The sequence below is a fragment of the Mya arenaria genome, chromosome 12 (genome assembly GCF_026914265.1).
Source record: "Mya arenaria isolate MELC-2E11 chromosome 12, ASM2691426v1".
Classification (NCBI taxonomy): Eukaryota; Metazoa; Mollusca; class Bivalvia; order Myida; family Myidae; genus Mya; species Mya arenaria.
In genome coordinates, this window is record NC_069133.1 from 10,673,987 (window position 1) to 10,746,075 (window position 72,089).

At 36.8% G+C, this 72,089-nt stretch overlaps 4 protein-coding genes and 1 pseudogene across 4 annotated transcripts; 2 read left to right on the forward strand and 3 right to left on the reverse strand.

The window, feature by feature from the left end:
• The window catches only part of LOC128210437 (uncharacterized), a 17,031-nt pseudogene extending 16,283 nt beyond the window's left edge, over nucleotides 1–748 (reverse strand).
• A 9,037-nt stretch (nucleotides 749–9,785) lies between these two features.
• LOC128211034 (decapping and exoribonuclease protein-like) lies at nucleotides 9,786–20,972 on the forward strand. The gene is made up of 7 exons (XM_052915421.1): nucleotides 9,786–10,057; nucleotides 11,573–11,802; nucleotides 12,670–12,765; nucleotides 13,889–13,997; nucleotides 16,573–16,708; nucleotides 18,621–18,715; nucleotides 18,963–20,972. Exons 1-5 carry the CDS (start codon nucleotides 9,792–9,794, stop codon nucleotides 16,583–16,585), a joined length of 714 nt encoding a protein of 237 aa, XP_052771381.1. The 5' UTR covers nucleotides 9,786–9,791; the 3' UTR covers nucleotides 16,586–16,708; nucleotides 18,621–18,715; nucleotides 18,963–20,972.
• A 12,763-nt stretch (nucleotides 20,973–33,735) lies between these two features.
• LOC128210438 (elastin-like) lies at nucleotides 33,736–34,434 on the reverse strand. Its single transcript, XM_052914787.1, has one exon. It carries the CDS (start codon nucleotides 34,432–34,434, stop codon nucleotides 33,736–33,738), a length of 699 nt encoding a protein of 232 aa, XP_052770747.1.
• Nucleotides 34,435–36,489: 2,055 nt separating this feature from the next.
• On the reverse strand, nucleotides 36,490–46,860 carry LOC128210440 (uncharacterized). The gene is given in 7 exon segments (XM_052914788.1): nucleotides 36,490–37,527; nucleotides 38,409–38,523; nucleotides 41,711–42,174; nucleotides 42,413–42,547; nucleotides 43,907–44,162; nucleotides 45,041–45,283; nucleotides 46,856–46,860. Coding segments are annotated over 7 exon segments (1,566 nt in total). The 3' UTR covers nucleotides 36,490–37,179.
• A 5,509-nt stretch (nucleotides 46,861–52,369) lies between these two features.
• Nucleotides 52,370–64,620, forward strand: LOC128212291 (decapping and exoribonuclease protein-like). The gene is made up of 7 exons (XM_052917669.1): nucleotides 52,370–52,750; nucleotides 52,995–53,224; nucleotides 55,003–55,098; nucleotides 59,811–59,919; nucleotides 62,112–62,241; nucleotides 62,784–62,875; nucleotides 63,127–64,620. Exons 1-7 carry the CDS (start codon nucleotides 52,485–52,487, stop codon nucleotides 63,227–63,229), a joined length of 1,026 nt encoding a protein of 341 aa, XP_052773629.1. The 5' UTR covers nucleotides 52,370–52,484; the 3' UTR covers nucleotides 63,230–64,620.
• The last annotated feature ends 7,469 nt before the right edge of the window (nucleotides 64,621–72,089 follow it).

Consider the following 72,089-nt stretch of genomic DNA (forward strand, 5'->3'; position numbering starts at 1 on the left):
TTATAAACAGTTGACCTCTGTTCAACGGTGTCGTACATATTAGGGCATTATAAACAGTTGACCTCTGTTCAACAGTGTTGTACATATAAGGGCATTATAAACAGTTGACCTCTGTTCAACGGTGATGTACATATAAGGGCATTATAAACAGTTGACCTCTGTTCAACGGTGTTGTACATATAAGGGCATTATAAACAGTTGACCTCTGTTCAACGGTGTTTTACATATAAGGGCATTATAAACAGTTGACAACTGTTCAACGGTGTTGTACATATAAGGGCATTATAAACAGTTGACAACTGTTCGACGGTGTTGTACATATAAGGGTATGATAAACAGTTGACAAATGTTCAACGGTGTTGTACATATAAAGGCATTATAAACAGTTCAATGGTGTTATTCATATGTACGGACAGTATAACCTGTGTACCTCTGTTTAACGGTGTTGTACATATATGAGCATTGTAAACAGTTTACCTCTGTTCAATGGTGTTGTACATATGTGCCTGTTTACTGTACTCTGGGTAGCTTGACAACAGCAGGTCCCGTTCATATCATGGTTGAGGGCGGCCATGTCCATCTGAGAGGGGTAGCATTCATCACTTGGGCAGCATCGCTCCGAGATTATGTTGTGAACGCTACCTTGTTCCCTGTCATGTCCATCGCTAGTCACACCCAGCCCATCAAGGCAACACTTGCCAGCAAGGCTAGCACTGAACTGCAATAGGAGATACCATATTAACCGCATACTTTAAATAAAACAAGAATCGCTCGGTGATGTTGTGCACGATACCATGTTCCCTGTCATGTCCATCGCTAGTCACACCTCAGCCCATCAAGGCAACACTTGCCAGCAAGGCTAGCACTGAACTGCAATAGGAGATACCATATTAACCGCATACTTTAAATAAAACAAGAATCGCTCTGTGATGTTGTGCACGATACCATGTTCCCTGTCATGTCTTTCGCCGGTCACACCCCAGCACATCAAGGCAACAGTTGCCAGCAAGGCTAGCGCTGAACGGCAATAGGGGGATACTTAATTGACCGCATACATAAATATATGAATACATGCATCGCTCAGGGATGGTGTAGTGCACGACACATGTTCCCTGCCTTTTCCTTTTCTCGTCTTGTTCATTGATCGTCACACCCCAGCTCTCTAGTGTAACACTTGCCAGCACAAGCGATGAAGTGCAGTAGGAGATACTTCGTTGGTCACAGACTTTAATTCATAAAAATAATCATCGCGTGGTGATGGAGTAGTGCACGTAACCATGTTCGATGCCTTTCCCACACCCAAGTCAACTAGGGTAACGGGAAAACAACTGGCTATAAAAAGGCTATCGAGATACAGCACCCGTAAAATTCGAGTTCGTTCGGACATTGAACACTGCCCTTCATGTCTGATGCCTTGTTCACGCCCCGGTTGTGCTCCGGACTACATAGGCAAAGGGCAACACTGGCTAGCAAAGCTACCAACAAACAGCATATATACATGTAGGATCTGCATTAACAGTGAACACTGCCTTGTCCATGTGTCGGCTACGCTTTAGCACATCATATGAGATGATCAAAGGTTTGCCCATTAAAGGCGCTCAATATAGGATAATGCAAAACAAAAATTCTATTTTAATGTAGAGATAAAAAATATGAGCGATATTTTGGCGCCATTTTAGCTTGGACATTTGTGGCCACGTAGCTATTAATTAAAAAAGGTAATATTATTTTTATCTGTACACAAATCATATGTTGTTGTTGTTTTGATCGTTAAAGGTCAAATGAGCAAAACATGATTATGCATAACAATTAAAAAATCACAACTTGCATAAACCTTTCTTGTGCGCCTTTAAAAGAATAAGCAAATGTAATTATGAGAATGGCAATATTGCTAAAATCGGAACACGACATAGCAGCAATGTAAACCGCTGAACCACTGAAAAGAGTCATTTCCATTGAGGTTCATAGAGATAAGCGAAGTGACTTTCTTATTCCTATTTCATGTTTCGATTAAGAAATAAGGGAACTAGTTCCTTTCTTATTCAAAATATTCTTAAATGCAAATGAGAATAAACGCACTGCTTAGGTTGATACATATGAAGGCAATTTATGGAATATAAAAATGTGTGAGAACAATAGCAAAAGTCGAACAGGGTATAAGAAACAAGTTCCCCATTCAAACGTTTCGAAAAATATACACTGTCTTTACATCGTTTAATGTATTTAAAGTGTCCGGACAATGCATTAGAGGTCATTTCCATCAGCTGTACAAGCACGATATTCTCAGATCACGTATGATTAAGTCAAAAGGCATTTCGGTTTGGATGCAAGTGAAATTTCAACAGATCTTTGATAACCATAACATACCAAAAAATGTTGCGCATGGTTTTTATTCAACCCTTGCAAAAATTGTATAAATTTGTCAATATTGGCTTCCCCACTCAATCTGCATCGTATAAGGCTGTTTATTTTTCTGAATGATTTCAAAATTAACGGCATGTATCAGCATGAACACATTTATCAATATCATTAAATTAGTGGGAAATGCAGGCATAAAGTTTATAAAGTTATAAACATGCACCTACCTCATATTGAATGCTAGCCGACAACAAAGGTAAACCTACATCCAATTGTCAGTGGTAGTTAAAATCATTCCATTATTGCGAAATATCCATACACCTTGTTTTTCCTACAATTAATAGAGCAGACCGTGAGCTGGATACTGACATAAATCACATGGTTTTAAAGAACATGTATTTTGAAACAAATACAATAAACCTTAAAGATCCTCACTTAAACGTCCTCTAAATTAGCGCGTATTTAGTGTGCATACATAACTGCACACATATACAAATATAGATTTATTGCTATAAGTGTCTTGTAAATGTTCTAAGGCCAAAAAAATAATTGTTTGTTTAGGGTAACCTTTCCAATTTTTTTTCTTTTCAAAATCTGTCGTAAGTTCAGAGTGTTTTCTTGCACATGGCAGTCTTTCCTACAATACTGTCATTGCCTGACTTTGTTTTATCATATAAACAATAATTCTGAAAAAAATCTGCATTTATCCGCCCGTCGTAACTCTCTATTCGCTAACGAATATTTTTTTGCTCAGAAACGGAAAAATTAGTTAGGGTCGGCGCATTTTTATAGGTAGGGTCGGGTTACCCGAAACAGACATATTTTTTTCAGGCCTAACCCATGTATTAACACAACACTACATTAACTTATTTGGTTAGTGTTCAATTAATATTTTGCCCTACCGTAGATCAAGCAGTCAGAGCATATAGATGTGTTCAAGAAAAACTTCAAAACTCACTATTTTACTAAGTTTTATGACTTGTTTTAAAACAGGCTCGAATAAGAAATGTCTGTATTATATTTGATTTTTTAGCGTCTTCGAGTTTTTTGTATTTTTTATCGTTTGCTATGACCAATTGTGATTTTACTTAATGTCCATATATAACTACTTCAGTCACCTTTAATCTAATGAATGTTGCAAGTTTTAATATCATGTTATTTAATTGCTTTATATTGTTTTATATCAGTATATGTTCAAATTAAATGTTAGATATATACATATATATGCATGTATTGTAAACACGTTTAACGTTTATTATAGTTACGGGAGTTTCAACCCCAATTGACGCAAACGTTACCCAACCCACACACCGAGTTGAGACAATAGGTACAGCACCCACAAGCCGAATTGATTCAATAAAAACTGCACCCACAACCCGAGTTCAGGCAATAGTAACAGCAACTGCAACACGCGTTTTAACAACCGCCACTGGAGCCATAACTCGAGTTAAGGCAATAGTAATTGCAGTCTCAACCCAGTGTAGGCAAAAGAAACTTCACCAATATCCCGAATTTAAGCAATAGTTACTGCAGCCACAACACTAGTTTAGACAAAAGTTACTGCACCTAAAACGCGAGTTTAAGCAATATTCCCTTAATACCTTTAACCTCCTATCCGATAGAAAACAACAAAATCAATACTTTTCAGTGTTATTATTTTGGAAGTCTCAGTGAAGCGATTTGGGAAACCGATTAACACATACAGCATGAACTCGCAACATGAGCAAAGTATGTCTTCTTAACATCATGCCTGACAAAAAATGGAGCTTACAGACGTGGTCGACTGACCGAGGAAAAACTGAGATAAAACCCTCCATCTGGGGAAAACTCAGAAACCTCTGCTCTCATCCAGATTTACAGGATTTGTCTCGTACCACTAGATGTTGGACCTTATCACCCATAAGCTCCCTAACAGTTAGGTATAAATTGCATATCATTTACATGATTCATTTCACGTACTATATCAAAATATACAATTTTCAATTACAACGCTATGTATACAAGTGAGAACAAAAAGATCATTCATATGATGAAATTGCATAATAACAGAAAACTTTCACCTTAAACATTTGCTTGAAAAAATTACAATCAATTGTATCGATGTGAGCGTATCGGCATCCCAGCGCTGAATGCCTTTACATTATATACGCACGAAATACTCGTGCCTATGAATCACTCGTGCATATAAAACGCCACCTGGCGGTTATTCCATTACAAGGGAAAATAATTTTCTTCTAATTCGTTTCACTCAAACGCAGAAATTAATATATGGACCCACAACCCGAGTATAGGCAATAGCTAATGCACCAACAGCCCGAGATAAGGCAATAGCTATTGCGTCCACAACCCGAGATAAGGCAATAGTAACTGCAGCCACAACACGAGTTTAGGCAATAGTTACTGCATCCACAATCCGAGTTGAGGCAAAAGCTACTACACCTTTAACTCGAGTTAAAGAAATAGTATCTGGACCTAGACCCGAGTTTAGGCAATAGCTACTGCATCCACAACCCGAGTTGAGGCAAAAGCTACTGCATCGATAACCCAAGATAAGTCAATAGGTACTGCACCGAGTTAAGGCAATAGTAACTGCACCCACAATCCGAGTTGAGGTAATAGTTACTGCACCCACAACCCGAGTTGAAGCAATAGTAACTGCATCAACAACCCGAGTTTAAGCAATGGCTTCTGCAGCCACAATCCGAGCTACTGCAATAGTTACTGTAGCCATAACCCGAGTTGTTGAGGAAATAGTTACTGCACACACAACCCGAGTTGAGGCAATAGTAACTGAACACACAGCCCGAGTTGAGGCAATAGTTACCGCACCTTCAACTTGAGATAAGGCAATATTATCTGCAAACCGAATTTAGGTTATAGTAACAATATCTTAAACCCGATATTAAGCAATAAGTACTGCACCCTCAAAGATAGTTAAGGCAATAGTTACCACAGCTACAACCCGAGTAGAGGCAATTGTTACTGCATCCATATTCCGAGTGTAGGCAATTTAATTGCATCGACAACCCAAGTTGAGAGAAAAGTTACTGCAACTACAATGCAAGTTAAGGCAATAGTAACTACACACACAATCCGAGTTTATGCAATAGCTACAGCAGTTACAATCCGAGTTGAAGCAATAGTTACTTCAACCACCACCCGAGTTAAGGCAATAGTTACTACAAACTCAACCCGAGTTAAGCAATATTTACCGCAACCACATCAATATTTACCGCAACCACATCCCGAATAAACACATTAGCTACTAAACCAGCAATTCGAGTTTTAACAAATGTTTTAACACCAACACACGGAGTTTAGTCCAGCCACAACCCGAGTTTATATTAGAATTACTGCCATCTCAACCTGATATATGCAACGGTTACTGCGCAATCAACCTAAGTATATACAATAGTTACTGCAGCCTAAACCCGAGAATAGACAATAGTTACTGCAGCCTTAACCCAAACTAAGCAATAGTTATCAACTTGAGTTTAGGGAATTGTTACTGCAGCCACAATCCGAGCTAATGCAATAGTTACTGCAACTACAACCAGGGTTTAGGCAATATTTACCGCACCAACATCCCAAGTTAATGCAATATGTACCGCCTCTCAATCTGAGATAAGACAATAGCTACTGAGCCAACAACTCGAGTTTAAACAAACGTTACTGCGCCAATAGACCGCGTTTAGGCTATCGCTACTGCACCCACAATCTGAGTTAAAGCAATAGTTACTTCCCAAATCCAATGTATGAGATAGTTTATGCAGCCACATGCCGAATTTGAGGCAATAGTTACTCTGGCCACAACCCGAGTTTAGGCAATAATAATTGCAGCCATAACACGAAATTAGGCAATATTTGCTGCAGCAACAACCCAAGTTGAGGAAATAGTAACTGCACCTATCGCAACGTTCAGACAATAGTTATTTCAAGGACAACCCGAGTTTAGGCAATAGTTACTGCAGCCATATCCCGAGTTTAAGCCATAGGAACTGCACCCATAACCCGAGTTAAGGCAATAGTTACTGCGGTCTCAACCCAAATTTAGGCAATAGCTACTGCACCCACAACCCTAGTTAAAGCAACAGGTACTGCACCCTCGAACCGAGTTTAGGCAATAGTTACTGCGGTCTCAACCTTAATAAAGGCAATAGTAACTGCACATTGAACCCAAGTTAGGCAATATTGAGTGCACCCACAACCCGAGTTAATACAATAATTACTGCACCAACAATCCGGTATTATGTTATAGTTTCTTCAACCTCAACTCGAGTGAAGGCAAAAGTTGCCCTAACAACCCGACGTTAGGAAATGGTTTTTGCACCAACTATTCGAATTGCATAATAAATATTGCATTGCCATGTGAAAGTCAAATTGTCGATAACCATATATCCATTGCACGATTACGTGCTATATTAAAATATTAGGAACTTTTGGCATTTTTAAAAATGGGGATTTTTTGGCTACGTAGCTGTTATGAACTTTATGAAGGTATACAAATCATATTCTTTCTTCATCATTTAAGTCAAATAAACATAATAATACATTGATATTAAAAATAATGGTTTTGGCATCAATCTGTATTCCATTGAGGCAATGCGAGGGATAGTCAGAAAGGGTTTTGTGAAGCTGATGCTAAAATTTGATATTTATAACATCATTATTAAGATAAGCTGCAGTATCACAGATTAACCGTTTTGACAAATTATTTTTTTGTCTTAGATTGAGCCAAGTTCTGCGAAAATATCTGCAAATCAGTGATATAACACTGTTGACAAAAGATCAGATCGCAGATGTTCATATTTCCGTTTAAAAACTTATGGTCTATTGCTAAAAGCGTTACTTACGGCTTAACAAAATACATAATACATCAAGTTTTGAACTTTAAAAAGAAATTCTGCAATATATTTTGTCAGCAGTCTTATATCACTGGTTTCCATGCATTTTCGCATAAAGTGGCTCGTTCCAAGACAAAAAAGTTGTCAAAACGTTCAATCTGTGACAGTGCAGCTTGAAACAACTTTTGCAAAACATATTGCTCGACTCCACCAAGATTGTTTATCTTTCCGGAACCCAAACGAGTTCATGAACAGATTTGATACAATCAAAAATATGGTCAATCTCATGCCTGATTTTGGTGACTGAGTGGCTACGTGCAGGGCGAGATATCAATGAATTAGACAGTCGTGTAACAAGTTGAATTTCAGACTATTCATCTTGTTCTTTTAAGTTCTTTAAAAATAAAATAAAATTGCTTGTCGTCGTTGGCATGATTCTTTATATTTTAAGAAATACCGGCTTTGTACAAAATCTTAAAGATGCAAACTTACTCCCAAATAAGTTTTACCACAATTAATACAAGAGTTAAATACACCAAAAAAAAAGATGAATAAATATAAAAAACAATGGTTCTTATGAAGGATACCGAGGATTTTTTTGCGTTTTCAAAACTATAAAATACACGGTCACAATATTGTTATCAGTAATTAATATTTTCCATAAATGCATTATTTAGTATGTAGTTACAGGTTTATCATTCAAAAATTAGTTTTTTTGTACATGTGTATGTATTGATTTTGAATAAGAGTGTCACTTTAAGAAAACTGGAGTAAACATGCTGTTGCAATTCACTTACTCAAAGTTCTAACGCTGTCATTTTAAATTGTTATTTCTTTACTTAAAATTTTGAAAACACAGATATCCTATGGACTCTTTTGAGTACTACGTCATCAAGATATGTACGATTAAAGCGCCTAGCAAGTATGGAGGACACATGTCAAATTTGCGATTTGCGTTACATTTAAACATAAAATAATCAGAAACGATATAGACAAAATCGAAAGCAAAATGTTCAGTGAGTGGCAGTGACAGCACAAATAGCGATTCGCAATCAAATTAGAACTGCAACATATGAATTCTTGTACGAGTAGCTACATATACATGTTGACGTACAATTAGTGTTATGTAACCTCTGTTTTGTCGTTTAATGTACTTCCTTCTTTGCATGAAACAGTTTAAAAAATCAACCTGCTATAACGACTGTTATTTCAGGAATTCGATACGTATATTATTTGCATATTTGATGACTCATGTTTTTAGTATATTCTTTACGAAGATTAATGTAGATATAAAATATCAGTCTTTAATGTAAATAATATTACCAGTCAACTTTTTGACCTTGCAATACTTCAAATAAATCGAATTATAATCCTTTTTAGACCAATTAAATAATGTATACAAAACAGCACATAACTTAACTGCACTCTAGTTTCGGTCATTTAAATCAGCAGGCTATAGCCTATACTAAAATCATATGGGGCAACGCGACACACTCATATGAACTTCAGTAGTTGCTTCAACCATCTACTTCATTGGTACGAATACCATAATGTGCAAACCGTTTTATGTGTGTATTTTCACTTTAGAATATATAAGTTAAAACAGTTGAATGTTCAAATGAATCTATATCGAGTTGACAGAAATCAGTGTACAACTACATCACTCTGACTTCTAGTTGCGAGTGTATATTCATATGTGTGCGTCCAATCGGTGATGTTGAGGTAGCCTTTGATAAATTTAACATTTATGACGTCAAGCTGTTTAATATAAAGACGTCACAAAAATGTCGTATTTTAAATACTATTAAACGCACAATATATCCCTAAAAATATATATTTCTAATGTTCATTAACGTATTCTTTACTCTTTATTGCGCTTTAAGAAATTGCGCTCCAGAGGTTTTGCAATCTTATAAGTCTCAAGTTTTAGATCAAGCACATTTTTTTCCATATAATGCCGTTACCTTTGCGTGATATACGGAGTATTATAATTACGGTATGGACATTTGTTGAAAGTATCAATAACGTAATATGTTTCGCAACAACAGCCAAAAATGCATTTCTTCGGACTCGGTCTCAATACTCTTTGAATGCCTTTAATGTGTCCGATACACAAGTACGTGCTTTTTAGATGGCTACTTACTTGGGCTACAAGGCTTTCTTAAACAGAGAACGATTTACATTGTATCAAGCTCTTCGGCATTACTACAAACAATGTATGTTACTGGTTACCACATATGGTATCGCCCTTGACAAGGTACGTATCTTGTATAACTGTTTTCCTCAAAGTTCTTTATTTAGTCGAAAATAAACAGCAAATCGAAGACTTAGCGCAAGATTGATGTAATGCCTTCTATTTCTATTCTGATTTACATTCATCTTACACTAGGCCCGAAGCAAAACAAGGAAGGGATCGATATAGTGACACGTATAAAATCAATGTAAAGATAATGTCTGTCAAAAAAAATCGAACATAGGGTTCCAATTACAAAACAAAAATATATACGAGACATGCTTCTGACAATATAAAGCTATTTTCAGAAAATTTAAGAGATATGGATTTTATAAATCTTACCATTTACTGTCAAAATGGCGAGGTTTAACACCGACATTGGACGATTTGATTACCCAAACTCAGGTTTAAATCGGCCTGAAGAACTAGGGTGCTTCTCATTAGATATTAACAGAGAATTTCACGATGATACAAGCCAGAGGAAATATTTTATTAAACCTTCAAATTATGATAATGTTAGTTTTGATCTGACAAAAGGATACGAGGGAATGGTGAAAAGAGATGAATTTAAGGACGAACAGATCGACCATCTTCTGAAATGGATAAATAACCATGAGCTGGGGTAAGTGGTTAAGGTTTCTCAGAAACAGAAACTCATAAAGATATAGGTGAGTGGAACAAAATCAATCTGATCCAAATATACGCTTAATTTTATGCAGTGGTTGAATTTGTAACGTGCGAGCCAATGAAACACCAACACCAGATAGCCGAGCTTTCTGGCGTAATGAAACTCACATCAACAGATCCCTTCAGGGAAAAGCAAAGATTGTTGAAGTTCCAACTTACTATGCCTCACAGGACAGCTGAGCTTTCTAGCAAGTGCATAGAAGTGGAGACTATGAACGCATATCCGCCGCATACAGCGGACCGTTACATTACTTTCCCCTCCAAGAAGACTCGTCCCGAGTCTTGGTCTGGGACTGATCTTATGGGTAAGGCAACTCCGTTCGGCAGTTGTTATCATCCCACCGCTGCCACCATTTGTAACGTGGGACGGTAAACAAACAAACACCAGCTAGCCGAGCTTTCTGGCGTAATAAAACACCAACAGATCCTTTCAGGGAAAAGCATGCTCGACTCTGAAGGGGTCCACTGGTCTTTATATACACTAACTTCTCTATTCTCACATAACCCGGGCTTTGCTAATTTGCATATTACCAACAAAGTTTACATCCGGTATGAACGTACTTCCGTTTTATACGGAATATTATTATGAACGCACCTCCGCCGCTGTATACCTCTGCCGCCTTCAGGGGACCGTTACACTTCAAACATCAGGAAAGCAGAGCTTTAAAGATTGTTGAAGTTCCAACTTACTATGCCTCACAGGACAGCTAAGCTTTCTAGCAAGTGCATAGAATTGGAGACTATGAACGCACATCCGCCGCATACAGCGTACCATTACATTACTTTCCCCTCCGAGAAGACTCGTTTCGAGTCTTGGTCTGGGACTGATCTTATGGGAAAGGCAACTCCGTTCGGCAGTTGTCATCATCCCACCGCTGCCACCATTTGTAACGTGCGACGGTAAACAAACAAACACCAGATAGCCGAGCTTTCTGGCGTAATAAAACACCAACAGATCCCTTCAGGGAAAAGCATGCTCGACCCTGAAGGGGTCCACTGGTCTTTATATGCACTAACTTCTCTATTCTCACATAACCCGGGCTTTGCTAATTTGCATATTACCAACAAAGTTTACATCCGGTATGAACGTACTTCCGTTTTATACGGAATATTAATATGAACGCACCTCCGCCGCTGTAGACCTCTGCCGCCTTCAGGGGACCGTTACACTTCAACCATCAGGAAAGCAGAGCTTTAAAAATTGTTGAAGTTCCAACTTACTATGCCTCATAGGACAGCTGAGCTTTCTAGCAAGTGCATAGAATTAGAGACTATGAACGCACATCCGCCGCATACAGCAGACCGTTACAAATTCATTTTTTTAACCAATGGGATGACAGTGTATTCAAATATTCCACTTTTAAATTCCATATCGACGTATGAATTGGCGTAGTTATAGGTCGAATTAGTAGTATATTAGGCATTCACATGTGCTTTATATTCGTTTCAGAAATATGCAAACCCACTTCATATGCCGCAGGGGTTTGTTGAATCGTTTAATGCGTACCATGTATGCGAAAAAAGATGACTGGAAGTTCGCCGTGTCTCTTCACAAAGGTACCTACTACCTTTGTGAATGCCCCACTGACCAGAGCCTGGCAAAAATAAAACATATGATGGGAGAAAAAGACGACGAGATGTGTGGATGGGGCTACAAGTTTGAGCAATATCTCACCGCAAGTAGGGCATAGTTTTACCAAGTGTGGTAGTCTTAGGTGGGCAGTCATATTCAATATACCTTTATTTCTAAAGTTTAGAGTCGAAAGAGATAACAAAGACAAAGTTAGGAATTTTGATGGTTAAGGTCCAATCTCAGAAATTAATATCCCTGTGGAAACTCGTTATGCCGAAGTCGCCGGGATCTCGATATAAATTGCGAGCTGTCGAAAGATTTATGCATTCGTAATCGGACTTAATGACAAATCTCAATCCGCCTTTTAAGTGGTTGAGCATATTCGTCCGTCGTAAAAGATCAGTGTTCATTACCAAATAGTTGGAATCGGTAAAAAAAATCAATATAAAGATAATATCGAGATATCAGAGCTCGAGATAACGATTTTCACTGTTCATGTAAACATACTAGTAAGTTTCAGCTCGATTTTTCTGTCCTCTTATCTGAGTGTCCCTAAATAAAATGTATGTTATTTATGCATGAAGCTGGCGTCTTGACATTATTTTAGCACACCAAGTAAATACAATATCATTGTCAATTGGAAGAACATTTATCATTATATAAATGCTTGGTTTTCTTAATAGAACATTGGACTGATTTTGATAAAGATCTTGGTCAATCATATTAGCATATTAAAATTATTTTAATGTCATAGATTTGTTACTTTGCAACATATTTGTGCGTATTGATTTTTTAGCAAGTATTAAAAATAAACACAACAAGTAGAAAACGAAACAATAACCTGGTAACCACTGTGACACTTTTTACATAATTTTATTTATTGAAGGTACGGCTTAGATCCTTTAATGAAACGGTCCCCAGACGTTTACGTACCATACACATGTATTCACAAACTTAATTTATTCGTTTTGCAGGTTCCGCAGATTCCGATCCAACTCCAGACCTGCAATATAACAACTGTGAAACCTTCTATACTGTTGTGAAAGCCACGATCGGCTCCCACACACTAGGTAATTTTGTACATCTAAGTCTTACACTTCTTTTATTCTTCAAGTTGAGTGTGCCATTTCTAGAAATATTGATCGCACGTGGATGGGTTTCAGTAGCTGTTAATAAGTGTATATAATTACTTAGGTACGTTATAACTAAATACCAAGTACCCGTATGTTATCCAGGAAGCACTCTCTATATTGAACATTGACAATACTATTTCAGTCTGATATTGTGTTTCAGTCTGAGTAATGCACATACTTTTTTTGATATTTTGTGAATTCAGTGCAATACCTGCAATCAGAAGTAAAAACAAACAACAACATGAATTTTACATATACGAAATAATTTCTGCTGGACTAAAACATGGATTCCTTGTCTGTTCAAATATTTGTTTTAAAATGAGTTTTCTTCGTTCCCACGAGCATGCAAAATGTCCAAACCTGTTAAAAAATCTGACTGGGAGAACTTGAAATGGGTGTGAAACCAAAATACTTTTTTATGCTATAACTTTTTTTTCAATTTCGATATCATAGAGTAAACTATTGATAAAAAAGTGTTTTCAGTTGCATTAGCTAAATATAGAAGGTGGTAGGTAGAATAATAGTTTTGGAACAACGGATTTGCCCACATTGCAATGTCCTATCAAACGATTTTCATTTTTTAATTGGATGCAGCCTATATACAAATATTAGATCTAATTATATTCTACGCGTTTATCGTACTCATCCAAATTTATGTATAATCATAGAACCGTTGAATACAGAAATTATTGGTCTGTTAAAGAAAATTTTATTTTCGAGCATAAATAGTTTTAATTACTTTCAAAATGCTTTTACGTAATATTTTTTTCTGAAAAAGTGTTTAAACATTCGCTTTTATATTTGTTACTGAAAAGATTTTGACTAGTCATAAACTTATATAAACCGCAGAGCAAATGTTTGATAATGAAAAATGATCATGGGCTATCATACTATTAGCGTACTTCACTAATGTGTGGAAATAAACTTGTTTTCTGTTCATATTAACGGTATGGGTTTAATACTAATTTACATTATAATGGAATGTTTTCTGTTCGAATATAAGCTTCTAATCTGAAAATAGTGGCATGTTTTTATCAGTGAAATATCTTATTCGTTCCAGTGTATTCGGGTGAGGTCGATGCTGTTAGTACAGATGAACCTTTTGGAGAACATTATGTTGAGTTCAAAACTATCACACATTCCGCGTTGCAGAGAAACAGTTTCAAAAGGTATTACCTGATTGCCAACTGTTCGAACAGCGATTATAAGTATCTTCCATGGCCAAGAGTGTAAGATCTCGAACCGAGCGTAGGGTGTTTTGCGGAAACGAGGTTTACCTATCTTAAACGAGCGGCTATGGTAGATGCTTTTGCTCCCACCTCAGTTAAAAAAAATAAGTAAAAATGTTTTTTTTTTGCTGGAACTCTTTTGTGCTTAGTAAAATAATTGCGTATGGATATGCGATAATTCATGCTTGTCATGGATATGCGCGCAGTGATTCAGATTATGTTTTAAGTGGAATCGGATTTTAAATAGTTCTAAGAAGAGTAAAGAATTATTTTTTAAAAGGTGCGTGAAAATTGTTTTATGGTGACATTTGAAGTGAGAAATAATTAATTAGCGTTTTAAATATTGCCACAAGACAAGGTTTCCATGATGCTACAGACGACAGTCTTCAACAAGGGAGGTAATTACAATGTGGTGACCATTAAAAAGGAGTTCCATACGGGCATTTTATCTTCGCCCATGGGCAAGATAAGAATTTCTAGCATGGTAAAATTATTGGATCTACTTATCTGAGGTGGGAGAAATCTGTATCTTATTATCTCAACTACTGAGTGTGTAATGAAAGAGGGAACATTCGAGGGAACAAACTACCCTCTTTGTCTGACACTTTCAGTCATGGTTTAATTAAAACGTTTCATTGACATAATTGTCAATACCACTAGCAACGGCTTATGCCATTTTCTGATTTCAAGTATTGGCCAATCCTCAACTCAGCTATTGCAACTTGTCATGATCATTTGTGTAGCATCTCCGGTAAATCAATTTGATAAGGCAACCATGTGTAAATTAAAATTTAGCCGTTATTTTCGTAACAAAATAGAAAGTTGGCGATTGTAATCTTTTTTTTATAGATGTTCGGTTTTCAGAACTACTTTAAATGATAATTAGACATATGTTTGGCTATCCTATTTGCGGAGGCATGAGCATGAACACTAAAATGTTGAAAGAGCCCGAAGGATCTGAAAATTAACAAGTATTCGAACACATACGTTGTATCAAATAAGCAGTTTCTAGTTCATTGTTTGTTCATATTCAATTGATATCAATTGAACTTAAGAATATCTCGTAGTCGTTCGTTCTCGAGGTTGGAGAGCAGAATATCTGACAGACACAATGTACCTTATTTTCGAGCGTATAGTGTTGTGTTTCTCGTTTACTGTGTTAAACATTGACCGAGCCTTTTTAAGTAGTCATTTGCATTCGCTGAGCTAGTTTCTATCGTAATTTATACTGGTACAAGCTCCTGAAGTGGTGGACACAGAGTATTTTTGTGAGTTAGCCTCTGTAGTTTAAATAAAAGCTCGTGAAGTGGTGGTCATAGATTATCAGTGTGTTTTCGCCTCTGTAGTTTCAGTACAAGCCCCTAAAGTGGTGGACACAGATTATTGGTGTTAGTTCGCCTCTGAAGTTTCATTTCAAGCTCCTAAAGTGGTGGACACAGATTATTAATGTGAGCTCGCCTCTGTAGTTTCAGTTAAAGCTCCTGAAGTGGTGAACACAGATAATTGGTGTGAGTTCGCCTCTGTAGTTTCAGTTAAAGCTCTTGAAGTGGTAGACACAGATAATTGGTGTGAGTTCGCCTTTGTAGTTTCAGTTCAAGCTCCTGAAGTGGTGGACACAGATAATTGGTGTGAGTTCGCCTCTGTAGTTTCAGTTTAAGTTCCTGAAGTGGTGGACACAGATAATTGGTGTGAGTTCGCCTCTGTAGTTTTAGTTTAAGCTCCTAAACTGGTGGACACAGATTATTAGTGTGAGTTCGCCTCTGTAGTTTCAATTCAAGGGGTGGACACAGATTATTGGTGTGAGTTAAACTTTTTTGTTTCAGTGCAAGCTCCTGAAGTTGTGGACACAGTTTATTGGTGTGAGTTCGCCTCTTTAGTTTCAGTAGAAGCTCGTAAAGTGGTGGACACAGATTATTAGTGTGAGTTCGCCTCTGTTGTTTCAGTTAAAGCTCCTGAAGTCGTGGACACAGATAATTGGTGTGAGTTCGCCTTTTTTTGTTTCAGTTCAAGCTCCTGATGTAGAAGACACAGATTATTGGTGTGAGTTCGCCTCTTTTGTTTCAGTTCAAGCTCCTGAAGTTGTAGACACAGTTTATTGGTGTGAGTTTGCCTCTTTTGTTTTAGTTCAAGCTCTTGAAGTGGTGGACACAGATTATTAGTGTGAGTTTGCCTCTATAGTTTCAGTTAAAGCTTTTGAAGTGGTGGACACAGAATATTAGTGTTAGTTCGTCTCTTTTGTTTCAGTTCAACCTCCTGAAGTTGTGGACACAGTTTATTGGTGTGAGTTCGCCTCTTTAGTTTCAGTTCAAGCTACTGAAGGTGTGGACACAGTTTATTGGTGTGAGTTCGCCTCTTTAGTTTCAGTTCAAGCTCCTAAAGTGGTGGACACAGATTATAAGTGTGAGTTCGCCTCTGTTGTTTCAATTATAATATTTACAGGTACACGCACCTGAAGTGGTGGACAAAGTGTATTTTTGTGAGTCCGTCTCTGTAGTTTTCATTGTATTATTTTCAGGTACAAACTCTGAAATTGGTGGACACAGAGTGTTCTTGTTGGTGTTCCCGAGATTGTTTGTGGGCTCCGTGATGATGCTGGTATTGTTACCAAGCTACAAACATACACCACTCAAGATTTACCAACAATGGCCAGTGTAAGGCATATTTTGTATATTTTTATTAAGTATAATTTATTAAATAAATGTATTTAAATATCTATTTAACAAATGTTAATTGGAATGACTCACGAAATGTGAATGATTCTCGTTCGCCTTTATTTAAAAAATCGTGCTATATAAAAACAATTGTGAAACTAGCTATGGCAACATATATTAATCACTCTCGTTGGCACGATGTTTGAAATGATATTTTACACTTTGATAAATTCGAGTTATTTTACTTATGCAAAAGCAACTTACTCACTTAAAAAAGAAGTTCTAAATCAAAGTGTTAACATTATTCTCTTTTCAAAAACGTTAATAACCCTTTAGGGGATAGAGAATTATTATCACATTTCTAAATACATAATAAAAAAAGCTGTAATTTAAATGGTATGAAATTGAAACATGATTTTTGTTCGAAATTCACACACAAACGTTTTTGCCCAAAAGACCCTAAATCGCACTCCTACTTGTAAAACAACTGTGTAAAAGCACGTCAGTTACCGGCATTTTGGTAAATGATTCATGTTCTTATAATTCTCAATCTTACACAATCTTACAGAGACTAAGTCTGGTTGACCTTTATTTTGAGTCGAATATTCAAATATTCTATCAAACGTTTGGTATTCGAATGTCAAAATCGATATTCGAATATTCGAAAAAAAAGTTAAATAAAGAGAATAAAAAAAACTTTTACCTACAACACTGTTGTTGTTTATAAAGTTTGTTTGTCTTGTTTTTTAAAACGATTGGCCCCTTATGCCAGAGGTGTGAATGTGATAACAATACACAAAACACGCGTCATACTACTTTTACAATAACTGGCTAGAATTCGGGTTTAACACCAATGTGTTATCATGGCTGCAAATTAAGCTGTGCAACATAGCTCAAATCGCCGTGATGATATGAATGCCATGTGCTACATATATGTTGTTACAGATATGTGCTTTAAACAGTCTTCCATGTTTCGACACAATGTCCGTGCTTTGAAATGTAAATGAATAGTATAGCGTTTTAGGATATATTTCCTCTATTGTTGTACAAAACATGAGTCAAATCCGCATATATTTTCGTTTTATTATTTTACTAGTACCCGAGTTGGTTTGGGTTTTCCATTGTAATACTCAATTTAGAGGCCAATCTCAGAACGAGGCTGATCATCCTACGGAAAACGCTTTTGACTGAGAATCCATCTAAATTCACATTGTTTACAAATATAATGGCAGCGGAATTGAAATTATTATATTTTGTTGTTTGTTTGTTTATAATGTATTGTGTTTTTTTTCTTTCTGAATATGTATAATTTTAAAGGCTTAGTTAGGGTATTCAGGATCCTCTTCGCGTACTGGCTACGACAAAGTAGTGTAAACATTTCCCGGCTATTACTTAAGCGAATAATAATAGTAGTTTACTACATCTTCTAAAATATGTATTTCGGTAATCAAATATTCGAATATCAATTTTGCCATTCGTTTACATCCCTAATTTTGACCATCCAAGCCATGTCATATGCCCGTTGACATGGATGTTATTAGGCTTTTAACTTTGTGTCCCTTAAATTTTTGACAACTAGGAGTGTCCATGTGGTTTCATCCATCCCATACTGAATGTACTTTGACATGGAGGTTGTTAGGTATGGGACTGAATCAAACTGAAATAAATGAACAGAAAATTTTCAAAATCCTCAACTGCCAATGGTAAACACAAAAATCACCGAATCATTCTGACATGTACTGTCTGTAGATAACCAACTTTGAACTCTATCATATACAATAAGGACAAAGTGATCAAAGCGAAGCAATTTATGACATCTTGTAAGTTTAGTTGTTAGCGATAAAGCGTAGAAATTATCAATAGGCGATTTTATTAGCTGGGAATGTATGTTATAAACATAACTGTATTTCAGGACATTCCTGCTCCATGGAAGCCATATGTTTGCTTCAACTTCCTTGACAAGCTCCTTGACTTCATCAAATCTAATGTGACGATAGATGATCCAAGGTTTGTTAATTAAAATAATTTGTATTAAAGGTATTTGTTTCACATTGAAACTGAACAACTTGATTATAGTATGCCTATTTTAATTAAGCAAAGACACGGAGTTTAATCGAAAATGTAACATTCTTTTGAAACTGTCAACAACCAAAGGGATAAAGGTTTAAACTAGATTTCTCAAGATTAAATCAAATCAGATATCCATCAAAATGAATTGTTAAAAAATACTTGTATTTCTTGTATTGTAAACCAGGCTCGTTCACCTGCTTGAGTTTTCAGGCAGGGATGCGACTTGTAACCGGCTTCCAAGGGACTCCGAATACGCTTTCCTGCATAAATGGTATACTCACAATTAGCCTGGAGGATGTAGATGCTTGACTCTAATCCAGATCAAACCGGTTCGATGCAACGTCATTGACATTATTAGGACAGCTGAACGATTGAGACTACTAACACTATGTTATAGACATAATAAAAAGGTGCTTAGACAATTTAAGCACTATTTAACAAAAACGGTTCCACCGTTCCGATGCAGCACTTGCCTTTGTACACCGTTACAATGTTGCAGGTACCTTTGTTCAGTGTTCGTTTGTTGAACGTCTCTAGTTTGAACAAACCTTATTAAAGCTGCACTCTCACAGATTGAACGTTTTGACAACTTTTATATTTTTTGTTTTGGAATGAGCCTTTGTTTTTGCGACAATCCATGGAAGGTAGTAATATAAGACTGCTGACAAAAACATAGAACGCAGATTTACTGATAGTATACAAGTTCAAAAAAATGATGATTTATGCCTAATTCTTAAACCGTGAGTAACTATTTAAGCCATAAAACATTAATTTTCGAACGGAAATCTGCGATCTTTTGTCAGCAATATAATATCATTGATTTGCAGATTTTTACGCAAAAAATGCTATTTCAAAGACAAACAATAAAAAGTTGTAAAAATTGTAAATCTGTGAGAGTGCAGCATTAACATGTTACATTTATGTTTTAAAATAAAACACTGCAAAAATCTATATTTTTAATGCAGCTCAAATACTCAGCGACATTAATTTCTTAATGTTTGATACTTTCCCTCTCTATCCTCCTTTATAAATCATGGTCCAAAGTGTCCCAGTCATTCATTGCCGCCTGCTTCATTGCGTCAATGCTCGTAATGGTTTTGTCTTGTTATTGTTATTCGTTATTAATTCCCAAATTTCTCTATTGACTGATTTACCCCAACATAACTGTCACCCTTTTGTCAGTAAACCACGATTGTGTATACATGACAGGTTTAAATTCCTGCTGCGAAACCCAGTCATCACAGTAAAACACATTGGTTGTTGGTATCAGACGTTCATGTATACCGCTTATCAAGTCAGAACAGTGCTAAAGCTCCCCGTACCTTATCCCTAACAACACATGGATCTCATTACTGCGTTTAAGACGCTGGTAAAGAGCAAGAGCCTTTTCCTTGGTCCAAATAGCCTTAAAAGTGGATATTTGGATACAGACATAATGGGTTTCCAACAGAAAATATGACATTATTCCAGTCATACTATCTGCACTTAATACATTAACTAGTCTTATGTCCTCTGTGTAAGCTCCAGTTTCACGATAGGCAATGTATATTGAGCTCCTTTCTCCGTTTCGACTTATATTGCGTATGTACCTTCTGCTTTGAAAGGTTACTAAACTTTGAACCTTGTCTATTCATCAAATGTCAAGATCTATTCAGGTGTTTTTACTGCCCACTATTTGCTGCAGGAATACTAAATGGCAGTGGTAAAGAAAATGTATTTGCTTGCATGTATTCCATCATTCATTTTTATATCACCAAATAATCTTTTTTTAGTTGCTCTCATTTGGATACCTAGTGTTGGATATTGTCTGCTTCAGTGAAAATCACGGGGATATTACTCTAATATTGAAGAATTATCACCCCTTGCATCAAATGATTTTCGATTATGCTTAAATACTTTATAGAAGTGTTGACTGAAGTTTATTTGTTTGTCAAACTATGTATATGCTTCCCTTTATTTTTACCAGCGTGTTTGTAATAATATAAAACAGCCTTAATGAAAACTTCTATTAGGGACACAAAATATCAACTTAGTATCCGATTACAAATTTATGGTAAACGCTCTTACCGTGATAAATTATACATATCGCGTCTAAATTACGACACTCATTTTTGTAATGTAAAACACACCCAATTGTGTTATGTGTGTTTGAATTTTTTTAGGTTTCTATATTTTAATATCGTGTTTTTTTATAGTTTTGTGCATATAATAACTCATGCTTTGTTGTGATTGGTTATATTTTCCATTCAAATAAATATATAAAAAAGTTATTAATATCATAACATGTTTGTGTGATTGTTTATCTTTAAGTTTGTATGTAAGTTTTGAAACACAATACCATTAAATATGTATTATACCGCTGTGTCTAATGAATGTTAAGTAATGTGCCGACAAAGATAAATTACTAATAGTATTATTCTTATATTGGTTGAATATCATAAATTAGGTTTCATTGCAAACAAACAACGTCTGAATAGTCTGAATATCAACTGAAATAATAGTTTAGACTTCATTCGCAATGCAAGAGGCCACTCAAACACCAAATCAGGCGTGGACGTGGACCATAGGAGAGATGGACTGTTTATGAACGAGTTGGTGTACAATTTGAGAGAGGAGTCGGTTAGCCGTCTCTTAAGTTCATTACTCAGCTTTGTCAGAGGTCTGTCAACGAACAAGGAATATAATTGATAGATGGTGTTAGGCCGCCCCGTGCTTCGGCTAAGAGATTCCCAAGTACTTGTTTTGAACTTATTCATATACAACTATTTTATTATTTTTTATTTTCCCGAATTTTTTTAAACTATGATAACACATTATCATTCCATACGCAGTATGAACATGGTCAATGGAGAAAAGTCAGCCAAATCCAGAATTATCCCCCCACATTCAAAATCCCATTTATATGCAATACCTTAAAACTGATACCAACGTTTGAGCAACAATCGAGCAATATTTTTCCCATGATTGTATTATCAAAACATAGCGCAATACGATAGGTTTCGAAGGAAAATACGTCATAATTTTCCGTCTGAACACTTTTTTGACGGGAAAATAAAAAGTGCTTTATATATGACATTACAACTTACATAATAATTGTGGATGTCTTATAAGTAAGTATTTTTGCAATAACCAAATTGCTCAACATGTTTATTTGCTAGATGTAACGTCCTATTTCATTTTGGTGTTTACCGTCTATAAACAAGAAATATTGAAAAATAACCTAAATATTTCGAGTTTTTCCTCCAAAATATTTTTGATACTGCTTTTACGAACATCAACAACATTTTTGACCATTACCTTAAAATTATTCATGAGTTTGGCGATTTTTTTTATTATTTTCACATGACTTTTTTGTGATGATTATAAATATATCAATAAACAATTATAATTACATACGACTGTTTAATTGATATGCTAAGATCTGTCATTATTATACTGCAACTTGCATGCGACAAATAGGCAAAACACAAACAATTTTATAAATATCAATCATTCAGATTTTTTGGGGATTTACACTTAAAACATATCAGAAAACATCCCTTTCAAATATATCAAACGCTTTTTAGATTTGATATTTTTTTTTTAAAAAGACTATTTTTATTATATTGAGGCATTTGGAATTCTAGTAAACAATTCACTATTTTCTACAAACTTGCATCTGCCCCTGTAAATATCTAACTGACATGACATCATCCAGTTTTTTGCCAATAATTGTGTCTTACGCCCTACAAACAGGTGATGTGCCATAATTTATCAAGTACATAATGCAGTTTAAGGTCGGTGTAGTAAAGTACATAATAATTCTGGATATAAGCATTGATGCTAAATAAATACACCAAGAAATAAGGGTGGTCGGATGTGTGATAACCTCATAAATGAACACCAGCTTTGCTGCTCAATGCTTATATGAAGAAGTAAAAGGTCGGTGTTGTAAAGAACATGTGTCTGGCAATAAACATTGCTGCCAAATGCCAACACCAAGAAGTAAAAGGTGGGATATGTGAGCTACATATATGTATGGAAATCAGTTGCATTGCTTTATGAGTACATCAAAACGTTAAAGGTCGGTATTCTAAAGTGTATGATTACGGGAATCAGCTTGACTGCCAAAGGCATGCATCAATAAGTTGATGGTGGGTGAAGTAAAGTACATATTCTTGCAATTAGCTTTGCTGACCAATGCATACATGAATAAGTCGATGGTCGGTGTTGTAAAGTACACGATTATGACAAGCAGCTTGGCTGCTCAAGGCATACATCACGACGTTAAATGTCGGTGTTGTAAAGTATATAGATCTTGCAGTTCGAAACAGGAAGAATTTCTGTTTCAGCTATACATCATCTGAAGGTCGGAACACTATATATTTAGTAAATATAAAATTAGGTTATTGTGGGGTCAATCAGCGTATGTTGCCGAAGAAGATTTGGTTACGAAGAAAAATGGTGAGAGCAAAATCAGTTCAGAATATATGGATGTCGTTTCCGACTTGTCTTGTCAATGTGTCAAACTCCTTCAAAGTGAGTAGACGAATTGTGTGGAAAAGTCGAACAGGACACGTTTACCACAAGACTACTTTCATCCTGTTCGGGCTCGAACCTACGCCCTTTATGTAAAAGGTGGACTACTCTACTACTAGACTTCTTTCATCTTGTTCGGGCATGAACCTACAACCTTTTTTTTGTAAAAGTCAGACGCCTATACAATAATATTACTTTTATCTTGTTCGGCCTCGAATCTACGTACTTTTTGTAAAAGGCGGACACCTATACAACATGATTACTTTGATCTTTTTCGGGCTCTTATCTTATCTTTTTTGTGAAAGGCGGACACCTATACAGCAAGATACCTTAGATCTTGTTCGGGCTCGAACCTACGACCTTTTTGTAAAAGGCGGACGCCTATACAACAATATTACATCGTCATTGCTCGGGCTTGAACCTACGACCTTTTTGTGAAAGGCGGACACCTATACCACTAGACTACTTTCATCCTGTTCGGGCTCGAACTTAAGACCTATTTGTGAAAGGCGGTCACCTATACCACTAGACTATTTCATCCTGTTCGGGCTCGAACCAACGACCTTTTTGTGAAAGACGGACACCTATACCACTAGACTGCTTAAACCCTGTTCGGGCTCGAACCTAGGACCTTTATGTGAAAGGCGGACACCTATACCACTAGACTGCTTAAACCCTGTTCGGGCTCGAACCTACGACATTTTTGTGAAAGGCGGACACCTATACCACTAGAATACTTTCACCCTAATTGAGATGGAATCTACGTCCTTGTTGTGAAAGGCGGACACCTATACCACTCGACTTCGTTTACCCTGTTTTGGCTCTAACCTACGACCTTTTTGTGAAAGGCGGACACCTATACCACTAGAATACTTTCACCCTAATCGGGATGGAATCTACGACATTTTTGTGAAAGGCGGACACCTATACCACTCGACTTCGTTTACCCTGTTTTGGCTCGAACCAACGACCTTTTTGTGAAAGGCGGAAACCTATACCACTAGACCTCTTTCACCCTGTTTTGGCTTGAACCTACGACCATTTTGTGAAAGGCGGACACCTTTACCACTAGACTACTTTCACCCATAAAGGGATTGAATCTACGACCTTTTTGTAAAAGGCGGACACCCATACCACTAGATTTCTTTCACCCTGTTTTGCTCGAACCTATGACCATTTTGTGAATGACGAACACCTATACCACTGGACTATTTCATCCTATTTTGGCTCGAACCTATGACCATTTTGTGAATGGCGGACACCTATACCACTAGACTTCTTTCATCCTGTTCGGTTTCGAACCAACAACATTTCTAGTAAAAGACGAACACCTATACCACTAGACTATTTTCATCCTGTTCGGGTTCGAACCTACAAAATTTCTTGTAAAAGGCAGACACCTATACCACAAAACTTCTTTCATCTTGTTCGGACTCGAACCAACGAGTTTTTTTGGAAGACAGACACCTATAGAACTTATCTTTGTGAAAGGCGGACACCTATACCACTAGATTACTTTCACCCTGTTCGGGGTCGAATCTACGACCTTTTTGTGAAAAGCGGACACTTCTACCAACAGACTACTTTTATCCTGTTCGGGGTCGAATCTACGACCTTTTTGTGAAAGGCGAACACCTCTACCACTAGACTACTTTCACCCTGTTTGGGGTCGAATCAACGACCTTTTTGTGAAAGACGGACAACTATACCACTAGACTTTTTCATCCTGTTCAAGCTCGAACCTACAATCTTTTTGTGAAAGGCGGACAGCTATTCCACTAAACTACTTTCATCTTGTTCGGACTCCAACCTACGACCCTTTTGTGTAAGGCGGACACCTATATCTCAAGAACAAGCTCACCTCTCATTGCGGTTGTTAAACAATATTTAGGACGTTACGCTGATCTAATTTATGACGCCGGAAACAATACCAATTTTCAAATACTATCACACACTGAAAATTATTTCTTTATATTAATATATTTATAACATTCATAAACATTTTCACTTTCCTACATTTTCTCCTATGGTTGCGCAAAAAAGTAGGCTCAAAAAGTCGTGCATATTTTTTACTAATGCTGTAACCGATATAACCATTTAAAGATGTGAACCATATAAACAAATACATATATTATTTTGGCATGCGTTGAAAGGGTCTTATTAACAAGCATAGCAACTATGAACGTAACAGAGGAAATTGTCAATTTCTCTGTCGTTGAAATAAAGTGCATGCATAAGAATTATAATACAGTCGAAACCCGTAAGTTCGAATTCGCTTAGCTCGAATTCCTCGTTGACTCGAACTAGATGTAAAGGACTAATTTCTTTATACTATAGGTAAAAGTGTCGGCTTGGCTCTTAGTTTCCGAGGCTCGAGGGATTTTCGCAGGTTCCTGAGGGTTCGAGCGAACGGGGTTCGACTGATACATTCTTTAGGATGTAGTTTTTGATATTCATTTTACAGGTTTGAAATCAGACTAAAAAACCCTTGGGAATGAAACCAAAATGACACGGGGACATCAGGCTTCCTTAAAATGAGCTAGTACCGGCGTATGATTTACACCTGAGCATTGCTAAAACAACGTTTTCTTTCGCAGATGGTATCGTCCTTGAGAATTTTAAATCTTATGAAACTGTTTTTCTTTCTATAACAAAATTGTGACCGAGAACTTGACGCGTGACTATTGTAATGCATTATATTACTAAATTGAGTTACAACCGCTCTGTACTTAGCCCGCGAAGAATATACTGACGATAAAGGGACCACGACAATAGTGTGATATGTATACGAGCGATATCAAGACTAACATTCAGTATTTAACAGATTATATTTTTTGTGCTCTGTAAAGATTGCGTATGTATCAATATATACCTTACGATGATTGTTCCTGTCAAAAAAATGATACGATCAACGTAATCGGAATGAATACAATGTAAATAAAACATTGGACTATAAAAGTGCCAATCAATATTTGTATAAAAAGCTATTTTCAAGAGACTCAATAAATCGTACATTAACCAATCATTCAGTAAGAACATGGCGAGGCTTAACACCAACATAAGACGATTGGTTGGCCCAAACTCAGTTTTATACACCTTGGAGAGATTGGGTGCTTCTCTTTAGATATTAACAGAGAATTTCAAGATGATGCCCGCCAGAGGAAATATTTTATCAAACCATCAAATTATAACAATGTTAGATTTGATCTGACAAAAGGCTACAGGGGAATGGTGAAAAGAGATGAATATAAGAACGAACAGATAGACCACATTCTGAAATGGATACGAAAACATGAGCAGGGGCGAGTGGATAAGGCTTTTCAGAAACAGAAACTCATAAAGATATAGATGAGTGGAACATGATCAATTTGATTTTTGAAGAACAATGCATGGAGATATATTACTAACTTCTCGCAGAGCGTAGGCGAACTCACTTGAGATAATGAGAATATTTATATCTAGATGTTTGGCGGTAAGGTTGAAGTCGTTGAGTAGATGTATTTTCGCATTTCTTGATTTTTGTTATTTATTTGTATGCGATTTGAATAAATTACAGAATTACCCAAATCGACTTCATACGCGATAGGAGTTTGTTAAAAAGGTTACTGTCTACGCTGTATACGAGAAAAGAAGACTGAAAGTTCGCAGTGACTCTTCATAACGGCACATACTTCCTGTGGAACTACCACACCGACCAGAAACTGGCACTTAAACAACAAATAATGGCAGGGAAGGACGAAGAGATGTGGGCGTGGGGCTTCAAGTTCGAGCAGTATCACACAGGAAGTAGGGCATAGTTCGACCAATTGTGTAGAAGTCTTAGACAAAGTCTAGCACTCAAATTTATTATATCCCATCAAGTAAAAACAACATTATAAGCAATTGGAGGAACATTGTTTTTTTGCATATAAATGGCTGGTTCTCTGAAAACATGTTCCACAAAATATATTATATTTCACAACATTTTTGTGTGAATTGATTTTAAACAGTATTCGAAATGAGTACAGAATGTAGAAAGCAAACAATACGAGTGTTGCCATTTGTGAAACTTATACAATTTAATGTTATTGAAGTAACGACTAGAATCCTTTAACAAAACGGCCCCTGATGTTTACGTACAATACACATGTATTCACATACTTGATTTATACGTAATGCAGGTTCCAAAGATTCCGTTCCAAATCCATACCTGCAATATAACAACTGTGAAGCCTTCTATACTATTGTGAAATCCCAGGTCGGTGCCCACACACTAGGTAATTTTATATATTTTGACCGTACGATAATTGTATTCCGTAAACATATTTCTGTACGTCAAACATGCAATTAGTAGAATTATAAATCGTACTTGGTTGAGTTCAGTAACGATTACTGTGCATTGGAATATAAAATGTGTTCAACTTAAAAGTCACGTAAGATCATACACAAACATATTAAGGGAATAGGTCTAATGTTATTTAGATTATCATGGGCTGTTCCCTATTCGAATATACGCTTTTTTAATCTGAAATAAATTTTGGCTATTTGTCGATGAATCCACTATATCTTTTCAGTATACTGTGGCGAGGTCGATGCTGTACATGTAAATTCATATGGGTCTATGGGGGGACATTTTGCTGAGTTCAAAACCACCTCACATTCCTCATTGCAGAGAGGCAGTTTTAAAAGGTGCGACAGAAACGGCTTTTTTGACTGTTTTTTTTTATTTTATGAATTATCTTAAACTTGTTTGTGATGTTTTGTAGGTTAAAGTTTTAGGGCAAGTTGCGATTTTCACTTATAACTTCAATACCCTTCATTCAATTGACTGAATACTTCACAGAGTTATTCCGGACCATAACACAATGAGGTTACATAACTCCATATTATCCTTAATACAAGTTATGGCCCTGATTTACTTACTAGGAACTTGGCTAAAGTTATAGTGCAAGCTAAAGTTATAGGGCAAGTTGGGATTTTAACTTATTCCTTCAATACCCTTCATTCAATTCACCTAATATTTTACACAGTAACTGTTGTCCAAGGCCATTACCTAATGAGGTTAGATAACTCCATAGTATCCTTTGTACAAATTGTGGCTCCTGTTTGACTATGGATCTTAGGTTAAAGTTTTAGGACAGGTTAGGTATATATTAATAACTTATATATCCTTCATTCAATAGACTTAATACTTCACACAGTTGTTCAGGACCATCACACAATGAGGTTACATAACTCCATGTTATCCTTAATACAAGTAATGACCCCTGATTGACTTAGAAACTTAGGTTCAAGGTTAAGGGCAAGTTGGGATTTAAATAAAAAAAAATCATTCAATGCACTTAATACTTCGCACATGTAATGACGACCATCTTACAATAAGGTCCCATAACTCCATTTTAACCCTTAATACACATTATGGCCCTTGATTGATTTTTCTTTTCTTTCATTTTCTTTTGACAGGCACATTTTTATATTCTAAACCAGGTTTCATAAAGGTAAAACACGTTATTAGATTGACTTGCGTCATCTTCAGGTGTGCTCTTGGGCGGGCAGTGTCAACGTCACCTTATGTATCGAATAATTTTAGCTAGGTTTAACATAAAGTGACCAAACTTGGTATATACGAAGATTTTATGAAGCCTTTCACGGTAATGCGTTTAAGGCGCCTAGGATCAAAGTCAAGGTCAAAGTTACTATTAATAGAAAAATGGTTGGTATTGAATAACTTAAGTAAGGGTCTACATATTGTGACCAAACTTGGTATATAGGAAGAGTTTATAAACACCTTCCCTGAGTTAAGGTCTAGGTCAAGGTGACTGTTGCTAAAAATATATATATATATTCTTTATTTCCTCCTATAAGAAGAGCATACATGTACATTATATGTAAATAGTGAGCAATAATTACAATCAAATATATTTAACTATATACAAATATATATACACATACTTAAATCGATTCTAAGATATAGGCTATATAAAATAAAGTCTATATTGCAGATAGATTATAAACAGTACTGCAGTTAATTAGAGTTACAAATCATGTACTCAATTAAATGTGTTTAGTAAGCATTCATCTTATACAGTGTTCGAAGTATATACTTGAAACAACATAGACGGACGTGATCATCTAAGTCAAAGACAACCAAACCATTGAACAACGAGATGACCTGATCTTCAGGTTCAAATGCACAAAACTGTGTGAATCGACAATTACCTAACACTTTTGCCAAATATAACCATAAACATGTGCGTATTTTTATATGACATTGGCAAAAAAGTATAACATGTAATGCAAATGATGAGTAGACAAGACCGCACCCCGAACAAATCCTATCATAACGTCGCTCGAAGTGTTTGCACATTAAGTTATAGGCTCTTGAGCAACACCCATTATATGACGGATTTAGCGAGCTGAAATGCCAAAAGTTGCATATGTCGTATGTGTTATGTACTTGACTAAATAGAACCAAGTCTTTGTCTGTTGATAAACGCTTCTTCCATTCGTCCTCTATCGTAGTTTGTATTGCGACTTTAACAGTTCGTTTCCACGCATTCGCATTGGGGAAATGTCCGGATTGGATGTAAGTGTTTATAAGTTGTGTCAGGTTGTATTTGCGCAATATCGACAATACATCGGGTATAAAGCCTGTTGCTTTCATCGGGAACATTTTGCAGGAAAGCAGTCTGTTTACGTATATTTGTTTGACTGTGTGTTTTTCATCGAGGCGGCATAATTGGCCAAGCAGTAGTAATTTGCGCTTATCAATGAGATTCATAATGGGGTACACTTTTAATGTGCTGAATACTACATCCGTTCTGGCGTGTTTAGGAGCCGACTGTATCATCTTTATACATTGACGATGAAGTGTCTCTAGGGGAAGTAACTGTGTCACGGTGACTTCTGACCAGAGTTCAGTCCCATAAAGTGCACGGGACAATACGACTGATTCATATATCCGTTTGTTAGTCAAAGGATTCAGTGTGTTTTGGCCTCGACATGCGACGGAGCTGTAAAACGTTTTACGAAGTTTATCGCAGCTGTCTGATATATTAGTATTTAATGATAGAAATATGGTTTGTACTGAATATCTCAAGTAAGATTTAACATAGTGTGACCAAACTTGGTATATAGGACAAGTTTATGCAGAGCTTTCATTTGATTGCCTTTTGGCCATCTAGGGTCAAGGTCACTGTTACTAAAAATAGATTACTGTTTGGTACTGAATAACTTTAGTTATGGTTGACATGCTGTGACCAAACTTGATATGTAGGAAGAGTTTATTGAGGACTTCCATGGGCCCTTAGAATTATGGTCACTGTTACAAAAAATAGAAGAAAGCAGTTGAAACTGAATCTCTTCTGCCAATCATTAAAAACCCGGTTTGTCTCATCGTGATTCTTGTTCACTTTTTAATTTGATTTTTTAATGTATTTGACAGGCACATATTACATTGTTATTTTATTCACTTCTAATTCAAAACGGTGTAGTCGAGCGCGCTGTCCTACGACAGCTATTGTTACATTTGATGTTACATAAGTATAGTTATAAATGAAACGCCATCTTTGAATTTTCGAAACTCTAGCAAATAATAAAATTCTTTACAAACTCATTCAGTATCAGAAAGATGGCACGTTCTGCCATTTGGGTTGATTTTCCGCCAACTAAATGTACCTTCTCCGTCTGACAAATAATTGTTCCTTTTACTAACTCAGATAGTATTATTTAACCGTTTTGGTGGTGTATTCAAAACATTCTTTAGGCAATCTATAATTTACAAATATTCTTGAAGCGCTGAGAGAAGTGTATCATTCGTTTAAAAATAAAAACGACAGTTTAAGAGAATTTTTGCACGACTGAAATCACTACCCGAACTTTTAGAAGTACTGACTACATGGACTCTTCGATATGATTGTGTCACTAACGGCAACAAACACTTATCATTTAAAAATAACAAGAATGACTTGCCTTCTGTTGCGTTGCCAGGGTGCACCACGCTGATGCTCGAGGGAAAAGGTGATTTCCGGATGCAGCGAAAGATCTACACCGCGCAGACAGCGGAACATTACATCTTCTCTCTCATACTACTGAAGAGGACTTCATTCTATAAATGTTAACCAAGTGTTACATGGCCTGTCTGTAGATATTAGTTGACATGAAAAGAGAGGATAGCATTTAGTTATCAATTTGCAAATCATTTTTTTTTTACTTTTGCTTGCAAAACTTACGTGAAAAACTACAGAAACAAGCTCAGTAGCCAAAGGTTTAAACATAAACCCCGTTTAATGACACAGGGTAAACGCAGACATAGACCACAAACACAAATAATCACAATCAAGAAACATGGAACAACAGCACTTAACCCCACCAACAGCACAGTGCATATATACTATATAAAAATAGGTATGTTTATCAAGGATTGTTAGTTACCGCCTTGGAACGGTCAGTAAAATGTAAATTACTGGGGGTTTAAACCAGTTTGTGTGCACAACCTCACTCTATCCGAACGATCCAGAATAAGGTAAAAAGTAAAATGCAAATCTTATTAACGTATGCATTAACTTAAGGAAGCATTAACCCCGTTTAATGGCAGAGGGTAAACGCCAAAGACTCAAAAACAAACACAAACCAGAAACATGGAACGCACATAATTGAAAAGACCACTTTTATGTCCATGTTGAAGAGGGTATTTGTCTGGCAACCGAGCTAAGGTCCATCTGCAAGCCGAAATATTTCCACGCAAAATTTTAAAAATAAACCTCATGCAAACTTTCCAAGCACAAGTTTCTTTGATAATGCTTTTACAGAGCACTTCCTTTAAAGGAAGGCTTTTATTGCATTTGCACGGTTTAATAAGGTTTTACTATTTCTTAATTTTTGTTACAAATAAAAAGAAAATTACCTTTCTTGGTTAAATGTAAATTGCGCTAGGTGGTGGTATTTAAAGTTGACCCGATGAAATTGAGTATTTGGCCAATGCGTAAATTCAGACATGGACAGTCATACGACAAGACGTAAATTGTATTTGATGGAATATTTGTTTATATGTGCTTATAATATTTTTCAAAATGTTTGAACTTGAACATAATTAAGTTGAAATGCTGTTGATGTTTTGTAGAAGTAGTTAACAAGCGTTCACTTTGTTAGAGATATATAAATATATATGTCATGTGTTTGGATACTTTCGAATGTTTTTTGCATTGATAATAACAATGTGTGTATAATTTGTCACGAGATATAATGCGACACTTTTTTGCATTGATAAATATAGTGTGTGTTTATTTTGTAACAAGATATAATACGACTCAGTTAACTGTCCAGAAGAATATACGGTTAATTTAGTTTGCGTTATTTTCTTATTCTTTCAACAGCAAACTTACGTTTCTGATATTTCAAGGTCATAATATCATTCGAAATGGGTGAATAAAGAAATAATTTAGGAAGGTATGGTTCAATATATAGGACTAAAATTTAAATGTAAAACTATGTTAATCCCTCGTTCGTATCGCCCTTGTTTGGTTATCATTCAACCTTGATGGAACAACAGAAACTGTTGGGACAATTCTAGTAGCCGAAAATCACCTATTAACTTGTTTTGTGGCACAATGGTCAAACGCCAAAGGACAATCGTAGGGACAAAAGGAGCATACACATTGGGCAAAAGTCATACAACCCTAATCAAAATAGATAAGAACCTTAAAAACACGGTTTAAAACACAAACATTGGTAAATATCTTTTTCCTAATGGTACATTTGAAAGAGAAACAAAGGGTAGTAACTTCCTAAGGGCAGCGCGTTAAATGTACTGACTAAAATGTACGCAAAAGGAGAAAGAAAAATGTTGTTGTTTTGTGTTACGCATCACATATTACACACTGAATTAACTCATCTCTCTATTGCGATGATAAAAACAGGTTCTTATGTATTAAACGCTATGTTTCCTTGCAAGTACGGTTTATCGGATGACTCGTGGTGGGTGGACAGAGGCTGTGAGGCGATCTTTGATGTGGTCGAATGTCCCAACAACGGTGCCCCAGGTAGAAGTTTTATATTTTATCATATATATTATCAATAAACGACGTGATTGTATCATTGCTATTAATCAACCTTTTTTCATTAGAAGTAATGGTAATCAATTACGTAATAATTATAAACTGCAGGGCCAAACTTAGTCACGAATCATGTGCTATGGTCATGTGTTGCAACAATAAAAAGCCATATGCATACAGAAAACAACAACAACAACAACAACAACAACAACAACACCACCAACAACAACAACAAAAATATTGAGTCAAAGGTTTCAGCATTTTAAAATGTTGCGGCCTCAGTCATTGAAACCGTCATTCCTGCTATTGCAATTTATAATTGATTTGAAAGGGAAGTCAAGCAGATATACATCAAGCATAACTGCTGGTGCAGTTGTCTATATTACATGCATATAGACGTAATATACTTCATTCTGGACAGGAATCCGAAAACGCAAACTCATACAAACTAAATAGAAAATGGATGTATCGGTTTGATGAAAAATGTTCATTCGCTTTAAAAATATTTGCAACACTATATTCGGTAGGTGCAACACCGCCAACATTAGGTGCAACACCGCCAACATTAGTTGGAACACCGCCAACATTAGGTGCAACACCGCCAAGATTAAGTGCAACATCGCCAACATTAGGTGCAACACCGTCAACATTAGGTGCCACACCGCCAACGTTAGGTGCAACACCGCCAACATCAGGTGCAACACCGCCAAAATTAGGTGCAACACCGTCAACATTAGGTGCAATACCGTCAACATTAGGTGCAACACCGCCATAATTAGGTGCAACACCGCCAACATTAGGTGCAAGATCGTCAACATTTGGAGGATCAAGGTCAACTACAGGTGCAACACCGCCAACATTAGGTGCAGCACCGCCGAAATTAGGTGCAACACCGCCAACATTAGGTGCAACACCGTCAACATTAGGTGCAACATCGCCAACACTAGGTGCAACACCGTCAATATTAGGTGGAACAACGTCAACATTAGGTGCAACACCGCCAACATGAGGTGCAACACCGTCAACATTAGGTGGAACAACGTCAACAGAATGCTTAAACAGAATGTTCTCTTCCCATAAGTAAGGGGAAAACTTACATTTGTCCATTCTAAACTTATATATTTACAGATCCTCTGACAAAGCTGTACGACCAGCTAAAGAAACGGTTGTCCGAATCCACCCAGACTCTTGATCTCCCCAGCTAGAACCCCAACTCGTTCATGAACAGATTCGAGTCCATCTCTCCTATGGTCAGAGCTCATGCGTGATTTGGTGATGAGTGACCATGTGCACTGCGAGATTTCAGTGAAGAGAACACTTGTGTACCGATTGATATTTAGACTATTCATGTAGTTTGTTTAATTTAGAGTGAACCATAAGTCATCATTACCAACCGATTTTTATGTTTTTAAAAGAACAAGTAAGTGCTTAGTTCTTTAGAAATTAAATCAAATTAAATTAAATAACACCTTTAGGCGTTGGCATTGTTTTTTACATTCATATGAAAAACAAGTATGATACGTCAAGGTGTTATTTTACTGTTATAACTCCATAGTTCATCAAACAGCATGAAATAATATAAGTATCTTCCATGGCCGAGAGTGTAAGATAAGTTTTCAGTTTCCGCAAAACACTCTTACACGAGCGGCTAAGGTAGATAAATGGATTTTTCGTTGGATCTCTTTTGTGCGTAGTGAAAATAAATGCGTATAGATATGTGATATTTTCTGGTTGTCATAGTATATGCGCGCAGTGATTCAGATTATGTTAAAAGTCAAATAGTTATTGAAATAGTTCTGAGTAGAATGCAACATTCTTTCTTCAGTGGAGCGTAAAAACGTCTTTATGGTGTCATTTGAAGCGATAAATAATTGATAAGGATTGTAAATATTGCAACAAGACAAGGTTTCCATGATGCTACAGACGACAGTCTTCAACAAGGGAGTTAATTGTGTGATGACAATAAAAAAGGAGTTCCATACGGGTACTTGATTTATCTTTGCCCGTTGGCAAAATTAAAATATCTAGCATTGTCAAATAATTAGATTTACCTATCAGAGTTGGGAGAAGGCATTTTTATAATATATTTGAATTGCTTACAACGTCGTGTCATATGATAATCGCATCGCTTATTGAATTTCAATATATAAGTGTTCGAATTTGTTATAATTACCATGATAAGATATTTAACATCTGCCTTATGCCTCTTTTATATGTCAGTTTCGGATCATACGTGAGAAATCCTGGTGTTTCACCGCTTGATTCCATGGGTTTTGATTTAATAACTGTTTTTTCGTTTGTCATCAATCTCTGTTTATCATTTGTTTATAAGTTGAGCGGTCATTGTTCGCCTACGAGGGAGAGTTTAGTTTCACGATGGAGAATCCAACCGTTGTGTTCAGGGTTATTATTGACCAGATGCGTTCAAATTGGTGACGTTAAATGTGTAAAATTCTTCAATCAACTTAATAATTATGCTTGCATGAAAAAAATTATTATTATTTAAACATTAAAATCATTTTTGTTGTTGAAGTGAATTGTGTCATTAGACCCTAAAAGTTGAAAAGGTTTCTTGACTTTACTCCTTCAATTTGTCATTATCAAGGTCACTGTTTGACTTTCAGAACCTAATCACGCCAATCTTAGCAACAAAAAAGGCTGCGAAAGAAGGGTCAATTAATGAACATTCCGTGCAAATCATGGAGAAATAAAAATATATTTTGTTTTTAAAATGAACTTATTTTATTTCTCGAAATTGAGCGCCCCTGCTCCCTTATATTCGTGAATACTACGGCAGGAATATGTCGTCACGTACTCACCTTTACTGATACAAAGTTTAATATCAATTATTGCTTCAAACAGCTGCTTATTTGGTACAAAATCCTATCGTGCTCAAGTTAAGGTTAAGGTTTCATGTATTATTTTCAAAGCGCCGAAATATGACATGATATGACATGACCGAAACCAAGGAGTTCTGCAAAAGGTAAAATTAGAATACAAAATTAAACAGCCGCAAATCTTCCAAGAAGCGCTAGCGCGCTTCATGGATTTGCATAATCGCGGCCGAGCGTTCGTACTGCATGAACGCACGAAAGATAAGACTAAATCCTGAATAGAACACCTAATCGATTAATCATTTATTCAATGTACTTTCAACTGATATATCATACACTAGGATGAAAATAGTGGACTAAATACAGTAACAAACTGACCTGGTGTTGAAGATTAAACAATAAACAAACACACAATATTTATTAGTACATGATATGTCATATTATCCTCCTATGCTTTCAGATATACAGATGCAAACGATGGTTGAGTATTAAACGTATTGTCATAGCACAACCCAGAATATGGCGTATAATGTTACAAGTTATCTAGTTACTAATCTGGTCATTCAATAACGTCTCGAGGAGTGCGTCGGAACATGCATACATTTAAAGACTTGGAATATTCAATTAAATGGAACTGGATACCAGCTTATTTATGTTTACATTTTATGTTTATCTTGAATGCAAATGTTTCATTGTAGTAATTGACGCATTCATGTTCCACAGCGCCATATTTGACATGACATGACCTGTCAATCAAACCAACCACCAATCGGTGTCCAGATACCACCAGGCGTATAAGCCGATGTTGCTATCCGCATGACCTTCGACAAGCTCCTACGAAGTAACAATAGTAAATGTTGTGTTAAAGGTTAATAACGGTAGCCAGGGTAGTGAATTCGAACATGTTAACACATTAGCTCTTATAAGATAAACATCATAACAGATAATCGTATACATAACTATTCTGCAATACATTTAATAGGAATTATCAAAGTTATGATTTGTTGCCACGCTGTGTTTAAAATAGGAAACAAGACGCCAGATATGTGAAGATAACTAAACTCCACGACGCCAGGCAGGTGAACGCGTGTCCCACGGGCGGCGCCGGTCTGGGATCCGTTTTATCCATCACGTCAGAACCGACACAGTGAAGACACGTGAAGAAGTTGTCTGGGTCGTAGCGACGCTTGATCAGCAACAGACGCTCGTAATTCTCGGTTCCCCAGAAGTCCTCCTTCCAGTAAGGGTTATCTTTCCACGGCTCGTTCAAGTACATACCGCTTCCGAAACTGCAAAATAAGGCACGTGGATGACGAGTTGCCCGGATGAAGGGGTGTGCTCTCCAAGGGAGCTTCCGTGGTTTTGCCTGTAAGATGGATGCAACTGACATTGTTTGACAAAATTACCGCGCTGCGATTGCATTAGTGCCATTCCAGAAGAGTGTGTCTTTTGACTTATATTTTATAAATAAAAAGATACACTTCATGTTACAAAAATGATGTAAAACTCGTCTACAATGACAGTTAAAATAAATAACTATGCATATCAAAACTTGTTTTCATTCTTTATAATACGTTTTATAAATTTGTCCCTCCGACCTTGGTTGAAAAAGGGCATTTTTAAAGGGACTGTACACCAGATTGGCACCAAAATAAGTTTTTCCTGTAACGAATCTCAGGACAATTATTTGATGAAATGTTTTACTCGTTGATATCATAATTTGAAAAAAAGAATATCAAAATAAAAAAAATGTGTTGAAGACCGGGTTCGAACCGATGTCGCCAAAATTGCAATCCAGCGTTGTATCCACTGAGCTACGAAGGATTACCCTAATCATGTGATATTAATATATCTAACTCGGTAAATCAAGTGATAACATCGACTAGCCAACCGCGCATAAGGATTGCATTCTACTAGGTAGACATACCCAGTAATCTTTTTAATGGAAAAATACGAAACCGTTGCGAAAAATAAATTAAATGTAAACTTTGTGGTACTTCAGTTAGTAAGATTCAATGCATTGTGCACATTGATACCGTGATTATGTCAGTTTTCGACAATTTCTTTATTTTTTCGCTATTTCATCATACGGAGCACAGTCCCTTTAACACTGATTGGTTTGTCGTCAAGCTTAGGACCGTCGTTCAGCCTACCTCCCAAAAGAGCCCCTGTGCATGCAATCCACAAATCTCTGGCCACTCCCACAAACAGCTGCTCCCTCATGAAGGCCCGGAAGTCCTACCCGGCCTGTCCCGGCTGCAACAAGGTGTTCGCCATATATGCGCGCACAATTTGCGGGTCATACGAGTCCTTCTCGTAGTCTCAGAAATCCGTCTTGTTTGTGAAGGTGAATGGTACTTGTCTGTTAAATAGTAATTTTAATTTTTGAAGTACTGGACATTAAGGAACTATGGTCGGTCGGTTCAGCATAATTCCATCTATGGAGAATTACATTATGTACCAGTCAACTGTAACCACGGCCCCAAAGGTCCGGGAGTAAACCGGGGATACCCGGGGAAATGGGCCGTGTTATACCTTCCAGGTGTCCCCACAGTGCAGGGGGAATGCGGTGGTTTTGTCTTCGCGCAAACATAGTGAAAATGAGCCTTACCTATGGTCCCTGGGGTGCGGGGATTTTACCAGCAGTTCGTTCTTGCAGGGAGGGGAATTTACCCGAGCTTGGCTGGACCGAAAGTCAAAGTCCCCGCTATTCCCCGGACCTGGGTGGGTGTGGTTTCAATTGACTGGTGCATTAAAAGGTTTCAAATCACAGAATAAATGGAAATTGACAAATGCAAGGGGGCTTTATGAGGATAAAGTATATTTTTGGCCAAGTATTTGCTGGAAAAGTACGTTTAGAAGTCAATGGTTATTAACACGCGAAGTCACGATCACATTAGAGAAAAAAGAGGTTGCAAATCACTTCTTATGCAACATCCAGCCATGTGTACATTGTTTAGAATGGCATATTCGACACTACGGCTAAAGTGTTAATATAAAGTGAATTTTCTCTAAAAATAAAAATAATCTCAACGCACGTGTAGCTTTACGTTCAAGTAAAAGTACACACCGAGTATCGCGACTTGTCTATTTAAGATCAATGATTGTATGGTTCTGGTAGCATACCTGTACATAAACTGATTTAGATATATGTATATGATACCAATATGATAAGCAATAAAATAGCAGAAGAAAAATAACTCATGTCTACGGAATGGTTAAAATTTAGAGTGGTAAAGGTGTCCACCTCTCACACAGAGGCTAAAAGGTTAGATCGCCAACAGGCTGTGAGTGGTTTAGTAGTATTTATGTCCAACCCTCACATAGGAAGGTGTGGCTTAGATCCCTTATAGGGTGAGAGTGGTTTAGAAATTTGTCCACCCCTCACACAGGAGGGTGTGGGTTAGATCCCTTACAGGGTGAGAGTGGTTTAGTAGTATTTATGTCCAACCCTCACATAGGAGGGTGTGGCTTAGATCCCTTATAGGGTGAGAGTGGTTTAGAATTTTTTTGTCCACTCCTCACACAGGGGGGTATGGGTTAGATCCCTTACAGGGTGTGTGTGATTTAGAATTATTTTTGTCCACTCCTCAAACGGGAGGGTGTGGGTTAGATTCCTTACAGGGTGAGAGGGGTTAGAAGTAGTTATGTCCACCCCTCACACGGGAGGGAGTGGGTTAGATCCCTTACAGGGTGAGAGTGGTTTAGTGGTATTTATGTCCACCTCTTATACAGAGGCAGTGGGGTCAATCCCTAACAGGGTGAAAGTGGTTTAGTGGTATTTATGTTCACCCCTCATACAGAAGGGTGTGGGTTAGATCCCTTATAGGGTGAGCGTGGATTATTGGTATGTATATCCACCTCTCACACAGAAGGTAGTGGGTCGATCTCAAACAGGGTCAGAGTGGTTCAGTGGTGTAGGTGTCCACCTCTCACACAGAAGGTAGTGGGTCGATCTCAAACAGGGTGAGAGTTGTCGAGTGGTAAAGGTGTCCATCTCTCACATAGGAGGGCGTGGGTCGATCTCAAACAGGGTGAGAGTTGTCGAGTGGTAAAGGTGTCCATCTCTCACATAGGAGGGCGTGGGTCGATCTCAAACAGGGTGAGAGTTGTCGAGTGGTAAAGGTGTCCATCTCTCACACAGAAGGTAGCGGGTCGATTTCAAACAGGGTGAGAGTTGTTGGGTGGTAAAGGTGTCCATCTCTCACACAGAAGGTAGTAGGTCGATCTCAAACAGGGTGAGAGTGGTTTAGTGGTAAAGGTGTCCATCTCTTACATAGGAGGGCGTGGGTTCGTTCCCCAACATGGTCAGACTGTGTATAGGTATCCACTTTTCACACAAGAGGTAGTGGGTTTGATTCAAAACATGGTCAGAGTTAAGTGGTATAGGTGGCCTTATTTCACACAGGAGGGCTTGGGCTCGATCCCTAACAGGGCGAGGATGGTTTAGTGGTATAAGTGTCCTTCTCTCACACCAAGGTTAGTGGTTTCGATCCCTAACAGGGTGAGAGTGGTTAATTGGTATAGATGTCCACCCCTCAAAGAGGAGGTCGTGGGTTCGATCTTCAACAGGGTCAGAGTGGTTTATGGTGTAGGTGTCTATCTCTCACACAGGAAAAAGTGGGTTCGATCCTAAACAGGGTGAGAATAATTTTAGTGGTAAAGGTGTCCAACTCTCATACAGGAGGTAGTGGGTACGATCCCTAACAGGGTGAGAGTGGTTTAGTGGTATTTATGTCCACCCCTCACCCAGGAGGGTGTGTGTTAGATCCCTAACAGGGTGAGAGTGGTTTAGTGATATTTATGTCCGACCCATACACAGGAGGGTGTGGGTTAGATCCCTTACAGAGTAAGAGTGGTATTTATGTCCACCCCTCACCCAGGAGGCTGTGAGTTAGATCCCTAACAGGGTGAGAGTGGTTAAGTGGTATTTATGTCCACCCCTCACCCAGGAGGGTGTGAGTTAGATCCCTAACAGGGTGAGAGTGGTTTAGAAGTATTTATGTCCCACCCATACACAGGAGGGTGTGGGTTTTATCCCTTATTGGGTCGAGAGTGGTTTAGTTGTATTTATGTCCACCTCTTATACAGAAGGTAGTGGGTTCGATCTTCAACAGAGTGAGTGTGGTTTAGTGGTATGGGTGTCCACGACTCAAAGAGGAAGTCGTGAGCTCGATCCCCAACATGGTCAGAGTGGTTAAGTGGTGTAGGTGTCCACCTCTCACACAGGAGGTATTTGGCTCGATCCCAAACAGGGTAAGATTGATTTAAGTGGTGAAGGTGTCCAACTCTCACACATGAATTCGTGGATTCGATCACCAACAGATGTACTTTCGCATGGCCTCTCAAAGCTGTCACCAGAACTCGTTTCTTTCCAGGAAACAGAATCAAGATTCTATAATTTATCAGACTATAGTATCAGATTGTTAGATCGCGCATAATGGAATTTGTATTACTTAGCATTTTTTGCCTAGAAAATAAAATAAATGCCAGTGAACAGAGCCGCCGCTCATCAGTGTCTAATGCCTTGTACAATTGTATATACTCACTTGCTTCTTGCCCAGTTGACTGCGGCCTCTAATTCTTTGTGCTCGGATCCATCCCAGGGTGCAAACTTGTTAAAGTAGAATGTTAGCAATCCCTTGTAATTGATAATTGTTTTGGAGCCTGGGTCCTCGAAAGATCCAGGGAAGTTGTTAAGCATCCTGTAGCCACCCCATGTAGGCGGCATTTTCTCCAATTGCTGCTCAAAAACTTCTAATACCTCTTCAAAATAGTTTATCCCATAAACGTTCATTTCAATAGGAACGGGCATACTGAAAACTACCATCTGTGACGGCATTGGGTGCAAACAATACACAAAGTACACGGCAATTCCAAATGTACCTCCGCCGCCGCCCCTAAGTGCCCAGAACAGGTCTCCGTTCTCGTGATAGATGATATCGCCTTCCGGGGTGACAATCACCGTCCTGTTCTCTGTCGCAGTGATAATCGAACCGTCAGCAAGCACCACCTATGTACAAAGAAACTTAATATTATTAAATTTCTACTTAAAGAATACTGCTATATGTCGATTTTCATACATGTAGATGTTTTGTATTTATTTCCTGAACAAAAATCGCTTTCGTGCATGTGTTAGGTTTGGTTGTAAAATATTTTATGCTCATGATATCGGTCCTTTGACACGCAGCACAACCATAAGCTTATTTAAAAGGTACTCGGTTAACACTATATTTCTAATTAGTCCCTACCTGAGCCTCTAGCAGGTTATCGACGGCGTATCCAAGGGAACGGGACACGGGGCTGTGCCCACCACCTAGCGTGTAGCCACCCGGGGTCACTGTGTGGGCGCTGCCGCCCACCACAACACGCCCGACCGCATTCAACTGAAACACATTCATCAAAGTGACAGTCTATAATGCTGTGAAGACCACGGTTACTGTGGGTCCCAAATATCAGGCGAAAGTGCGCAACTCACAAGTTAAGTTGTCCACACGGACAACTGCTTGTGATCCGAGTTTACTCATGGTTCACGGTCAACTGCGTGTGATCCGAGTCTCTTTACGGTTCACAGTCAACTGCGTGTGATCCGAGTCTAGTTACGGTTCACGGTAAACTGCGCGTGATTCCAGTCTCGTTACGGTTCACGAACTGTGTGCGATCCGAGTCTCCTTACGGTTCACGACCAACTGCGTGTGATCCGGGTCTCGTTACGGTTCACAGTCAACTGCGTGTGATGCGAGCCTCTGTACTGTTCATGACCAACTGCGCTTGATCCGAGTCTCCTTCTGGGTTTCATGGGCAACTGCGTGTGATGCGAGTCTTCTCATGGTTCACGATGAACTGTGTCTGATCCAAGTCTACTTACCGTTCACAGCCATATGCGTGCGATCCGAGTCTCCTTACGGTTATTGCAAGTTATCTAAGTTATTGTATTTAAAAACTGCAAGGTTCAATTATCTACAAAACATGTTGCACGGTAAATCTGCATCGTTTAATTGTCTACCAAACAATTCAAATGGTTAAGTTGTATTTTACAAATATTCCCATATTATTTTGCATGGAAAAACTGCATAGGTAAATTATTCACAAAAACTTATTGCATGGAAAAACTACATAGTCAAATGACACAAAACTTATTACATGGTATAACTAGAGTGGTGAATGCGAAAAGGTTCTAAGTGACATTAGATAAAGAAGAAGATAGAACCTTTTCGCTTTGACCCCACGAACTGCAACGTTCACATATCTCCCAACTTGCATGGTAAAACTACGTTGCTCAAGTATCTACCTTTAAATCTTCGCTGCTTAATAAGCTATCAGATATTTTGCACGACAAAACTGCTGATTAAATGACCACAAAACGTATTGTATGGTAAACCTGAAACGTGTTCAAACTACACGTTTCTATTAGCAATCAGACTGAATGCATGGTAAAACTGCATGTTTCTATAAGCTATCAAACTAAATGCATGGTAAAACTGCACGATTCAACAACAATCAAACATAGTCCATGCTCACACTACACGTTTCTATTAATTATCAGACGTAATGCATGGTAAAACTGCATGTTTCTATTAGCTATCAGACTTAATGCATGATAAATCTGCATGTTTCTATTAGCTATCAAACTTAATGCACGGTAAAACTGCACGGTTCAAGAACCACCAACGTATTCCATACTCAAACTACCTGTTACTATTAGCTATCAAACTTAATGCATGGTAAAATTGCACGGTTCTAACCTCCTTGTATATCTCCTGCCATTGTAACCCGGTCTACACCTTAACCGTGCCATGTGGGCTCCTCTCCGTGCTCAAGTCTATCTCCATCTCGTCCATCTCGGACAGGCTTATGAGGAAACTTCCCTCCCACGTGGAGCGGCCCACATAGTTATGACCCGAGCTCCGCACTGTCACGTGTAGGTTGTATTTCCGCGCGAACTGCACCGCTTTCTGGATGTCATCAGCGTTCTTTACCACAGCGATCAAATTTGGGTACCTGTGAACATGAATATACGCATGGTGGTAACTAAGTCGAGTGTATAACACGTACATCAGGTTAGATACACGATAGGTTTCTGTTTAACGGTGTTGTACATATAAGGGCATTATAAACAGTTGACAACTGTTCAACGGTGCTGTACATATAAGGGCATTATAAACAGTTGACCTCTGTTCAACGGTGTTGTACATATACGGGCATTATAAACAGTTGACCTCTGTTCAACGGTGTTGTACATATAAGGGCATTATAACCAGTTGCCCTCTGTTCAACGGTGTTGTACATATAAGGGAATTATAAACAATTGCCCTCTGTTCAACGTTGTTGTACATAATAGGGCATTATAAACAGTTGACCTCTGTTCAACGTTGTTGTACATATAAGGGCATTCTAAACAGTTGACAACTGTTCAACGGTGATGTACATATAAGGCCATTATAAACAGTTGACCTCTGTTCAACGGTGTTGTACATATAAGGGCATTATAAACAGTTGACCTCTGTTCAACGGTGTTGTACATATAAGGGCATTATAACCAGTTGCCCTCTGTTCAACGGTGTTGTGCATATAAGGGAATTATAAACAATTGCCCTCTGTTCAACGGTGTTGTACATAATAGGGCATTATAAACAGTTGACCTCTGTTCAACGTTGTTGTACATAATAGGGCATTATAAACAGTTGACAACTGTTCAACGGTGTTGTACATATAAGGGCATTATAAACAGTTGACCTCTGTTCAACGTTGTTGTACATAATAGGGCATTATAAACAGTTGACCTCTGTTCAACGGTGTTTTACATATTAGGGCATTATAAACAGTTGACCTCTATTCAACGGTGTTGTATATATATATGAGCATTATAAACACTGTACCTCTGTTCAACGGTGTTGTACATATGTGCCTGTTTACTGTACTCTGGGTAGCTTGGCAACAGCAGGTGCCCGTTCATGCCATGGTTGAGGGCGGCCATGTCCATCTGAGAGGGGTAGCATTCATCACTCGGACAGCACCGCTCCGAGATTATGTTGTGAACGCGTCCTTGTTCTCTGTCATGTCCATTGCCAGTCACACCCCAGCCCATCAAGGCAACACTTGCCAGCAAGGCTAGCGCTGAACTGTAATAGGAGAGACTTTATTGACCAAAATACTTAAATATATGAATACACGCATCGCTCGATGATGATGTAGTGCACGACACATGTCCCCTGCCGTTTCCTTTTCTCGTCTTGTTCATTGATCGTCACACTCCAGCTCACTAGGGTAACACGTGCCAGCACAAGCGATGAAATGTAATAGGAGAGTCTTCGTTGGTCACAGACTGTAATTTATAAGAATCATCATCGCGTGGTAATGGCGAAGTGCATGCAACCATGTTCGATGGCTTTCCCACACCCCAGTCTAATAGAATTACGGGAAAACTGGCTATAAAAATGCTATTAAGATACAGCACCAGTAAAAACAGCTCGCTCGGACATTGAACATTGCCCACCATGTCTGATGCCTTGTTCACCCCCGGTTGTGCCCCGGACAACCTGGGTAAAGGGCAACACTGGCTAGCAAGGCTACCCATACACGGCATATATACATGAAGGATCTGCATTACCAGGAAGTCTAGTAAGTATCGCCCCAACAGTGAACACTGTCTTGCCCATGTATGGCTACACTTTAGCACACCATATGAAATGATCAAAGGTTTGCCCATTAAAGGCGCTCAATATAGGATAATGCAAAACAAAAATTCTATTTTAATATACAGATTAACAATATTAGCCATGATATATGGCGCTTTTTAGTTTGGGAATTTGTGCCCACGCAGCTATTTATTAAAAAAAGGTTAATATTATTTTCATCTGTACAAAAATCATATGTTGATTTTTTTGATCGTCTACAGTCAAAAGAGCAAAACATGATTATTTATTAAAAAACAAGAACAAAACTTACATCAACATTTCTTGTGTGCCATAAGATGAATAAGCAAACATGTAATTATGATAATGGTAATATTGCTAAAAAGTGAAACACGATATAGCAGCAATGTTAACCGTTTAACCACTGGAAAGAGTCATTTCCATTGAGGTTCATAGAGATAAGCGAAGTGACTTTCTTATCCCTAATTCCTGTTTCGATTAAGAAATAAGGGAGCTGGTTCCTTTCTTATTCAAAATATTCTTATATGCAAATAAGAATAAACGCACTTCTTAGGTTGATACATATGAAGGCAATTTATGGAATGTAAAAATGTTTGAGAATAGCAAAATATAAAGTATAAAGAACTAGTTCCCTAGTAAAACGCCTGTACATTTTCTTTTCTTTATTTCGTATAATCTTTAATGCATTTAAAGTGTCCAGACAATGCAGTAGAGTTTATTTCTATCAGCTGTACAAGCGCGATACTCTCAGAAACTAGTCGAAAGGCATTTCGGTTTGGTTGCAAATGGAATTTCAACAGATCTTCCATAACACACCAGAAAATGTTGCACAGGGTTTTTATTTAAACCTTGCAAAATAATGTTTAAATTTGTCAATTTAGGCTTCCCACCAAATTTGCATCGTAAAAGGCTGTTCATTTATCTGCATTATTTTAAAACTAACGGCATGTATAACCATGAACACATTTATCAATATCATAAATTCAATGGGAAAATGCCGGCAAAAATAAAATTTATATGGTAATAAAATGCACCTACCTCATATTAGATGCTAGCCGACACAAAGGTAACTCTACATCGAATTGTCAGTGGTAGTTTATAGTCATTCCATTATTGCGAAATATCTATACACCTTGTTTTTCAACGGTAAATAGAGCGAATCATGAGCTAAATACTGACATGTACCACATGGTTTTAAAGAACATGTATTTTGAAACAAGATATTTTCAATAAACCGGAAAGATCCTCACTTAACACACTCCAAATAAGCGATTATTTAGGGTTCATACCTAATAATGCAAATACACAAATATAAATTTTAATATGACTCTAATTTCAGTGTACATGTTCTAAATCATACTACACACAACCGAAAATGAAACACGGAAAGTATGTATATGTATAAGTCAATAAATATATCATGATTTATAGTTAAATTATACTTTAAAAAAAGAATCAAATAGCACTATCGATCTAAGACGAACGAACTAACGTAATTTTATTCAATAAAAGGTCATTATACATGTTACAATACAAATTGAATATAAAAAAATACACAATACTTATACTTATACATCAACTTATTTAAGAACATTTGGTTAGTGTTCAATTAATATCTTGCGCTACCGTAGATCATTCTAGCCATGTTATAGTTACTGCAGTTTCAACCCCAGTTGGGGCAATAGTTACTGCACCCAAAAAACCCAGTTGAGGTGTTAGGTAGAGCACCCACAACCCGAGTTGAGTCAGTAAAAACTGCACCCAAAACACAAGTTAAGGCAATAGTTACTGTACCCACAACCCGAGTTTAGGCAATAGTAACGGCACCTACATCACGAGTTGAGGCAATAGTTACGGCACCCACAACCCGAGTTTAGGCAATAGTAACGGCACCTACATCACGAGTTGAGGCAATAGTTACTGTACCCACAACCCGAGTTTAGGCAATAGTAACGGCACCTACATCACGAGTTGAGGCAATAGTTACGGCACCCACAACACGAGTTTAGGCAATAGTAACGGCACCTACATCACGAGTTGAGGCAATAGTTACTGTACCCACAACCCGAGTTTAGGCAATAGTAACGGCACCTACATCACGAGTTGAGGCAATAGTTACGGCACCCACAACCCGAGTTTAGGCAATAGTAACGGCACCTACATCACGAGTTGAGGCAATAGTTACGGCACCCACAACCCGAGTTTAGGCAATAGTAACGGCACCTACATCACGAGTTGAGGCAATAGTTACGGCACCCACAACCCGAGTTTAGGCAATAGTAACGGCACCTACATCACGAGTTGAGGCAATAGTTACGGCACCCACAACCCGAGTTTAGGCAATAGTAACGGCACCTACATCACGAGTTGAGGCAATAGTTACGGCACCTACATCACGAGTTGAGGCAATAGCTACGGCACCCACAACCCGAGTTTAGGCAATAGTAACGGCACCTACATCACGAGTTGAGGCAATAGTTACGGCACCCACAACCCGAGTTTAGGCATTAATAATGACACTTACAACACGCGTTTTAACAATCGCTCCTGAAGCCATAACTCGAGTTGAGGCAATAGTTATTTCAATCTTAACCCTTGAAAATGCAATAGAAATTCACCCATATCCCGAGTTTAAGCTTTAGTTACTGCAGCCACAACACGAGTTAAGGTTATGGTAGCTGCATCAACAACCCGAGTTTAAGCAATGGCTTCTGCAGCCACGATCCGAGCTAATGCAATAGTTATTACAGCCACATCCAGAGTTTAGACAGTAGTTACTGCACGTCATATCCAGTTTAAGCAATAGTTACCACACCTACAACTCGAGCTGTAACAATAGTTACTGCAGGAACAACCCGAGTTAAGCAATAGTATCTGCACCCACAAACCGAGTTTAGGTAATAGTAACAACATCTTAAACCCGAGTTGAGGCATTTGGTACTGCACCCACAGAGAGAGTTAAAGCAATAATTACTGCAGCTACAGCACCCACAGAGTTAAAGCAATAGTTACTGCACCCAAAGTCCGAGTTTAGGCAATTGTTACTGTATCGACAATCCAAGTTTGGAGAAAAGTTACAACACTCACAATGCAAGTTAAAGCAATAATAACTAAACACACGATCCGAGTTTATGCAATAGCTACAACAGTGACAACCCGAGTTAAATCAATAGTACCTTTAGCCACAACCCGAATAAACAAATAGTTATTAAACCCACAATTCGAGTTTAAATAAACGTTATTGCACCAACAAACGGAGTTTAGGCAATAGCTTTTGCATCCACACTCAGAGTTTTGGCAATTGCTTTTGCACCCAGAATCTGTTATTTGTTACTGCAGCCACAACCCGAGTTTAGACAATAGCTACAACAGCCACAGCCCGAGTTAAGACAATAGTTTCTGCACCTACAACTTAAGTTCAAACACTAGCTACTAAACCTAAAATTCGCGTTTAAACAAACGTTACTGCACTAACAATCCGAATTTAGGCAATTGCTACTGCACTCACAATCCTAGAAAAAGTTACTGTATAGGCAATATATCTTGCAACCGCAACCCGGGTTTGGTCAAAAGTTACTACACCCATGACCCGTAAACAGGCAGTAGTTACTGCACCCACAGCCCGAGTTAATGCAAAATTTACGGAAGCCACAGCACGAGTTAAGGCAGAAGATATTACAGCTGTTAAAGCAATAGTTACTACAGCCACAATCCGAGTTTAGGCAATATTTACCACACTTTCAACCTTAGTTCAAACACTAGCTACTTAACCTTAAGTTCGAGTTTAAACAAACGTTACTGCACCAACAAACGAGTTTAGGCAACTTCTAATGCATACAAAATCCTAATTAAGGCAAAAGGTATTGTAATCCAAATTCGAGTATAGACAATAGTAATTGTAGCCACAATTCGAGCTGACGGAAAAGTTACTGCACCCACAAGCAGAGTTTAAGTTTTAGTTATTTCAGCAACAACCAAGTTCAGACAATAGTTACCGCAGCCACAACCCGACTTTAGGCAATAGCTGCTGCCGCCACAACCCGAGATTAAACAAGAGTTACTGCAGCCACAATTCGAGCGGACGCAAAAGTTAATGCAGCCACAACCCGAGTTAAGGTAATAGTTACTGCAGCCACAACCCGAGTTTAGGCAATAGTTGCTGCCGCCACAACCCGAGATTAAGCAATAGTTACTGCTGCCACAATTCGAGCTGATGCAAAAGTTAATGCAGCCACAACCAAAGTTGAGGCAATAGTTACAGCCAGCCCCCAAGTTAAGACAATAGTTACTACAGCCAATACCCAAGTTAAGGCAATAGTTAATACAGCTAAACCCCAAGTTAAGGCAATAGTTACTGCAGGCAAAACCCAGTTTGAAGCAATATTTATTGCAGTCATAGCCAGAGTTTAGGTAATATTTATCGCACCCACATCCTGAGTAAATGCAATATATACCGCACCTTCAACCTGGGTTAAGACAATAGCCGCTAAGCCCACACTTCGAGTTTAAACAAACGTTACTGCACCAACAAACTGAGTTTAGGTAATCACTACTGCACCCACATTCCGAGTTAACGATATAGTTACTGAACCCACAATCAGAGTTTAAGCTATAGTTACTTCACCCAAAGTATGAGTAATTGCAATAGCTATTGCTGCCACACGTCGAATGTAGGCAGTACTATCTGCAGTCACAGGCCACGTTTAGGCAATATTTGCTGCAGCGACAACCCGAGTAGAGACAACAGTTACTGCAGCCACATTACGAGTATAGGCAATAGCTACTACACCCACAGCCCGAGTTTAAGAAAAAGTTACTGATCGCACAACCCGAGTTTAGGCAATATAATCTGCGGTCTCTACCTTAGTATTGGCAATGGTTACTGCAGCCACAACCCGAGTTGAGCAATAGTAGTCGCACCTTTAACCCGAGTTAGGCAATATTTACTGCACCCACAACCCGAGTTAATGCAATGGCTACTGCGCCAACAATCCGGGATTATGTAATAATTTCTTCACCCTTAACCTAAGTTAAGTCTAATGTTACTGCACCAACAACCCGAGGTTAGGAAATGGTTTCTGCACCAACAATTCGATTTGCGTTATAAATATTGCATCGCCATGTGAAAGACAAATTGTTGATAACTATAAATCCTTTGAACGATTACGTGCTATATAAAACTATAAGGAGTATTTTGGCTTTTTAACAAATGGGGGCTTTGTGGCTACGTAGCTGTTTTTGACATTCCAAGACAAAAAATAATATGTTGTCAAAACGTTTAATTCGTAAGAGTGCAGCTTTAAATAACTATTGCAAAACTTATTGAGTCCACCAATCCTTTCTATCTTTCCGTAACCCCGACGAATTCATAAACAGATTGAAGACAATCAGAGCTGTGATCAATCTCATGCCTGATTCGGTGATTAAGTGGCCGTGTGTAGGGCGAGACTTCAATGAGTGGGACAGTCTTGTACAAGTTGACTTTCAGACTATTCATCTTGTTTGTTTAGGTTCTTTAAAACTTAAATTAAATTGTTTGTCGTCGTTGGCATTATGCTTTATATTTATAAAAAATACTGGTTTTGTACATAATTTTAAAGATGCACTCTTACTCCCAAATAAGATTTACCACACTTAATACAAGTGTTAAAATATACCAAAAAATATATATTAATGTCAAAATCAATGGTTCTTATGAATTATACCCAGTTTAATTTAAAAAAGGTGCAGAAAAACACAGTGTTACTACCTTATGAGACGATAGTAAATTACAGTAAATCTTTTAGCATTCTACAATCATTTAATATTTTTACGCTTTCGGCTTTAAAATATACGATTACAATTTTGTTATCAGTAATAAATATTTTCCATAAATGCATTATTTGTTAAGTAGTTATAGGTTCATCACTAAAAAATTAGGTTTATTATACATGTGTATGCAATGATTTGAATAAGAGCCTCACTTTAAAAAAACTGAAGTAAACGGTCATGCTGTTGTAATACACTTACTCAAAGTTCTGACTCTGTCATTTTAAATTGGTAAATGTTTCGTATGTTAAATTACATGTTAAATTTGCGTTACATTAAAACATAAACTAATCAGAAACGAAATATACAGAACCGAAAGCAAAGCGTTCAGTGAGTGGAAGTGACACGTACAAATAGCAGTTCACAATCAAATTTGAACTGCAACATAGGATTTCTTGTACGAGTAGCTGCATAATTATACATATAGACGTACAATTAGTGCTATGTCGTTTAATGTAATTCCTTCTTTGCATGAAAGAGTTAAAACATTAACCTGCGTTAACGACTGTTTAAGGAATTATATATATTATTTGCATATTTGATGACTAATGTTTTAAGTATATCCTTTTCGAAGATTAATGTAGAGATAAAATACCAGTATTTACTGTGAATAAGACTACCTTAACTTTTTGACCTTGCAATATTTTAAACAAAGCGAATACTGATTTACATTCATCTTGCACTATGCCCGAACCAAAACAAGGAAGGTATCAATTTAGTGAAACGTATAACAAAGTACGAATATAGGATGTCAATTATAAAATAAAAATATATATGAGACTTGTTAATGACAATCTATAGCTATTTTCAGAAAATTTAAGAGATATGGAATTTATCATTTTTATCGTTTAGTTTCAAAATGGCGAGGTTTAACACTGAAATTAGACGATTTGATTACCCAAACTCAGGTTTAAACCAGCCTGAAGAACTTGGGTGCTTCTCATTAGATATTAACAGAGAATTTCACGATGATAACAGCCAAAGGAAATATTTCATTAAACCTTCAAATTATGATGATGTTAGATTTGATCTGACAAAAGGATACGAGGGAATGGTGAAAAGAGATGAATTTAAGGACGAACAGATCGACCATCTTCTGAAATGGATAAATAATCATGAGCTGGGGTGAGTGGTTAAGGTTTTTCAGAAACAGAAACTAATAAAGATATAGGTGAGTGGAACATGATCACACTGATCTCAAGTATACACTTGATTATACAATGGTTGAAATCCTTTTTGAACCAAAGTAATGGCAGTTTGAAATATTCCACGTTTTACATTCCATATCGAAGTATAAAATTGCGTAGTAATATGTTGAATTAGAAGTTTATTGGGCATTCACATTTGCTAAGTTTTATATTCGTTTCAGAAATATGCAAACCGACTTTATATGCCGCAGGGGTTTGTTAAATCGTTTAATGCGTACCCCGTATGCGAAAGAAGATGATTGGAAGTTCGCCGTGACCCTCCACAAAGGTACCTACTACCTTTGTGAATGTCCCACTGACCAGAGTCTGGCAACAATAAAACAAATGATGGGAAAAAAGGACGAAGAGATGTGTGGATGGGGCTGCAAGTTTGAGCAGTATCTCACCGCAAGTAGGTCATAGTTTCACCAATAGTTTGGCCGTTTTAGATGGGCATATCATATTAGATCATATTATTTATAGAGGGTTTAAATTTGTTTATTTCAATGTAGGATCTTAATTTATTTCACAAGTGTCATAGAAAGCGAAGCCACGAGTAAAAATATAGTTTTTCTATGATCACGAGTGAAATTCAAATACGATCTTACACTGAAATAAACAAATGTTCTGTTTCTTTTATGCTCATTAACCGAGTTTTTTTTAATGAAAAGGGTGTTATTTAGGCCGCTACCCGTGGGGCGCCCCTCACACAAAATTATAGCTGTCAACATTTCTATTTCCGGTTTGTTGAGAATAAGTTCTATTTATTCTTATAGTTTATTATTTGCTCGTTAAATAAGTGAAAAGCTTTTATGAACAGTTATCAATGAAGTTTTATTGGTATATGTATATATATATATATTCCCCCCAAAATAACGAAATTACTTTTATTTAAGAGGTTCATGAATACATAACTAAATTACTACTCCGCCATTTTATGAATGAAAATTTGGAAGGTCAAATATGTTCGCAAAACAAATGCGGATATCATTGGATTTTAAATATTTTTCTTAGTTTTAGACTGTTTTTCATTATACATGAATATTCCGTCATTTTTCTGTCAGGGACCAGTCTGTTTCGTTTGAAAACAGGTCTGTTTTCCAGGTTAAGAGTGAATGCCACGCTAGTTAGTTGACAAATTTTGAGGCGTGGGTATATCAGATTATTTGTAAATTGTTGTGTGAATTTCCGGGAAGCTCGTTTTATGTATTACAACGACAAACAGTTTAAAATACATTTGAACGATGATATAAAATTATATTTATGTTCACACATGTTTTGTTTTGTTTGTAATTTGTTTGGTATAAAATTTTCTGGTTCAAAGTGAAGTGTTATGTTTTGATCAAGGGAAAGTAACGACAAAGGATTTTAAAAGTAGTTCAGAAAGTTAATAATTCCACTCCTTATTTTGCAGTGAAAATATCAAATTTATATTTTCTCTGTTGTTATTTCACTAATAAAAACCCATATTTCATCGAAAAGCATGAAAGAAATACTCTTTATTTTCTAAAGTTTTAAGTTATTGCGAAGTCGTTGGGATCTAGAGATAAATTGCGATGCCGCGAAAAGCCTATGTTTTCGTAATCGGACTTATGACAAATCTCAATCCATCCTTTAAGCGGTCTGGGAATATTTGTCCGTCGTAAAAGAGCAGTGTCCATTATCAAATAATCGGAATCGGTAAACGATCAACATAAAAATATATTGAGATATAAGAGTTCGACATAACGAATTCCATTGTACATGTAAACATAATCAGAAGTTTTAGCTCGATTTTTCTTTCCTCTTATCTGAATGTCCGTAACAACATTAATGTTAAACTTGCGTTAGTCTGGCATCTTGACATTGTAGCACACCAAATAAATTAAATATCATTAGCAATTGGAAAAACAATTATCTTCATATAAATGATTGGTTTTCTAAATAGAACATGGGGCTTGTTTTGATAGCAATCTAATTCGTGAATTTAAATGATCTAAGTGTCATAGTTTAGCTCTTTTGGTAAATATTTGTGCGTATTGATTTTTTAGCAAGTATTAAAAATGATGACAAGTAGGATACACAACAATCAAGGTTTACCAATTGATGACACTTAATATTATTGAAGTAACGGCTTAGATACTGAAAAGAGCCCTCGACGTTTACGTACCATACACATGTATTCACATACTTACTTTATACGTTTTACAGGTTCCGCAGATTCCGATCCAACTCCAGACCTGCAATATAACAACTGTGAAAACTTTTATACAGTTGTGAAAGCCACGATCGGCTCCCACACACTAGGTAATTTTGAACATTTAAATCTTACACGGCTTTCATTCGTGTTGAGTGTGCCATTTCTTGAAATATTGAGCGTATTTGGATGGGTTAAGAAGCTGTTAATAAGTGTATATATTTATTTAGGTACGTTATAACTAAATACCAAGTACCCGTATTTTATCCTGGAAGCACACTCTATATGGAACATTGAAAATACTGTTTCAGTCTGATATTTTGTTTCAGTCTATGTAATGCACATACTTATTTTGTTGTTTTGTGAATTCAGTTCAATGCCTGCAATCAGAAGTAAAAAAAACAACAACAACAATAACACGAATTTTCAGAGATTAAATATGTTTTGCTGGACTCGAACATGGATACTGTGTCCCTGCCAATTTCTGTTTTAAAATGAGTCGTCTGTGTTCCCACGAGTACGCAAAATCACCAAACCGGATCAATAATTATCTGAGACGGAGACCTTGAAATATATATAAAACTCAAAGAGCTGCACCATTTAATGCTGGAGATGACATGTGAGTTTGGTTCAGTTGAACTACCCCAAACGATGGCGTTTGTGGCAAGACCCCTTAACATTACAGATGCTCAGGAGTTTAGATGACAGACAGTGAACATGGAAAATGAGTTTAAGCTAGATTGGGGTGAACTTGTGTATATCGGACTCATCGAAATAGTTTTTTAATAAAATGAAGGGACGCGTTTACTTCTAGTTACGTTATAAAGCTAAATACGAAGTACTCTTATGAATGGTCCAGAATTCACTCGTTTTATTGAAGATTGAAAATGCTACTTCAGACTGATAATTTGTCTAAGTAATGCACATAGTTTATAGTTGTTATTCAGTAAATTCAGTTTAATATCTACAATTGCAAAGAAAATAAATCATGAGTATCTAAGTGATTAGGAGAAACTCGACATATGTATTAAATGTATATCTAAGTTTATAATATGAATAAATCGATTTCGAACAAAAAAAAATACATACTGCAAGTAAGCATTATAAAGTTACTATGAATACGTATGTCGCAAAACACAAGCACACAGCAGAATACCAACTTCGAAAACTCCATTCCTAAAGATTACTGGTACCACTTGAACAAGGTTAGCAACGTATCTAAACATAAGTCACCCCCTACAGACACATTTTATCATTATTTCAAAATATCAATGACGTCGTTGACGCGAATGATCATATATCAGATAATAACCACCCTGGCTTCTATAGCGCCGAAACCGATATGTTAAATAGGCCAATAGAACATGACGAAGTTCGCAAAATGATACTGAAAAGTAAGAATGGTAAAACATCGTCGCAGTTTGATAATACACTGGTATTCTCCTTGATGTATGGCCAATAGGGACAATAAAGCCAATATTTAAAAGCAAGGGTTCCCCTAGCGACCCCCAAAATTATAGACCGATTACAATTCTTAGTTGTTTAGGCAAATTATTCGCGTCTATCCTTAATGAACGTATCGACACATTCCTCTATGATAATAACTTATTAAACGAGAACCAAGCCGGATTTCGCGCAAATTATTCAACCTGCGATCATATTCTTATATTGCATTTCACTAATAAGTAAACTAAGGGCCCAGAAAAAGAAACTGTTTTGCTCATTTATTGATTTTTCGACCGCATTTGACCCTGTCCGGCGAGCTGGTTTGTGGCATAAGCTAACGGGCATACAGGGTAAAATTCTCACAGTCATAAAAACATGTACAATGATATAAAATCATGCGTTTACATCAATGGGCATCTGTCTCCTATGTTCCTAAGTTTTTGTGGAGTTCGTCAGTGAGAAAACCTTTCCCCGATTTTATTTTCTATTTACCTAAACGATTTAGACGAATTCCTTGAACGAACATGTTCTAGTGTTTCTATAGAAGTAGATGCAAATGAGACAATTATGTACCTTCAGTTACTTATTCTCTTGTATGCTGATGACACTGTACTCTTTGCAGACAAAAAACGTGTTTTTCAAAAAAGTCTTAACTGTTTCCAAGACTACTGTTTGCAATGGAAACCAAATATTAACCTCTCAAAGACTAAAATAATTGTCTTTGGTGCCAGAAATCTGAAGAAATTTAACTTTAGCATTGCTAACCAAGCGCTAAAGATAGTTAAGGAATACAAAAATCTTGGTGTATATTTCTCGTCCACCGGTAGCTTTTTATACTGCCGTAAATATTTATTAAGCCAGGCTAACAAAGCCATGTATGCTCTATTTCTTAGAATTAATAACCTAGACTTGCCTTTGGACATACAACTGAAGCTTTTTGATTCCACCATTGTCCCGATTCTAACGTACGGATGTGAAGTATGGGGTTTTGAAAACCTCGATCTGTTGGAGCAACTTCACTGTAATTATTTTTCGGCGGATTACATATAGAAAGAATACTCCACGTTACATGCTCTACTCGGAACTTGGTAGATACCCCCTTAACATCATAATTAAAACCAGAATGATAAGTTTCTGGAGTTAACTCGTTTCATCCCATGACTCAAAAATAGGTTTCTAGATATATAAAGACATTTTACAAAGTAATAATTCAGTCTGGGCCAGTTACATCAAGTCAATACTTGATTCACCGGGCTATTCATACATTTGGCTTACAAGAGTACCTGTAAAACATGTCAGTAAACGTGTTTTGAACGATTTAATCTTTCGTCTAAGGGTTAAATGTATTCTACGTTTAAATCCGATATTAAATTTGTGGATTACCTTAATATCTTACCAAATCTCTACGTTTCTGCTTGCACTTCCGCACTAGCAATCATAAATTCCCTATCGAAGTCGGTAGATGGAATGCTGTACCACTTGTCAGTAGAAAGTGTACGTTTTGTAATCTAAACGATATCGGTGACGAACTGCACCATTTACTTACATGTCCATTTTTTAATCCTACCAGAAGAAAATGCATACATAGTCGTTTTTACTCAAGACCTAAAGTCTTATATTTTAGTGAGGTTTTAAATTGTAAGAACCCGGATACCTTAAGGAAAACAGCATTTTTTGTTAAAATCTTAGTAAATCACTTTAAATGAATCTGGTCATGTATTTGATAGTTTTTCATTTGTTATCTCATAACTATACCGATTATATTGTATCCTTATTCAAATAAATGTTTTGTCATAAAAATAATATTATTTAAACTAACCACATTCCCCTTACTAATTATATTTGTTTTGTATAATGATAAACTCCAAACCTGTTGTGAAGTCGCCATTAATCCACCTCTTTATACCTGTGTTAACATATATATATATTGCGTTTTCACAAGCTTTAACTTAAATGTAAACCGTGATATCAAGAATAAAAAAGATTATTGAGATGAGTTGAGTTGGGTTGTAATCAGTTGGTTTGGTTTTTAACTGGTTTTTAAGGAAATGTAAGGTTATCAAATACATGAAACGCAGGGAATGGCATTTTATTCATCTGAAAATGTTGCCTGTTTACATATAAATGTAGAGGAAAATGAATAATTAGTATATAACTTGTTTTTATAATTTCATGTATTATCATACATAAACACATGCCATAGGTGTCATGAGTTAAGTCATTTAGGTGTACATCAAGACGAATGTCCATCGCTGTTATTATTGTCTATGTACAATTACGATTAAGAGGAAGTATTATATCTCTAATGAGCCAAAGAGGTCAACACTGATTTTTTCTACTCTTATATGCAGACGATATGGCAAGCTTTTTTATAATTCAGCAGCATAATTGCAAGCGAATCTTAATATATTAGAAGAATATTGTAACAAATGGACACTTAAGGTTAAAAACAAACAAACAAAGATTCTGTTGTTTTGGAAAGTTCTAGATTACCTTTAATTATTCAAGATTCACTCAGCGATAAACATTGGAAGAAGTCAATAAATTTACAATTAAGGTATCGTTTTCAGCTCAGGATTACTTATGCATGCTACCAAACTCTGTCAGGTCAAGCGCATAAGCGCAATTAATAATTGATTACATTTACTTATATAACACCTTAACATAAACTGGATCTTCTTGACAAACTCATAAGACCTATTTTGGCATTTCGATCAGAAGTTTGTTTATGTACATAATTTCAAGTTTGCTTTAAGCAAAATGAGATTATTGTCGCATAAAACATTAGCTAAACATAGAGGATTGTAGGTGTAAAGTATTGAAACAATGGATTTTCCCGCACGGCAATATCCTATAAGACGATTTTTTTTCTTTTTATAGAATGAAGCCTATATACATAATATTAGATCTAATTATATTCTACACGTTTATCGTACTCCTCCAAATATATTTATATACAAAACAAGGAACCATTGGAATGAAAAATTGTTGGTTTGTACAATACTCTTTTTTATTTTCGTGCATAAATATTCTTAAAAAAATACACAATGATTTGACGTAAATTTTATTCTGAAAAAAGTGTTTAATAAGTCGCTTTTACATATGTTTATAAAAATATTTGCAACTTGTAATAAACTTATATAACCGCAAAGCAAATGTTTGATAATGACAACTGATTATTGGCTATCACAGCCTACTTTACCGGTGCATTTATGTGTGGGGTTTGGTGTGGAATTAAACTTATTTTCTGTTTATATTAACAGTGTGAGTATAATGCTCCTTTACATTATAACGGGTTGTTTTGTTTTCGATTATAAGCTTTTAATTCTGAAATAAATGGCATATTTTTATCAAGGAAATAAACATTTTGTTCCAGTGTACTCTGGTGAGGTTGATGCTGTAAGTACGGATGGAAATTTTGGGGAACATTATGTTGAGTTCAAAACCATGAAACATTCCGCGTTGCAGAGACCATGTTTCAAAAGGTATTTAAGGCTAAACTGGCTTTTGTTAACTGCTCGAACAATGATATCTTTGTCTTATATTCTAAACTTCTGAATATGGAATAAAAGAAGAAGCCTTCGGGAGAACAAACAACCCTCTTTGTCTGACACTTTCAGTCATGGTTTGATTAGAACGTTTCAATGTCATCATGGACAATGCCCCCAGCAACGGCTAATGCGAATTTCTGCTGTAAAGTATTGACCAGTCCTAAAATCAGTTATTGCAACTTTTCGTGATCATTTTCTGGAGCATTTCCGGTTAATCCATTTGATAAGGCAACCTTGTGTTATAATGTCTACAAAATATAATCCTATAATTGATCAGATGATTGTTTGTTTGACAATTGGCGACTGGTCAATAATTTATTAATAGCTAGTGTTTATTTTTGCTTTCTGTACGGTAAGGTCGGTAGGTTGGGCGCATGTCAGTGACTTATTATCGTTAGGAAGACAAAAGATATATGCTAAGTTTTTTAGTGTTCTGAGCGATATACCCATCAAAAGCCTCTATACCGACCAGTGCAAATACGTGAGCTTCTAAAATACTCGCTTAATAAAATCAGTTGATGACTAAATTGAAATTTAGCCGTTATTTCGTAACAAAATGGAAAGTTGGCGGTAGTAATCTTCCTTATAGATGTTTAGTTTTCAGAACTATTTAAAATGATTATTAGACATATTCCGGCTATCCCATTTGCAGAGTAATGAGCCTGAACACTAAAATGTTGAAAGAGCCCAAAGGTTCTAAAAAATAACAATATTACAGTGGAGGAAGAACGGGATGAAATTCAATGGCCACCACGCAGCATATTGCGCTAGCTGTATTGAAAACAGGATACAGTATTCGATCACATACGTTGTATAAAATAAGCAGGTTCTATTTCTTTGTTTGTTAATATTCAATTGATTTCAATTGCACTTCAAAATATCTCGTAGTCGTTCGTTCTCGATGTTGGAGAGCAGAATACCTGACATACACAATGTACCTTATTTTTGAGTATATGGTGTTGTGTGTCTCGTCTTTACTGTGTTCAGCTTTGACCGAGCCTTTTTAAGAAGTCATTTGCAATCGCTAACCTAGTTTCTATCGTAATTCATACTGGTACAAGCTTCTCAAGTGATGGACACAGAGTGTTGTTGTGAGTTCGCCTCTGTAGTTTTAAAATAAGCTCCTGAAGTGGTGGACACAGATTATTAGTGTGTGTTCGCCTCTCTTGTTTCAGTTCAAGCTCCTGAAATGGTAAACACAGATTATTAGTGTGAGTTCGCCTCTGTTGTTTCAGTTCAAGCTTCTGAAGTGGTGGACACGGATCTTAAGTGTGAGTTCGCCTTTGTAGTTTCAGTTCAAGCTTCTGCAGTGGTGGACGTATATCGTTAGTGTGAGTTCGCCTCTGTAGTTTCATTTCAAGCTCCTAAAGTGGTGGACACTGATAAGTATTGTGAGTTCGCCTGTAGTTCCAGTACAAGCTCCTAAAGTGGTGGACACGGTTTATTATTGTGAGTTCGCCTTTTTAGTTTCAAGCTCCTGCAGTGGTGGACACAGATAATTAGTGAAAGTTCGCCTCTATAGTTTTAGTTCAAGATCCTGAAGTGGTGGACACATATTATAAGTGTGAGTTCGCGTTTGTAGCTTCAGTTCAAGCTCCTGAAGTGGTGGACACTGATTATTAATGTGAGTTATTCTGTGTAGTTTCAGTTGAAGCCCCTAAAGTGGTGGATACAGATTATTAATGTAAGTTCGCATCTGTAGTTTCAATTATAATATTTACAGGTACAAGCACCTGAAGTGGTGAACACGACGTGCTCTCCGTCTAAGTCTGTAGTTTATATTGTATTATTTACCGGTACACGTACCTGAAGTGATGGACATGGCGGACAGAGTTTGTTCTTGTGAGTCCGTCTCGGTCTGTAGTTTGCATTGTATTATTTACAGGTACAAGCTCCTGAAGTGGTGGACACAGAGAGCTTTTGTAAGTCTGTCTCTGTAGCTTCCATTGTAATATTTACAGGTGCAAGCTCCTGAAGTGGTGGACACAGAGTGTTCTTGTGAGTCCGTCTCAGTCTGTAGTTTCCATTATATCACTTACAGGTACACGCACCTGAAGTGGTGGACATGGTTGACAGAGTGTGTTTTTGTGAGTCCGTCTCTGTAGCTTTCATTTCATTATTTGCAGGTACAAGCTCCGAAATTGGTGGGCTCAAAGTGTTCTTGTTGGAGTTCCCGAGATCGTTGTTGGGCTCCGTGATGATGCTGGCATTGTTACCAAGCTACAAACATACAAAACTCAAGATTTACCAATGATGGTCGGAGTAATAGCATAATGATTTATTAAATAAATGCATTTAAATATATATTTAACAAATGTTGATTTGAATTACATACGAAATGTGCATGATCTTCGTTCGCTTTTATTAATTTTGAATTAAGTTTAATGTATTATAAAGGGACTCATTCTTATTTGATGTTGGAAATAGTTTAGTTTAAACTTATTTATGTTACAAAGATTGTGAAACAAGCCGTGGCAACATACATTAATCACACTCGTTGGCACGACAAGGGAGTGTCCATGTAGTTTCACCCTTCCCATACTGAATGTATTTTGACACGGAGGTATGGGGCCTTGTCTGAATCAAACAGGAATAAATGAACAGAAAATTTCAAAAATCTTCAACTGTCAATGGCAAACACAAAACTCACCGAATCATTTACAACAAGGGCAAAGTGATCGAACGAAGCATTTTTTTACGTCATGTATGTTTAGTTGTAAACGATAAAGCGTAGGACGTATCAATAGATGATTTTATTAGCTGGGAATTTAGTTTATAGGCTAAATTGTTTTTTTCAGAACAATGTTCCATGGAAGCCCAATGTTTGCTTCAACTTCCTTGACCAACTCCTTGCCTTCATCAAATCTAATGTGACGATAGATGATCCAAGGTTTGTCATATAAAATAACTTGTATTGAAGCTATTTTCTATATAGCATATTGAAACTTCGCAACTTGATTATAATAAGCCTATTATTGATTAAGCAAAAACACAGATTTTAATAAAAAGTGTAATCTTTAATTTGGAAACAGTCAACAACCAAATGGATACAGGTTTAACTTTCTCAAAACTAGTTAAAACATGGATATCCAACACAATGAAATGATATCAAATACTTTTACTTCTTGTTTTGCAATTCAGGCTCGTTCACCTGCTGGAGTTTTCAGGCGGGGATGCGACTTGTACCCGGCTTACAAGGGACTCCGAATATACTTTCCTGCATGAATGGTATACTCACAATTAGCCTGGAGTATGCAGATGCTTGACTCTGATCCAGATCAAACCGGTTCGATGCAACGTCATTGACTTGATTAGGGCAGCTGAAAGATTGAGACTCCTAAACCTATGTTATAGACTTAATAAAAAATGTGCTTAGACAATTTAAGCATTATTTAACCAAAACGGTCCCCCGTTCCGATGCAGCACTTACTTACAATATTTTTTATCGCAGTTGAAAGCTCAAATACTCTACGACATTAATTTCTTAATGTTTGGTAACTTCCCCCTCTATCCTCCTTTATGTGGTCCCTCTCAAAGAAGTTTACAAATCATGGTCCAAAGTGTCCCAGTCATTTAATTCCTTCTGCTTCTTTACATCAATGCTCTTAGTGGTTATGTCTGGTTATTGTTATTCGTTATTAATTCTCAAATTTCTCTATGGACTGATTTGCCCCAACATAACTGTCACCCTTTTGTCAGTAAACCACAAGTGTGTATACATGACAGGCTTATAAACCTGCTGTGAAACCCTGTTTTCACAATTAAAACTTTGGTTGTGGGTATCAGATGTTCATGTATGTTTATTAAACCGCTGATCAAGTATACACAGTGCTAAAGCTGCTGTAGCTCATCCCTAACACAACATGGATCTCATGACTGTGTAGTAGACGCTAGTAAAGAGGGAGAGACTACTCCTTGGTCCAAATTTCTTAAGAGCTGGGTATTTGTATACAGCCATAATGAGTGTCCGTCAGAAAAAAATAACATTGTCCCAGTCATATTATCTGCACTAGATACGTTAGTCTTATCTCCTCTGTATAAGTTCCAGTTTCACGATGGGCAATGTAAATGGAGCTCCTTTCTCTGTTTTATGTTATATTGCATATGCTCCTTCTACTTTGAAAAGTTACTAAACTTTAGAAAAGTTGTATTTGCTTGCATGTATTCAATCATTCATTTATATATCACCAACAAATATTTTTAGTTGCTCTCATTTGGATATCTAGTGCTGAATATTGTCTGCTTCAGTGAAAATCATAGGGATGTTACTCTAATATTGAAGAATTATCACCCCTTGCATCAAATGATTATCAATTATGCTTGAATACTTTATAGAAGTGTTGACTGAAGTTGATTTGTTGTCAAACTGTATGCTTCCCTTTATTTTTACCAGCGTATTTTGAATAGCATCAAACAGACTTAATGAAAACTTCCATTAGGGACGCAAAATTTCAACTAAGTATGCGATTGGTGAACGCGCCTACCGGGAAACATTAGACATTCCGCGGCTAAACTTCAGACACTATTTTTTACGTAAAACACGCCAAATTGTGTTATGTGTGTTTGAAATTTTAGGCTTCTATTTTGCAATAGCATGTTTTTATAGTTTTGTGTATATAATTACGTATGCTTCTGTTGTGATTTGTTATATTCTTCGTTCTAATAAATAAATAAATGCAAATCATAGCTGTTTAAATTATTAAATATTTGTGTGATTGTTTTTGTAATACTAGTAGTTTATATTTAAGTATTGAAACACAAACATTTAATTAATAATGTACTATAACGCTGTGTCTAATGAATCTTAAGTAGTATGCCGACAACAATAGGTGAATATTAATTATCAACATCATTCTTATGATTGTTACAGAACATATGCTCAATTCTAAAACATAAAATCGGTTGCTAATTGCAAAGGAAACAGACAACATATGAATAGTCTAAATATCAACTAATACAATAGTTTCGACTTCATTCGCAATGCAAGAGGCCACTCAAACACCAAATCAGGCAGGAACTTGGACCATTAGAGAGATGGACTGTTTATGGACGAGTTCGTGTACAATTGGAGAGAGAAGTCGGACAACCGTCTCTTGAGTCCATTGCTCAGTTTTGTCAGAGGTCTGTAAACGAACAAGGAATGGAGTTGATAGATGATGTGAGATAGCCCCGTTCGTCGATTAAGTGATTAATAAGTACTTGTTTTGAACTTATTCATATTCAACTATAAACGCAGTATATATACAACTAATTGATATTGGAGACAAGTCAGCAGAACCAAGAACTATCTCCCCACATTAAAATCCAATTAACATGTTGTAATGGTTTGGGAAACAATCGAGCAATATTTGTTTTCCATGATTTTATTATCAAAACGTATTGAAATACGACATTTTTCGTGGAAGAAAATGCCATAATTTTCAGTCTGACCACTTTCTTGACAGAAAAATATAATTTGTGTGCATATATGCCATTTTAATTTACAAGCATGAGTAGAAATGTATGTAAAAATGTTTGCAGTAGCCATTTTGCTCCATATGTTTATTTGCTTGACGTAACGACGATATTTCATTTCGTGCTTATCATCTAAAAACACAGAAACTTTTTCTGGTAAATATTAATATATCAATAAGACAATTATAATGACATACCACTGTTTCAATGATATGTTAAGATCCGTCATTATTATACTTCATCTTATGTGCGATGGATAGGCAAAACACAAACATTTCTATGAGTATAAATTGTTAGATATTTTGAGGATTCTGACCTTAGAACATAACAGAAAACATCTCTTCCAGATGTATAAAGCGATTTGTCGATTTGGTATCCAATTTAGAAAAGAGGAGTTTTTTTCTCAGGGATTAAATCCTATTGAGGAATTTGACACGCTAGTAAAACAATTACTATATTCTACAAACATATATCTTCCGCTGCAAATATCTAACTGACATAACATCATCCAGCTTTTTGCCACTGTATTCCGTCCCACAACCCGGTGATGTGCCATCATTTATCAAGTACTTCATGGTGTTTAAATTCAGTGTTGTAAAGTATTTAATTCAGGATATCAGCATTGGTGCCAAATGCATACATAAAAAAGTAAGAGGTCGGATGTGTGATTTCCATAGTTATTGACGCCAGCTTTGCTGCTCAATGCATACATGAATAAGTCACAGGTCGGTGTTGTTAAGTATAAAAGTATGGCAACCAACTTTGCTGCTCAATGCTTACACCAAGAAGTCACAGGTCGGTGTTGTAAAGTACAAAAGTATGGCAACCAACTTTGCTGCTCAATGCTTACACCAAGAAGTCACAGGTCGGTGTTGTTAAGTATAAAAGTATGGCAACCAACTTTGCTGCGCAATGCTTACACCAAGAAGTCACAGGTCGGTGTTGTAAAGAATAAAAGTATGGTAACCAACTTTGCTGTTGAATGCATACTTCAAGAAGTCATAGGTCGGTGCTGTAAAGTATAAAAGTATAGAAACCAACTTCGCTGTTCAATGCAAACATCAAGACGTCCCAGGTCGGTGTTGTAACGTATAAAAGCATGGTAACCAACTTCGCTGCTCAATGCATACACCAAAAATTAACAGGTCGGTGTTGTAAAGAACATGTGTTTGACAACCAGCATTGCTGCCCCGAGTCAACATCAAGCAAGAATGAGTCAGAACTCTTTAATGTTCTTGAATATAGTATCAGGTTATAATGGTGTCCATCAGCGTATGTCACCGAAGTAGATTTGGTTACGAAGAAAAAGACTGAGAGCAAAATCAGTTCTATGGTTGTCGTTTTCGACTTGTCTTGTATAGGTGTCCTTCACAGTAGTGAGACGAATTTGGTGGTAAAGAACCGTAGTTGATTCGAAATATATAATGCTGGCAAAACTATAAAGATGATGTTAAAATAATTTAATGCATTTAAGATATTCTAATTATTCTGGTATGTTAATGCGGCATTATTCTCCAAGTTCCGAACTATTGTCAATGTAATATCTTCTTGTCATTCTCTAAGTGTGAAGCGATTGTGACAGTTCTGGTGTCTTGTCTCAACCTCAACGAACTATTCTGCCCGATTAGGACCTCCCGTGTCATTATAACTCATATATTTTAAAGTTTAAAACCGTAGTGTACGTAGATGAATCGGTGGTAGAGTTTTACCATACAAATATAATTAACAAGATGGAATACAACCAAGGTACTATAATATGGTTGAAGTGAAATGATATGCATTGATACAAATTTCGGTCGGGTCTAATAGTTAAATTACCTATTTATCAATATAATCAATGATAATTTGGATAATTGTACATATATGTCGGTAAACGAAGCATTTATCACTTTACTGATATTCTGCGCCTTGTGGCTGAACATTTAATTTAAAAACAAATATTGCCTTTAGTAACACTTCTATTTACGAGACTGGAAACTTTCCCACTAGTTCACTTCTCTGTTTGGTTGTGCTTGACCTTTGGGACCGGAGCCTAAGACCTTTTTGGTGAAAGCCGAACTAATTTGCTTCTGGACATCTCTCACCCTTTAACGGCCTCTTGGATGAAAGGCGGATACCTATACCATTAGACTACTTTTATCCTGTTCGGGTATGACCCCTCAACCTTTGTTGCGAAAGGCGGACGCATATACCACAAGACTACTCTATCCTGTTCTGGTTCGAACCTACGACCATTTTGTGAAAGGCGCTCACCTATATCACAAAACTAGTTTTATCTTGCTTGGGCTCGAACCTACGACCTTTCTGTGAAAGGCGGTCACCTACACACTAGACTACTTATTTCCTGTCCGGGCTCAAACCTACTACCTGTTTGTGAAAAGCGGACACCTCTGCCACTAGATTACTTATATCCTGTTCGGGTTCGAACCTACGACCTCTTTGTGGTCGCGCAAAAATGTAGGCTCAAGAACTCGCCCTAATTGTTGTTATACATGTTGTAACCGATACATATACGGGTCATTTTAACTAAGTTGACATGGTCGATACAGCAAAAGCTTTTGTTGAGAATTAACAATGAAAACATACATTTCTTCGGGAACGCCCTCACTGAACCATATAAACAAATACGTGAATTATTTTGGTATACTTTGAAAGGGTCTACTGTACAGCATAGCAAATATCACATTACAAAGGAAATGCTTTTTTGCTTTAAAATGTTCATCTAACTCTTGTCGTTGAACTAGAGAGCATACATAAGAATTATGATACAGTCGAAACCCGTTGGCTCGAATTCGCTTGGCTCGAATTCCTCGTTAGCTCGAACGAGATGTAAAGGACTGATTTCTTTACACTGAAGCTAAACGTTTCAGCTTAGCTCGAATTTTTCAAGGCTCGAGGTATTTCGCAGGTCCCTGAGACTTCGAGCGAACGGGGTTTAAATGTTAATTTATGATGTAGTTCTTATATCAACAAGTTATCGGCAAGCTAAACCCTTGCAAATGAAACCAAAACGACATGGGGTCACCAGGCCTTCTAGTTTAAGCCTTCTATAAGTGACCCCCACCCAAAAAAAAACAAAACAAAAACAAAAAAACAACAACAACAACAAAAAACGTGTATTTGTACACAACCTCTGATCTTAATCTTATTGCCTAATTGTCTTATCAGATCTCCAATCTGAGTATCCTACTGAGCAGAATGGGATGTTTTATTATAAATATTGACCTTAAATGGCCCTGAGCTAATTAAGGAATACATGTAGGAAATTGTTCCCTACTATGATACCAGTGCCATAAGCAGGAGATGCACAGCAGGCTACAATTTCTCTGAAGTCCCTTATAATAGGATTAAGCTAATCGCATTATTTTTCTTTGTCTTTTATTCAAATAACATCAACCCAAATAAGAATTATTAGACTTTAAATAGAAATTACTGTTATGGATATCATAATAAACCATATTTTATTCACCAAAAATACTTTCAAGTAAGTGTTATGTCTAATTGAAATAAGCGACTTAAGCCTAATAAGCTTAAGAAGTTTCGAGAAATGGGGGCCAGGAAATTATCATGCCAAACATTCCTTAAACTAGGCCTTTACAATGAGCTAATACCGGCGTATGATTAACACCTGAGCATTGCATTGAACATTGATTCCTCCCGCATATGGTATCGTCCTTGGGATTTTTGAAACTTGTGATACTGTTGTTTTTATAACAAAAATTGTTACCGAAGGCTTGATGCATGACTGTTGTTATATTACTAAATTGAGTTACAACCGCTCTGTACTAAGCCCAATACTAAACTCAATAAATCGTATATTTACTAATCATTCAGTAAGAAAATGGCGAGGTTAAACACCGACATTAGACAATTGGATGGCCCAAATTCAGGTTTTAAACACCATGTAGAGATTGGGTGCTTTTTATTAGATATAAACAGAGAATTTCAAGATGATACCTGCCAGAGGAAATCTTTTATTAAACCGTCAAATTATAACAATGTAAGATTTGATCTGACAAAAGGATACGAGGGAATGGTAAAAAGAGATGAATACAGGAACGAACAGCTCGACCATCTTCTGAATGGATACTCAATCATGAGCAGGGGTGAGTTGTTAAGGCTTTTCAGAAAACAGAAACTCATAAAGATGTAGGTAGGTGGAACACGATAAACTTGTTTTTAAGAACAATGCATGGGGATATGGAATTCGCCACTCGTGAAATTATAGTTTTTTATGATCACGAGTGAAATCAAATACGATCTTACACTGTAATAAACAAATTTTCTGTTGCTTTAATGCTTATTTCGGAATTTAATTAGTTTTTTTAACTTTATTTCTTAATTATCCCCTTTTTGAAAAGGGTGTTATTTACGCCGCTACCCATGGGACGCACTTCACGCAAAATTATAGCTGTCAACTTTTCTATTTCCGGTTTGTTGAGAAATAGTTATCTGCTATTCATTCTTATAGTTTATTATTCGCTCGTTTTATTTGTGCAAAGCTTTAATAAACAGTTATCAATGAAGTTAAATAAGAAAACACTATTATTTGAAGTGGGGCATGAATACACAGCCAAATTACTACGCCGACATTTAATTAATGAAAATTTGGAAGGTCAAATGTGTCAAAACAAATGCAGATACTCATTGGATTTTAAACATTGTTCTTAGTTAAAGACTGCATGTGATTCATAATACATGAATATGCAGTCATCCCACTGTCAGAGACCAGTCTGTTACGCTTGAAAACAGCTTTGTTTTCCAGGAGAATGCCACGCTAGTTTGTTGACAAATTTTGTGGCTTGGGTGGTGTAAAAAAATTCGGAGTAAAGGTAAATTGTTGTGTGAATTTCGAGGAATCTCATTTTACGTATTACAACGGTCAACAGCTGAACGATGATATCAAATTATATTTATGTTTTATATTATATTATATTATGTTTTATATTTAAGTTTATATTTATGTTTCAGTTTCGTCTGTAATTTGTTTGGTATGAAAGTAAATGTTCGAACATTCAGCTTCAAGATCAAGAATATGTTTGAAAACGGGATAACCGGAAATAAACGGTAAGTTGTTAATTTCCAAATATATATTAATTTATATTTACAAAACATTTCTTTTAATTTTAAACATTTTTTTGCCAACATTTACTTGTTCAAAGTAAAGTGTTCTCTTTTGATCAAGGGAAGTAACTACAAAGGAATTTAAAAGTAGTTCCGAAATTTGATATTTTCAGTCCTTTTTTTGCAATAAAAATATCAAATTGATATGTTCACTGTTGTTATTTCATCGAAAAGCTTGAAAGAAAAAGAAATAACTTCTCGCATAGCGTTAATGCGCTCAATGGGGATAATGAAAATATTTATATCTAGATTTTTATTGATTAGGTTGGGTAGATGTATTTTCGCATTGATTGATATTTGTTATTTATTTGTATTCGATTTGAATTAATGAATTACATAATTACCCAAATCGACTTCATATGCGACAGGAGTTTGTTAAAAAGGTTACTGTCTACGCTGTTTACGAAAAAAGAAGACTGGAAGTTCGCAGTGACTCTTCATAATTGCACATACTACCCGTGTGACTACCATACCGACCAGAAACTTGCACTTAAGCAACAAATGATGGGAGGGAAGTACGAAGAGTTGTGTGCGTGGGGGCTTCAAGTTCGAGCAGTATCTCACCACAAGTAGGGCATAGTTCGACCAATTGTGTAGAAGTCTTAGACAAAGTTCAACACTCACATTTATTATATCCCATCAAGTAAATACAACATTATAAGCAATTGGAGAAACATTGTTTTTTGCGTATAAACGGATGGTTCTCTAAAAATCTGTTCAACAAAATATATCATATTTCACAATATTTGTGTGTGAATTGATTGTAAACATTAATCAAAATGAGCATAGAATGTAGGACGCATAGAAATCCGAGTGTTGCCATTTGTGAAACTTATACAATTTTATGTTATTGTAGTAACGACGAGAATCCTCTAACAAAACGGCTCCTGATGTTTACGTACAATACACATGTTTTCACATACTTAATTTAGACGTAATGCAGGTTCCAAAGATTCCATTCCAAATCCAGACCTGCAATATAACAACTGTGAAGCCTTCTATACTGTTGTGAAATCCTAGGTCGGCGCCCACACACTAGGTAATTTTATACATTTTGACCGTACGATAATTTACTTGATGAAGCTTTTCGGTTAATCAATTGGATAATGCAACCCTGTGGTATTACTTTGTAAAAAAGTATTATTCTAGGATTTGTTAGATGATTGTTTGTTTAATAATGGGCGACTGGTCAAATTCTCAGTTATAGTAAGGGCGTATGTTGGACAAAAATAAAAAATGCTTTCATAAGTATGCTAAGTGAGCCATGACCATTTCATTTATTTTCACTATTTCATTGATGTCAATTTCACTACTAAGTATCGTCGCAGTAGTTCGGTCCGGATATTTGTGAGCGGATTATTAGACACACACAATGTAAATTATTGTCGAGAGTATAGCGTTCCGTATCACGTGTTCTGTATGATGGACTTTGAAAATGCTAATTCTAGAAGTTGATATTCATCGTTTAGCTCGTTTTCAATGTATACGTTACAAAGTCCTGAAATGGAAGCCACAGAGTGTTCATG

What these genes read in the sequence shown, in the direction of transcription:
- LOC128211034 (XM_052915421.1), top strand. Translation starts at nt 9,792, where the DNA reads ATGGCGAGGTTTAACACCGACATTGGACGATTTGATTACCCAAACTCA. An exon ending in ATAAATAACCATGAGCTGGG is followed by an intron (nt 10,058 to 11,572) that starts GTAAGTGGTTAA and finishes TATTCGTTTCAG; the next exon opens with AAATATGCAAACCCACTTCA. An exon ending in TGAGCAATATCTCACCGCAA is followed by an intron (nt 11,803 to 12,669) that starts GTAGGGCATAGT and finishes TTCGTTTTGCAG; the next exon opens with GTTCCGCAGATTCCGATCCA.
- LOC128212291 (XM_052917669.1), top strand. Translation starts at nt 52,485, where the DNA reads ATGGCGAGGTTTAACACTGAAATTAGACGATTTGATTACCCAAACTCA. An exon ending in TGAGCAGTATCTCACCGCAA is followed by an intron (nt 53,225 to 55,002) that starts GTAGGTCATAGT and finishes TACGTTTTACAG; the next exon opens with GTTCCGCAGATTCCGATCCA. An exon ending in CTCAAGATTTACCAATGATG is followed by an intron (nt 62,242 to 62,783) that starts GTCGGAGTAATA and finishes TGTTTTTTTCAG; the next exon opens with AACAATGTTCCATGGAAGCC.
- LOC128210438 (XM_052914787.1), bottom strand. Translation starts at nt 34,434, where the DNA reads ATGGACAAATGTAAGTTTTCCCCTTACTTATGGGAAGAGAACATTCTG.